At 44.1% G+C, this 55053-nt stretch overlaps 2 protein-coding genes and 1 long non-coding RNA gene across 4 annotated transcripts; 1 reads left to right on the top strand and 2 right to left on the bottom strand.

Annotated features, from left to right (window-relative positions):
- Nucleotides 1-22175: 22175 nt before the first annotated feature.
- On the bottom strand, nucleotides 22176-25405 carry LOC119318363 (cyclin-B1-2-like). Its single transcript, XM_037592908.1, has 4 exons — nucleotides 25219-25405; nucleotides 25039-25139; nucleotides 23154-23251; nucleotides 22176-22467 (listed from the first exon to the last, which is right to left on the bottom strand). The coding sequence occupies exons 1-4, from the start codon at nucleotides 25348-25350 to the stop codon at nucleotides 22367-22369; spliced, it is 432 nt and encodes a 143-aa protein (XP_037448805.1). The 5' UTR covers nucleotides 25351-25405; the 3' UTR covers nucleotides 22176-22366.
- A 4891-nt stretch (nucleotides 25406-30296) lies between these two features.
- LOC119318362 (P-loop guanosine triphosphatase YjiA-like) lies at nucleotides 30297-35073 on the bottom strand. Its single transcript, XM_037592907.1, has 10 exons — nucleotides 34680-35073; nucleotides 34148-34213; nucleotides 33745-33925; nucleotides 33378-33574; nucleotides 33205-33255; nucleotides 33040-33131; nucleotides 31928-32067; nucleotides 31751-31833; nucleotides 31508-31612; nucleotides 30297-30748 (listed from the first exon to the last, which is right to left on the bottom strand). The coding sequence occupies exons 1-10, from the start codon at nucleotides 35067-35069 to the stop codon at nucleotides 30608-30610; spliced, it is 1446 nt and encodes a 481-aa protein (XP_037448804.1). The 5' UTR covers nucleotides 35070-35073; the 3' UTR covers nucleotides 30297-30607.
- A 5714-nt stretch (nucleotides 35074-40787) lies between these two features.
- Nucleotides 40788-45488, top strand: LOC119318361. Of its 2 annotated transcripts, XR_005154089.1 has the most exons (6): nucleotides 40788-41523; nucleotides 41791-42034; nucleotides 42811-43059; nucleotides 43333-43388; nucleotides 43889-44246; nucleotides 44947-45488. It is a non-coding gene; the product is annotated as an uncharacterized LOC119318361 (long non-coding RNA). The 2 variants fall into 2 exon arrangements; XR_005154088.1 differs by having other exon boundaries at nucleotides 40788-42034.
- The last annotated feature ends 9565 nt before the right edge of the window (nucleotides 45489-55053 follow it).

Below are 55053 nucleotides of genomic sequence, written 5' to 3'. Positions count from 1 at the left end.
TAGGGTACATAAAATTATCAGGTCTGTGATGTGTGAGTTATCGGGGTGTTTGTATGTAAGTTATCAGGTTCGCGGTGCGTTAGTGACCACGTTATTCACACAACATTATTGTGGGATGTTTCAACAAAAAAATGAGGTCAAAAGAATCATGTCAGTGGGGAAACCATTGACCGGACCACTATTTTTTAATGTTCAAATTCGTATTAACCAAGAACAAGTATCATGTAAACTTGTTTCAAAAACAACAAGTCTGAAGCCGGGCTAGTGGTTTGTGTCGTACAAATTACTACTTGAGGAACAGGGTTCGATTCTTATCCAGCACAGGAAGCTATCAATTTTTTTGGAACGTGGGCAAGGATGCGATCGGTAAATGGTCCTCTTAATTTAGAAACATGGGCCGATGGGATGTGATGATGTGAGGAAAAAAAAGTAGTGGAAACGGGCCTGCATCGGGGAAAAAAGGAAGAGGGAACGGGCCAGCGTCGGGATATACATGGGTTGTGCGGGCGATTCGGACGGGCTGCTTGGGGTCGTGCGATCCACAACGAGCAACGATCAGGTCGTACAGATCTATCGCTAACTTCCAGTCGAGCTTTAGGAATTGGCGCAAGTACTACATCACGCAAAAATTCTTCAAAAAAAATCATGTCCCTCGTCACAAATCTTGAGTCTGGAGGTTGACTCTAGCTCCCAGCAAAAAAATTCTGGAATTAGCACAACTTTTATTTTGATGCTATGAGGTATAAAAGGTTAAGTTCTTATGTTTTCCAGTTTGAACAACTAAGATGTTGTAGCTTGTTGGTCGAAGGGAGCATGCGGAGCCTGTGCGTCTTGGGTTTGATTCCCATCAGGTGCTTTATTTTTCTTCCTCGAAAAAAAGTAGCTAGCGATCTATCCGAATCGTGTGTGCCTGTCGCTAATGACCAGTCGGCAGGTATTTAGCTTTGTCGTTAACTAATTTCTGCCAAAGACTAGTGTTAAATAATTGTATCACCTACATGGCCTTGCTTGTTTAGAGCATCTCCAATGGATGATGCAAATTTGGAGATATGAAACTAGGTGTTGTATAATTTACATCACCAAAAAGTGTTTTTTACATCTCAAAAGAGCCAACTCCAACAGATAATATATATTTGTGATGTAAAACTTCAACTCCAACAAATGTTGTATTTGAAGATGTAAAACTAGTGCATTGAACCTACTGTCGAAACTGTCAAAGCTCGCGTGCTCCCGTTGCAGCTCGCCAGGGCCGGCGGGGATGGTCGGATCGGCCAACGTGGAGAGGAATGGGTAGGGGAGGTCGAGAGGAAGCCAAATCGGTTGCGGCAGCACGGGGCTGCGGCTGCCCATAATCGGCCGACAAAGGCGGTGGCGGGGGACCGGGGGGAGGGGTCGCGGCGAGCGCGGCCACTGCCTGAGAAGGCGTTTAGGCCAACCGCAGCCGCCGGAGAAGCTTCGATCCGGCGGCAGCCGAAAGTGAATCGGCGGCTGCGGGTGGCGGGTCGGCAAGGCAGGCGGCGGGGGACAGGGAGGGGCGAAGTCGCGACGGACCCGGTGTCCGCCGAAGAAGGCGTTTAGGCCAGTAGTAGCCGCCAGAGAAGCTTCGATTCGGGGGCGGGCGAGCGCGAAATGGCGGCTGCGGACGGCGGGCCGACGAGGCAGGCGACGAGGGACGAGGGAGCGCAGTCGTGGTGGGCCCGGCGACCATCGGGCGGGGGGTTGGCAGCGTCGACTTGAAGTGGATTTGGCCAGCGGCGGAGTCGGGCGGCGGCGACCGGTCGCGCGGAAGGGGAGGGAAGTGGCGGTTGGGCGGTTGGCGGGCGGACGTGATTTTACATCTCTTGGAGTTAGAGATGCAAATTTACACCACGAAGTGGTATAGGATACATCTCCGGGAGGTGGAGATGTAAATATTTTTGCATCTACATCATCTGTTGGAGCAGCGTTTTTTGGTCTCGGAAATGCAAAAGGTAATTATTTTTATGTCTACGTCTTCTATTGGAGATGCTCTTAGGGAAGTAACTAGCTCCATAAATGAAGGGCTACGAGGAGGTCTCATGAGGTGACTTGAAACCCTTGCCGCCAATATGTCTACCGCCCCTCTCACCGCCGCCAGAGTGTGTCGAGTGTGTCCCTGAGCAAAGCCTGAGCGGCCCCGGCGCCGGTGGGGAGGTTCTAATCACGGGGAGCTTGTTGGGCTGTTGTGGCGTGTGCGACGGAGATGCGTGGTCGAGCTGTGGCATTCTTCTGTTGGCAGTGCTTGCCGACGGTGCTGGTTGTGCCGGCGGTGCCCAAAGGACCCCAGATCTAACACAGGGGTGACCTCCGTGACATCCCCGCTTGGCTAGGTCACTAGAGAAGAGGGCGCTGTAGCATGGACTTGGACGGCAATGAGCTCGACCTCAAGTTCGGATCAGGCGTGCAACGACGTGGGCGACTTGGTTCAGGTTTTTTCTAGGTAGTCTTTGTGATTGGTTTGGGGCAGTGAGGCGGCGGTGTTGTCCCAGTGTAGGAATAATGTCCTTGCCACCCTAACCTTGTTACATTGATGTGCTTAACATCAATGAAGGTCATCTGGAGGTGTGTTTTTGGCGGGTCTTTCAGGATCCGGTCGGTTTTGGTCTCCACTAGATATTTGTCTGGATTTGACCGGCACTCATGATATTCGGAGTTTTTAGAGACCCTTTTCGATGTTTTCTTCTCTGGGGCGCCGGTTTTCTACACAGACTGCGACTACCGGCATCTTCGAGTTTACATTGACGACTTCTAAGCCACTGCTTCTACAAGCTCGTTGGCTTAAACAAGTTTGCCGCGCCAAGACGGAGGCCTAGAGGGCGGCAACGAGCTTTGCTTACGACACGCCGCCAATTTATGCGGGAGGAAAAATACTTTGACACCCCTAAGAATTTGGATGTAATTTTATTTTTATGTAAAGATGTGTTTGTAAGGAGATTGATATTTTTTTGCCTGGAAAAGACATCTGATACTTAATATATGGCCTTAGGCTTTTTCACTAAAAAACCCATCTCTATATCTATATATACTACTAAAAAATAATGTAATTCTTCCCACCATCCCTTCGTCCAACCTTCCTGTGTGATAATTAATCACCTTAATTACCCATCTTCTGAAATAATTTCACTTTAACTTACTTACCAAACTTCTCATGGATTATAAGGTAAACCACGGGCAGGATTTGATAAACATATATTTACACAATCACTCTAATATGGGCAGATAAATCATAAGCTAACATATTAAATATTTATATCATGTTGCAAAGCACACGCATTGTTCTGGGCTCAATAAAAATTTATATGGAGATGTAATATTGTTGTGTATATCTCCATCACTGGATCGAAAGGTTATTTGACATGTTAATAAAGTGAAAAGTGACCACACGGTCCGACCACATTACATTTAATTTTGTAAATTCATTAACTCGCTACATTCTTGTTCACTCCAAGAAAAAAACATTCTTGTCCACACAAATCAAACCCAACTGGTAATGGCTGCTGGCCCTACTGTGTTACTTAGTATGGCAAATAGTATCACAAGTGTACTAGTAATTTCAGTCTAAACTATAACTGAACATATAAAAAGTACTCCCTCTATAAACTAATATAAGAGCGTTTAGATAGTATTCTAAACGCTCTTATATTAGTTTACAGAGGGAGTAGTAGCATATAGCCATATGTACTAGAACTATGAGAATGGAAAGACATATGACCTCTGTCTGAAGAAACCATTATGCAATCATGACAGTTAAGACCAAATCTAGTTGGTGCGACTACTACTCTAATTAACTAATTGTGCCAATGATTAGGGTTAATTAATTTGTAGCAACCACCTGATCCTGACGTTGCTTGTTTAGGATGAACACAAGAATGGAACAAATGTTAAATAATTAGTTGGTGAGAAGTTGACTACTGCTGCCTCTCATGCAGCTGCTACACCTGACCTCGAGTCCCTCCTCCAAAAGAACCATATAATTGAAAAGTGACGCTACCAATTCTTCTGAACTTTTCGGTTACACCAATCCACAAGAGCCAATAACCCGGGGCCCCTATCTTGCTATATCCTTGTTGGCCTTTTCAGTGGCAACGGGCAAATCATCTTCCATTGTGGCCTTAGTTGTGTTAGTTTATTGTTGAAATGTGCTGGAGAAGAGGCAATTATTTGGCAATTTCAGACTAGGTAAGGAGAAGAGAGGAGCCTAGCTTCTGTTTGCTAGCGCAATGGAATAGACAATAGAGCCTAGAGGCTTCTTTTCAAGTGATAATGATGGGCTCAATTAGTGATCTGCTGGGGCGTCTCATGCAAGTCTAGGCCTGCACAATTGTTAGTCAGTACTAATACTGATTACTGAACATCCATTTCAAAAGTACTACTAACTGAACATTAATGATTGTATTTTGTCTTCATGGTTACCGGCTAAACTCTAGCTTCGCCGCCATGCGCTCCGGTCGTACCACTGTCGTGATTGCTTATGCTAATGGCGAAATGCCTCCCATGGCTTTGCTGGTCCATCTTTCTTTTGTCTTTGTACTATTAGCATAACTATCCCGAAAAGCTTCAAGTTCGTAACTTTATGCGGCGTGCTCGCCCTGCTTTGTGTTTGCTTGTGCCAAGAGGACAAGCAGATACACTCAACTGATTGTACTCCCTTGTTCGTTTATACTTCGCGTATAAGATTTGTATTAAGTCAACTTTATAAAGTTTGACCAAACTTTTATAGAAGAATATCAACATCTAGAATACCAAGTATATATATAATATGAAATTACATTTTATAATGAATCTAACGATATGGATCGCGCTATTCGTCACCCTGGGTGGGGAATAGTTAACTTCGCCCCCCTCTATTTTGACGTCAATGCACCACATTTTTAGGTTTCATAAATTTTGTCTTATTTCGTACGTAAAAAGAGAACATAAGAAAATATATACTCGCCGTAAAAAAAATTATGTTACGTAAAGTTACAAACGTAAAAACATATATAAAATGCGATATTTCTGGTCTTATAACCTATTTTTTTTATTTCCTTATACCATATTTTACGTTGTGAATCAATACGAATGTAACTATTTGTATTCCAAACATAATTTATTTATGAAGCGATCGTAAGATTACCTCGAGTGAAGAATAACTTATTCTGCAACCTGGGTGATGAATAATATTACTACTAACGATATTGATTTGATACTGTGAATGTTGACATAGAGAAAAGTATGTTTTTCGTCCATCAAGTTCACCAAAAGTATACACTTGATCCCTCAACAAGTTTTAGGAGACATTTGGTCCCTCGAGTCTCAAAACCGGATAAGTTTTCTTCAAAACCAGATTTGAGTACAAAATTGTCCACATGGCGGCGTTTTTCTCTCTACTCACTTGCCACGTAGGATATTATTTGGTCAAACTGACGCCTTCCTCTCCGCCTCCTCTCTCTCTCTGCCCCGACCGCCTTGCCATCACCTTGATCGGTAGCCTCGCCGATGGCCGGTCTGAGGTGGTCTCGTCCCTGGCTGCATCTCACCTCACCTTCCCCCAACCTTGTAGTTCACCATCAAGCATCTCCTGGCCACGAGGCAACAGACGTGGAGGTCGTGGTAGAAGACATCGAGCCCCTGCCCATATGGTCCCCGGCAGCTTGCTGCAGGGAAACCCGAGGTGGCGTGGTGTCGCCAGCCAGAATGGGCCACCGAGCACAACCGGTCTCAAACGATTGCAGACGCATCCATTCAGTCACCGGACATGTGAGAGAAGAAAAATGATGACCTAACCGGACTCCTCATATCATCCCTATACGTTTGGGTTGTCCGCACCCTCATATTGTGATCAAATACGGGATCATATGAGGGCTCGCATACACGTCTGGACGCGTCCGGTCACTCCGCCATGTAGGACGCAACCCACCTCATGCCACATTTTCTCTTTCTTTATTCTTTCTTTTCTTCCTCTCTTTTCATCTCGCCAATCACATGAAAATGGCCGGGCATATAAAGGAGAAAATGATAAGCATGACCCCATGCATGGACAAATAGGGCTCAAATGGACACGTCAGGACACTGGCCGGGAGCGTCCGCAGACGTTTTTGGGGGCCGTATTTGCTAAATCCGGATGTAGATGCTCTTGCCTAAACCTTGGTCAGTTTTTTTATTTGTACACAGTCATATTTAAGTTTCAAATGTTACATGCATGTAGTTGTGTCCATCCTCTACGTGCATATTTTTTTCATTTCAGTATATGGAACAACCAGCGAGCTATGGACTTCTGGTGCTTTCTACCCACAAAAGAGCAAAGCTTTGGTGGTTGATCGTACTTGTAGTAGTTAAATGACACCGTAGAAAACCCACATATAATTAAGGAAGTTTCCTTTTTGGTGTGTACATGCAAGTGGTGTAGTGTATCCAGTGCATGAGTGTATCTTGGAGGGAGGGAGGGAGCTCTTTTGGTTTGATCGAAGCTGGAAAGCTCGTCTCGTGGCGGCCGTGACTCCGTTACACTGGACAGGACAAAGCTAGCAGCAGAGCAGAAAGGTTCCAGGTACTAGCTATAGGAATCCATTTTTTGCTGTCCAGCTGCATGCCTCTGCGGCTTAATCGTAATCTATCTATCCGGTAAAAGACACTGCCATGGTCCACGCCATGCCGTCGCAGGAATGACTCAGATTCTGGTCGAGAGCTGCTATACGTATGACAGAAATTCATACTCCCTCCGTTCCAAAATATAGCGCGTCCTCGGTTTCCGTGCTTCAACTTTGACCATTAATTTAATCAACAAGACCGACTGCGGCGGGCGAAAAAATTATACCAATGAATTCGTATTCAAAAAAAGTTTTTAATTATATAATTTTTGATCACGCCGCAGTCGGTCTCGTGGGTTAAATTTATGGTCAAAGTCGAACCTCAAAAAGCATGGGCGCGCTATATTTTGGAACGGAGGGAGTACGATTTTTGTACGACCAGACTCATCTGATGATGTGGGCTCAAACCTCAAGAAACGTCGTACAAAATCGTACCAAAAATCATCGTACGGTAGGCAGTTTCGTTTTTGGTCATGGTCAACAACAACAAAAATGCACGGACCCATCCACCAACCAGGCCGATTGCATTTTTTTTTAGAAAAGGAGGATGACCCCCGGCCTCTGCATTTGGGAGATGCATACGGCTACTTTATTGATTATTCTCGAGAACTTACAAAGTATTACAACAATATGCCTGAATCCATCATCTTGGCAACATATGCCACTACTCATATCCATATGATGAAGGGGTGCTACCTGGGCCAAATACCCGGTCAACTCACCTAAGCCTATCATCAAAAGCCAGAAGCCCCAGCCGAGCCACATACCGGGTCTGGGGCATAAACTGGTCTGACGTACTCACATGTGTCGTCGCCGCCATCTTCCACAGGTCCGTCTTCAGAGCAGATATTGAGGCTTCTACCTTGTCAGGCCACTCCGCCATCGACGCCACCTTGACGCCAGACAACTACCTCCACCTGCGCGAGTCCATCACCGCGCATCGGGCGCCGAGTCTCCACTGCACCACGCCGCCGAGATCCGCCGTCATCAATGTGAAGGATGAAGTACCGCTCCACCAAAAAAGGCGCCTGCTGGTCCCTCGATTCCGTGTACGCCTCCAAGAATGACGCCCCCAAGGAGGAAACGACACCAACGCGCCGCCGTCATCCGATCAACTGATCTAGGGTTTCCCCCGGAGGTAGCGGATAGAGGTCTAGAGCTTCTCCACGGCGATGCCTTCAAGAAGGTAATGACAACGCAGGGTGCCACCAACGCCGGTCTTGGCATCAAGCCAAGCACAAGGTTTTCACCCGGATCCGCTCGAAGAACCTCCATCACGTATTGTGTGCACGGGTCGCCGCCGATCTGAGCCGCCACACATGGAGCAGGCCGCACCGGCCAGATCAGATATGTCCAGAGGGCACAACCCGCATGGTGCCGACCCAACCACCAGGCCCTCCATGCCGCCACCGCCGATCCGAGGTCAGATGATGTGTCACCGCAGACCCGGCCGCCGCCGCCGAACGCCGCCACGCAGCCCGAGGCAGGGCCGACTGCCGCACCCCACCATCGCCGCCCTTGGCCGAGGCAGCCGCCGCACCGCCGCCGGAAGGCAGGCCCGCCGCACCGCCAGGCCAGATCGGCCGTGCCACCCACGCCGCGGGGCTCCGCACCGCCTGCACGGCGTAGGCAAGAGAGAAGACCCCCGCCACCGCCATCAGCCCCGGGCTATAGGAAGGGGAGGACAGATGGGGACCCCTGGCGGCTAGGGTTTTGGATCCCGCCCGAGTCGCCCGAGCGGGGGCGACGCGGGGGCCTCGGGAGGTCTGGAGATCGGCCCCTCCTTCACCGGGCCGATTGCATCAGTGTCATTTTCTTCTGTTAATTCACCCGCAAAAAAAAGGAACCTGTGTTAATTTGTCGAAGGCCAGAGCCCTGCATCGATCGATGTATACGGGTAAACAGCTCCTGGCTCATGTCAACTTGCACGACCAGGCAATTCCGGCGATGATTCCGTCACCCATGAGTTGAATTTAGGCGTGCGGACACCGTAGCGGCTGGGAAAACAGTCCTGTGGTTGCTCTTTTTTTGAAAGTCGGTCATGAAGATCTCGATTCATTAAAAAGAAATAAAAGAGTTTCCTGATTAATCAGCAGAAAACCGGACAAAAGGTGTCACAACAAATCCGCAACAACAGGACACCCAGTTGACATGACTACCCACACAAATATTCACAGCGTCAAGGAGAAAGTCCCGTCAACGTTGACAATCAGTGTCATCATCATCACTCCTCTACAAGCCCGTGACTCCGACTCCACCATCGACGATAACCAACGTAGCCTCACAGCAGACAGATGATGAGACCCATTCTGATTTATGCAAAACTGTCAACAACATGAGTCGGCAACCAGTCCGCTCTGACTCTGTCGACGAACATTGCAAGAGAAAAGCACGGAGCCTGTGTCGAGCAAGCACCGACATGAACCAAGCATCATGTGTCATTGTCGGCGCGAAGGCTCCTCCTCAGCAGCTGAGACTTCATAAAGACATGGTGAGACACAACGGCCGTCGAACACGCCCGATGAAACGGACTATCAAAGATGCTCGAAGCCGACATCGTCGCCAAGTAGGAGACCACACCACATCAATCCATGGACGCCGCCCTAGCATCCCCACAGCAAGCAATGACAAGACCAGCAAACGAAATCCACTCTAATACGATATCTCTGGGAAGGACAGTGACACAAGAGCGCCACCATTGTCCATTCTAGGAACCTAAAACTAGGTTTTTCCCCAAAGTGTGAGGAAGAAGGGCGTAGGCCCTCGAGCGATGATGCCTCCAAGAAGGTGTGTGGTTCCCTCAGGTGTCACGTCATCATATCTGGCAAGTCAGAGCAAGGCTTTCGCCCGAGCAGCCAGATGGTCCTCTTCTCATGCCAGTTGGCAGGATCACCGCCGCCTGAACCTCAACTCGCCAACCATCGGGACAAAACACCTCTGCCAGCTACCAGGGGCATTTTAGTCCAAAATAAAGGCAAATTCCTTTGACCGTATGGCACGATGATGGAAGGGCATTCGGGCGACCTAAAATTCTTTTTAAGGGCCAAAACTGAGTAGAGTCGGAAAGTAGAGGCAAAACCCATGGGTAGGAACCAACTAAGGGCAAGAATGCAATTATCCCTTACTTATCTCTACAACCGAAACATAGATTCAAAGGTAAGACCAAGTTATGTTACAGCCCATTATGTACTTCCACACGCATAGAAAAAAGCTAACAATTTGACTGTTGATGAAGCAAGGTTTAGTAGCTTGGTATGAAACACAATCTTTAAGTTATTTTTGCCAAAAAGCATGACTTATCATGTGGAACATTTTCTTTTTCTGTAGGCACTTGGAGGACAAAGTTTATAGAAAATGATGGAGATATAATAAAATAAGGGGCAATTGAAGAACAAATTCTTTGTAGAAAGACAATACTACGAGAAATTACTGGAATGAGGCTTGACAACCATGGATATCAGGTAATGCTTCGGAGTTCTTCTAAGATATTATGTCATGCTTCATAAGAAAAAGGGTGTTGCATGATCTACAAAGACATCTGACGTATTTCTGACTTCTAGCATATTCTTCAAACAACTAGCTTTTATGGGTCAACTCTTAGGCCTTACTGTTCACAGCAATAACTATAGTTGATCGGCTACAATAAAATGCTCAAAGCGATACATGGTGTGAATTAATGGACCTTACAAATATGATGCTCCATTTGATCCATATTACTTTTCGCTGATTTAGTACACAGTGATAAGTAATATGGATAGGGAATACATATTTAGAATGTGCTTAGTATATGCAATTTAAGTGAACTCTGGAACAAACATACGTAAGACAATCCTAATGTAAGTCATATTAATTTAGCGCTCAAAACATACTCTAAATTTTATTGTCTAATTTCAAACACATGTAACAACATCTAAAACGTCATACAAACTCTAGCCACAGAAACACGCTAACCATCCTGCAAACTCTTGTCAAATATACCTAAAGATCCTCAACAGTATAATATTCCGTGCACATCCTCACATACATGTTTTGTTTCGCACCGCAAGTAGGTCCAGTCTATGGATACGAGTCTGGGCGCGGTTCAAAATCGGTATCCCAAAACAAAGCAAAATTCACATATAGCTTTTTGATAGAATATTTGTACACAACATAATTGGACTTTTTCCCCTCTTTTTTTCGAGGGTACGCCAAAAGCGTACCGTAGCTTTATAGAAGAGGAGAAAGTTATACCCCTCTTGAGTATGCACCACAATGCATGTGGAAGCTGGAATTTGTTGGGAGCTTTTGTGAAGGTTGGTATGTTCGTTGCTGGAGAATGTCAGGTGCCAACCCTGCCGTGCAAGCCTCGAATGCGTGTGAGTTGTTAAATTTGTTGCCTATATCCATCCAAGACTGGTCTTCATGGCCGGGTCAGGACACCTGCCCCGTGCCAACAGACAACGCTGGTGCACCTGCATCCATCCACTAGTGCAGAACCGGGCAATAGCGCCGGTTCGTAAGGCCCTTTAGTGCCGGTTTAGTAACCGGCACTAAAGTGTGGGCACTAAAGGCCCCCCCCTTTTAGTACCGGTTCAGCACGAACCGGTGCTAAAGAAAAACCACGTGGCACGAGCCAGCTCCGGGGGGCGGGAGCCCTTTAGTACCGGTTGGTAACACCAACCGGTACTAAATGTTTTGTTTTGTTTTTTATTTTTCAATTAAATTTGTGTTATCAATTTAATTTAGGATTGTTTTATGTTACAATGAGTTGTAGTCGTCGTCGTCATCATCATCATCATCGCATATTAATAAATAAATATACTCTAGCTAGCTAAAAATCATCGTAGTCGTCTAATTATACCACTATTTAATCATCATAGTCATTACCGCTAGCTATCTAATCATCACCAACACTGGCTAGCTTAAAGAGGAAACATTCACTTTGTAACAGAAGCAAAGATATCATCGAGTTCAACATAATCATCACCAACATCGAAGTTCAGGACACGGACATGAGACAAGTACTAATTAAGAGCATGAACTAGTAGCTAGCTACTCCTGCTGCTCCCTCTCAGGTAGAATAGCATAGAACATGTATAGCTCTCTTGATTCATCATACTGGAGCATGCAGATGAATCTGTCTCCTAATCTTGGGTTGCGCTTCTCCTTGCTACCCCCTAGTACTTCTCTGCGATCGTTAACAATTTTGCTCCAATCTTTCACTATTAAGCATTCTTCGCTTTCAGAAATCCTGAATGCACTCATGTGTAATGTAGGATATCTTGGCCGTAAGCTAACCATTAACATGTCACCTTTAGTCTCGATCCACTGAGGCACAACTGTCATCGGAAGTCCCTGTTGAAGAACATCATATAATAATTAATATACTAAGCAATGAAAGTTTAGCTTCAAAAATAATGTATGCAAAGGGTGGTCTTTAGTACCGGTTGGAGCCACCAACCGGTACTAAAGGCCTCGCGCTGCCACCCCAAAGTTTAGTCCCACCTCGCCGGGCAAAGGGCAGCCGCACTGGTTTATAAACCCAGTCGCGGCTACCTCTTCGAACTCCTCTATATAGCAGGCTTGTGGGCCTAAATTCTGCGCGCTGCCCTGTGAGTCTGCTGGGCCTTTAAAGCCTGTAATTGCACGCCCGTGGCCTAGCAGGCCCACAGGGCAGCGCCCCAATTTTTTTATACTTTTTTTTTCTGCTTTATTTTCTTCTATTTATTTCTGCGTAGTTTTTTGTATAGTTTTTTCTTTTCTGTTATATTTATTTTCTTCTATTTATTTGTGAGTAGTTTTTCATCTAGTTTGTCAAAATTCAACATTTTCAGAGTTCATTTTGTAGTAATTTTTAATTTCACGATCATTTTGTAAACGATTGAAAAATAGCAAATATAATTTTTTTTCTTTTCTGCTTTATTTTTTCTTCTATTTATTTCTGAGTAGTTTTTACTTTTCTGCTATATTTATTTTGTTCTATTTATTTCTAAGTAGTTTTTTTATATAGTTTTTTTTCTTTTCAGTTATAGTTTTTTTTCTTTTCTGCTATTTTTTCTTTTCTACTAATTTTTCTTTTCTACAAAACTTGATGGTCAAAGTCTGGAGTTATAACCAAAGTTAAAAAAAAAGAAATGCCGACGTGCAATTAGTTTTTGCCATAACAGAAGAAGTCCGGAGTTGTAATAAGTTATTAAAAATAAAAAAGAGGTGCAATGCTCGTTAATTTGCTTCAAGCCTTTTGGAATAGTGTAAACTGCACTGCGCATAGCTCCGTGCAATCTGCCATATTCCTGAAGGCTTGAAGCTAAGCAACGTGAGCATTGAGCCTCTTCTTCATCGTCTCTGCACTCAGGGCTTATAAATCGCTCCTAGTCCCTCTCTCTTGCCGAGGTGGGACGAAAAAATAGCTTACTAAGCAACTGTAATACTGGTCACCCTTTAGTACCGGTTGGAGCCACCAACCGGTAGTAAAGGTGGTGCGCTGCCTGCATAAAATTTAGTGTCATTTAGCTCAAAACAAACCATTAAATACATGAAAAATATCAAATGAAGGCAGAAATGGTTGAAAGTTGATGGTGTCGCTTTGAATGGTGCATACTGAATACACAAAAAGTCTGGAGTTGTAATAAGTTTAAAAAAATGAAATGCCTTTGTAACAGATGAGTTTAATTTCGTCAGAAACCGGAATACTTTGAAAGAGATTGTCCAGTTTGTAAACGAAGTGCATTCAGTTTTTGCCGTAACCCTCTCTACTTTTTTGAACAATCTATGTGGGTGAAATGATGATACCATGTCAAGTTTCAACTTTTTCAGAGTTCATTTGTAGTGTTTTTCAATTTCTAGGTCATTTAGTTCTCAAAACAAATCATTAAATGCATGAAAAATAGCAAATGAAGGCATAAACGGTTGAAAGTTGATGGCGTCGCTTTGAATGGTGCATACTGAACGCAAAAAATATAAGAGCATTTAGATCATGATCTTATATTTCTTTACAGTCTAAATTGTCAATATGATCTCTTATACATCAAAAATACTTTGATCATCAATGATCTTTGTGTGTACAACCTGAATTGTCAATATGAGTCATCAACGATTTTTAAACCGATGAAGACTCATATTGCGGCCACAAATTCTACACATAAAGTTCAATGAAGACCAAGTGTTTGTGATAGTTTGAGAAGTAACATATTTAAGGTGGTAAAAGCCTTGTTAGGGGAGCGAGGTGGGACTAAAAACAGCTTACCATAACCTCATTAGTACCGGTTCGTGGTACGAACCGGCACTAAATGGTGATGGTGGGGCCATAGCCTGACGGGCTGACACAACCTCTTTAGTACCGGTTCGTGGCATGAACCGGTACTAAAGGTTCGCCACGAACCGGTACTATTGATCGCCGCCACGAACCGACACTAATGTGCACATTAGTGCCGGCTCTAATTCAAACCGGCACTAATGTGCTTCACGTTTGACCCTTTTTCTACTAGTGATCGTCGTCGATCTGCTATAATAAAGGGTCATCAAAACTGCCCTAGAACAATCGTTTTAATTAATTAATTTACCACTTCCGCTTCGGTACAACCCCCCTAAACACATCAACGGAGGAGATCTTTTGATACCCCTTCGTAATAAAGGGTATGATGGTCTTTCTTAAAATACGTCCCTCGCGCTATAAAATTAAAGACAGCCCCGAGAAAGTCCGCCATGGGCCGGCCCATTAGTGAGTGTATACTGTAGCGGGGCATCGAAAATCAAAAAACAACACAGGCTACTAGGGATCGAGATCTTTTGATACCCCTTCGTAATAAAGGGTAGGATGGTCTTTCTTAGAAATACGTCCCTCGCGCTATAAAATTAAAGACAGCCCCAAGAAAGTTCGCCATGGGCTGGCCCATTAGTGAGTGTATACTGTAGCGGGGCATCGAAAATCAAAAAAACAACGCAGGCTACTAGGGATCGAACACACAACCACGACGTTTGGTGAACAGGACGCTAGCCAGTCGGACTAAAAACAGCTTACCATAACCTCATTAGTACCGGTTCGTGGTACGAATCGGCACTAAATGGTGATGGTGGGGCCATAGCCTGACCGCAGGCTGACACAACCTCTTTAGTACCGGTTCGTGGCATGAACCGGTACTAAAGGTTCGCCACGAACCGGTACTATTGATCGCCGCCACGAACCGACACTAATGTGCATTAGTGCCGACTCTAATTCAAACCGGCACTAATGTGCTTCACGTTTGACCCTTTTTCTACTAGTGATCGTCGTCGATCTGCTATAATAAAGGGTCACCAAAACTGCCCTAGAACAATCGTTTTAATTAATTAATTTACCACTTCCGCTTCGGTACAACCCCCTAAATACATCAATGGAGGAGATCTTTTGATACCCCTTCGTAATAAAGGGTAGGATGGTCTTTCTTAAAATACGTCCCTCGCGCTATAAAATTCAAGACAGCCCCGAGAAAGTCCGCCATGGGCCGGCCCATTAGTGAGTGTATACTGTAGCGGGGCATCGAAAATCAAAAAACAACGCAGGCTACTAGGGATCGAGATCTTTTGACATCCCTTCGTAATAAAGGGTAGGATGGTCTTTCTTAGAAATACGTCCCTCGCGCTATAAAATTAAAGACAGCCCCGAGAAAGTTCGCCATGGGCTGGCCCATTAGTGAGTGTATACTGTAGCGGGGCATCGAAAATCAAAAGAACAACGCAGGCTACTAGGGATCGAACACACAACCACGATGTTTGGTGAACAGGACGCTAGCCAGTCGGACAAACTATATTTGGTGACACATATGCCGTGCCATATTACATCAAATAGAATTGACGTACTGTAACTAGATTGTTTTTTCTCGGACGAATTTTTTGGAAAACCGGTCGAAACCGGATTTTCCGTTACCCCCATGAAAATACGCTACCGGACAATTTTGTTTTTAAAATATTCAAATTTGATCTGTCCAAATGATCATATAAGATACCTATGCAAACTATTACTATTCAGATGATTTGGCGTACTTGCTGTTTGTGCCAGTAAAGACCACGAGGGGTAAGGATCTAGCTCCTACTATTGCACTTTAATTTTTAGTAGCTTTTTTCCGTCCGGTGGGCTATTCGCGTTTAAATCAAAGCAAAAAGAAATGGGTGACTGCAAGGACTCAATCCCAGCAAGTCCGTGGAAGATGTGTCGCGTACTGACAAACACAAACATTTTTAAAAAAAATTCGAGCATTGAAACCACAAACTTTTTTCCAAATTACGAACATTTTCTGAATACATGTTTTTGTTTTGTAGGGCATAAGCTATTTTTTGGTTCTTCTTCTCTTTTTTGTTAATTCATTTTTCTCCTTCTTGAACTTTATTCTTCTTTTTGGAACCTGTTCAAACATTTGAAATTTTGTTTAGAATACCAGATCCTTTTTTCCAAATATAGTTTACAATTAGACAATATGCTATGGAATTTCACAACATGTCCGTTTTGGATTTTTAGTTCACAAATTTTAGAAATGTTTGCATTTAATAAAAAAAGATGAATTTAAAAAAATTACAGGTTTTACAATTTTCATCAATTGTTGCCATTTCGTTACAATTATGGAAAAAAAGTGTTCAAGTATGTAATTTTTCATATACAATTTGAAATTTCAAAATTGTCGAGAAATTTCAATAAATGGTTAGGACATAAGAAAATCTTCATATTGATTGATAATGACAAAATTGCAATTAACAGAAGCAACCAATTAGGAAAAACAACATGCTCAGGGAGGCCTTGTGTGGCACACTCTTTTCAAATGGTGTTTCTTTGGATTATGGATAAATGCTCCCAACTTCTTGAAGCAGACTACCACAAACATATGAGCCATTCATGTCAGGTATTAATAAGTTCCGACGCGTTTACTTCTGGCCATTTATCAGCCCTTGTCACCAAGAAAACTTCAGAAAATGCAAAACTTGTCAAAAATCCAAACAACTTGGCATGATGCATTGTTGGTCATAGAAGTTGGACGAAAGCATTTGGACCATTTGACAGTCGTCGAAAAAAAACGTGCTTTCAAATGAACCCGAACACCCTTCGTCGAATACCGTCTGTTTTTGGACATCTTAAAATGACCCAACTTTTGCAAGAAGGTGGGATGCCCACGGTAGGCATGCATGCAAGGTTGAACGACTTTCATCACTGTATGCAAGTTGCGACACATCCGGCCATTTATCGGTCTTTTCTAACCGAGAAAACTCCGAAAAATGCAAAATTTGTCGGAAACCAAAACAACTTGACATGATGCCTTGAATTGGTCATATAAGGACATCAAAAAAATTGGGTTCATTTCAAGGATGTCGAGAAACAAGCATGCTCTCACAAAGAATCTTCTGGGCCTACCCAACCACCCTCCGTTGAACATGGTCGTGTTTTGGACATTCTTCAAATGTTCCTAAATTTTGTCAGCGGGTGTTTACGCCCATGGTAGGCACCTATGTCATGTTTTAACGAATTCTGACACCGTTTGTAAGTTGTGTCATGCTCTCACGTGTTTAGGCCGGCCATTTCTGCAGATAGCGTAGGAACTACCCTTCTAGTTCTGTAATTTTTATTTTACAGTGTTTCCAGTTATATTCTCTCTTTTTCCTTTTTTCTTTTGCTTTCTGTTTTTTTCATTGTTTTTGTTTTTTGTTTATTTGTTATTTTTATATTTATTTTTCTTTGTAAAAATGTTTGTGACTTTTTTTCATAAATTTCAAAAATATTTTTACGTTTTAAAAAGTTGTTTAGTATTTAAGAAATGTACATGTTTTTCCAGAAAAATCATGTTCTCTAATTTTTTTTCCTGATTATTAAAAAGTGATGCCGTGCTGGAGTTTAGTCAAACTCTAAAAACATTCACGTTTTCTCAAAAAATCGGAAAATTCAGAAAAAAAATTCTTCTTTAAAAATTTAATAACGACTTTTAAAAATATTTATTTATTAGTTTTTTTATTTAAGAAATGCTCGTGTTTTCATCTTGTTTTCATAAGTTCCGATAATATACGACAATTTAAAAAATGTTCTTGTTTTCTGAAAACTGTTCACACTATGAAAAAATGTCCTGTTTTCATATTTTCTCAAAACTAATTCTTTTTGGGAATTTCAAAAACTGATCGCTCTTTTGAAAAATTCAATATTTCGAAAATGTTTCTTTTAACAGGTTTTGTTCTCTAAATTCCAATTTTTTTGATTTTTTCAGAAAATGTTCAGGATCTAAAAAATATATGTCAAAAAAGGCACTTTTTTTAAAATAATTGAGTTTTGAAAGTTTATTAGAGTGGTTCAGACAACTGTCGGATTTTCAGACATTACTTGCGTTTTAAAGAATTTTCACAATTTCCAAGAAAAGAGAAAGAGATTCAAAAACTGGCCAGATTCTGTATAGTACAGTTCTTTAACGGGCGCGCTCAGTTTTTGTCACCGAAGCTTCTCAGGGTGACTGGCTCGCTACTATCTTTTGTCGGCTAGCCCTTTCAAAAAAAAAATCTTTTGTCGGCTAGAGGTGCAGAGTTCGAATCATTGTGAGTTCGCCTTTTATTCCAATCTACACATTAGATCGCTGACGTACTGTATGCGTGCGGTCTCTACTGCCGAAACCTTCATGGGCCGGCCCAGTCCGGGGGTATGTAGGGCATCATACATACAAAGTAGGAATACCATGTGAAAAGTCTATACTGCCCCTTTATACGTTTTATGGGGGGGTTGTACTGAAGCGGGACTCTTTATTTACATCCTCTTATCTCAGACTGTCAATTTCCTCTGCAGTTTTTTTACTGCATGTGACAAGGAAGGAAGAGAACTAGATAAGCTAGTGACGGTCATGTTGATTGGTACGTACGGTTTGCCACGGGCTGCACTAGGAGACCATGAGCAAATATTTTCCATGTCTTGAGCGAAATATAAGAAGTCAAGAAGATGATAAACAGAGCCGTCTGTGCAAATTCATGGTTCTTTTTTGCCCGGAAACTGCCGTGTGCATCCACAGTCTTAATTACCGTGGCGTGCCCGTCGCCGGCCCATGTTTTACCTGCTGTCATCTTGCTGCGACCAATAATGAATGTCCAGCGAGTGAAACATCAGAAAGATAATCCACTGGTCTCATCATATCTCATAAGACTATTAGCCGACCATGCTGACTTGACGACTTGTTGCTGATGAAGCTCACCGCAGGTCATTGTGACTTTGTCATTGGACCGTAAAAATCCAGCTCACCACACGCTGTTCATCGACCGTCCTGCTTTTCTTTTCTTTTGAAAGCAATGGGCGTAAATGTCAGCAAGTAATTACCGTGGCGTGCCCGTCGTGAGCAAATTTTCACGATCTCATTTGGGTGGGCTCCTTCTATAAAAAATATGTCCTGAATGCTAGTACCAATAGATCTCATTTTAAAAAGAAAAAAATCATCTATTCACAGTTGAAATAGCACACCATCTGCAAACAAGGTCGATCAGTGCGCACGTACAAGAGATCATCAACAGGGAGACGACGTGTAGGCATGTACCAGTGTGTGTCCCTCTTTTTGCTCGCCATCCAGAAGATATCGATGGCTCTGCCTGCCTTTGCTGCAATCCTCTCCCATTGCCTTTGGTTGCTTGGCTTGTGGGCGGGACAAGCTCGAGCAACATTCCGCCCTATGGACGATGGTAGTAGCCCCATGGCCATAACCGAACCAAGTGATGGGCAAGATAGCTCCTCTAGACATATACTCCCTCCGTTTGGAATTACTTGTCTCGAAAATGGATGTATGTAGAACTAAAATACGTCTAGATACATCCATTTCTACGACAAATAATTCCGAACGGAGGAAGTAGATAGATAGGGTTTGGTTGGTGCGTTCGCTGGCTCGCCAGACGGACGCCATGGCGAATTGACGCCGCACCTAACTAACAAAGCTCAATGTCTCGCATCATCAGGTTGTTCCATCGGCTAGACAAAAAATTTAAGAGTTGTTACGTACATCCAATGTTACCCATGCATACAAGACACGGTATTCAATTAGCGTTGATGGGACGTTATTATTAGTGGGGGTTTCTCTCCTCGGTTCCTTCTGCTAAAGTTTGTGGTGCAACTGCGCGTTATATGCATGAGCAGTAGCTATCCTGGCAACACCAAGATGGGGATGTAACATTATGGTGTACATGTCCATCACAGATCAAAAGGTTATTTGACATGTATAAATGAAAATCGAACTTACGGTTGGAGCAGCATGCGTGGTACAATGCACGCGTCGATTTTTGGAGATGCTAACATTTGTTTGGCCCACAAGCACTCTGCTTACTAGTACAGTGACTATACGTTGCTGTCTACTCTTCCAAAAACAAAAACAAGAAAAGCACTACCGCAAGTCCATGCATTTTTATTTTCTTTTTTGAAAAGAGGGCACAAGTTCATGGCATGCATCCAAGTTCCACTATCCAACCCAACCGGTAGTGGCTGCTGGCTCTGACCTTTTACTTGATTGCTATGGCAATGAGTATCACAAGCGTACTAATTTTGATTCAAAAGTCAAAACCAAATAAAAAATACATCAACTACTACTACTAGTACGTAGCCATATAATCTACCATGAGAATGGAAAGACCTCTGTCTGAATAAAACATGAGCAATCATGACAGTTAGCCCAAATCTAGTTGGTGCGACTACTACTTCACTATTTAACTAATTCTGCCAAAGACTAGTGTTAAATACAATTAGTAGCACCCACCTGGCCTTGCTTGTTTAGGATCAACACAAGAATGGAGCAGACGTTAAATAATTAGTTGGTGAGAAGTTGACCACTGTCTCCAATCCTCTCATGCAACTGCCACACCTGACCTCGAGTCCCTCCTCCAAAAGAAGGCACCATAATTGAAAAGTAACACTAGCAATCCTCCTAATCTAATACCAACCTCTTGGGTTAGACCAATCCACAAGAGGCAGGAACCCCGGGGCCCCTGTCTTGTTATATCCGTGTTGGCCTTTTCAGTAGCAACATGCAAATCATCTCCATTGTGGCCTTCCTTATCGTATTTTATCGTCGAAATGTGCTGGAAAAGAGGCAATTATTCTGCAATTTCAGGCTAGGTGAGGAGCTTAGCCTGTGTTTGCTAGTGTAAAGCTAATGGGATGGAGCGTAGATGACTAGTAGAGGCTTTCTTTTTCCAAGTGGCAATGATGGGCTCAATTAGTGTTATCTGCTGGGGCGTCTCATGCAAGCAAGGCTTCTCGCTACAGGTCAAATCTAGGCCTGCACAACTGTTAGTCAGTGCTAATACTGATTACTGAACATCCATTTCAAAAGTACGACTAACTGAACATTAATGATTGTACTTTGTCTTCATGGTTACCGGCTAAACTCTAGCTTCGCCGCCATGCATGCGCTCCGGTCGTATTGTACCACTGTCGTGATTGCTTATGCCGATAACTATCTCGAAAGCTTTGGGTTTTGTAACTTTGTGCAGCGTGTTTGCCCTGTTTTGTGTTTGCTTGTGGCAAGAGGACAATGAGACGCACTCAACTGATCGTACCTGCAGATTGGCGTATGCTAGTTGTATACTCGCTTTGCTTGATTAGTGCAGCAGAGTGTGGCGGCTAACGAAAGGTTCCACCAGTCTTGTTGCCAAAATAAACTAGGAAAAACCTTCACCACAGAGTAGAGAAACAACCAAACGAGTTTTTTCTTTGTGGATTTTCCCTTTTTGACTTTTTGAGGAGAGCTTGAAAGTGCCGGGAGCTTTGGTTAAGGGCCCATTCGGGAGGCTCCACCGACTCCTCCCGGGATCAGAGTTCACCTCTAATCGCTGGCAGGAAAGATGAGCAATGTGGATTAAGATCCTCGCCAAAAACTACATGCTGGCTTCAGGTAACCGTCCAAAGACGAGGAAGATTGTATGGGCGCCGCCCAAGGAAGATTTTGTCAAAATCAATGTGGATCCAAGATAACAAACGAAGGTTCATGGCAGCAAAAGGAATGTCAGAATAGATACTGCACTTGATGTTTTATCAGCGGAAGCATTAGCACGGGCTGTTGTTGTTTGCTGAATCCCTAGGCTGCAACAGGATAACCGTCAGTTCAGATATCCTAAATGTCATTACAGCCATGCAAGATGAGATCCATTCTGCAGGGGGTTGCAGCGGCAATCTTCCTTCCTCTCCAGAGACTTTGCCACGGTGGAGTATGTTCATGAATACACAGAAGCAAACACTGTAGCTCACGAGTTGCCGTTCTTAGCAAAAATCATGATCCTGGGACTACATGTTTACATGACCCACCTTCCTCTATTGTACCTCTGCTTATCAATGATGTAACCCTGTTTATGCTGTTTATAAGTGAATAAAGTTTTGAGGTCGATTTCAAAAATAATTTTTGAGGTTCCACAAAAATAAAAGGTTCAAGGTCAAAAAAGGAAATTGCTCACAAAGCAGAGCAAAGAAGCCTGATGCTTCTTATAGCTAGACTAGAAAAAGGATATGAACCAACCTGAAGATCCACTGGCCTTGCCTACAATAGACTGTCTACAGAGCAGGAATCTGAAAACCTGAAGCTGAGCTGGGCCAGATCAGCATTTTTAAGTCTGTCAACATGAATAGAGTTGCCCAGAAACAACAGAGAACAGCAAGCAAATAAATAGAGGTCCAAAACTGAAAACACAGAGTCAGTACAATCGAAGTTAAGGAATTTCAAACTGATGCAATGCCAATTTAGTTCTCACGTTTCACAAATCCATGATACAGTCTAGTGACTGGTTATAGATGCTGGACGGGGAGCACGACGTATCACAAGACTAATACATGGGTGGAATCAATTGAAACTGGGGCAGATGGGCCCCTTCGACAGGCCAAGGCGAACCTCCATTCCGTGGTGCATGTCCGGTATGCGGAGGCTGTCGGAGTCTTGGGGCACTGCAGAAGTGGCCAAGGAAACAAGAACTAATTAACGCAAGCACCACAGAACATTTCTTAGCAATGTAAACGACACAAGGAAAGGGTTGGGAACTTGCACGGGTAAACTTTGCACTGAAAGCTATTTTCTCAAGTATCGCAACATAACTCATAAGTGGAAGCACAGATGATAATTGATGTACAGACTGCATTCTTTGCCATGGAAACCATATGCCTGGCTAAGGCAGTTAAAACTAAGGGGCACAAGCTTGGTTGACAAAATTGTGGAACACTTTTTTGTTGGTTATTGATGAGATTCCTCAAAAATAGATCAAGACCCATTAGCTGCCTACCTTGTAAATATAGCTATAATAATGATCTCTGCAGGTATTATATATTCTAAATAAAGCACAAACTCTATGCTAGATGTAACTAGCGAGAAGTACAGAAAATTTGCAAAGAACCATTTTAATAAAACGTATCATGATTTCCCAAGAACTTTGTGTTCCAGGATCAAACCCCATCAGATCAATATAAATTTTACTCGAGTGCGTTCCACTGTGAGCAAAGAAGCTAATGCCCATAACAGCTTCCTAACTCCAACCAATCAATTCATAAGTCATAACTGGCAAGTTTGCACAAAAGCCTGCAGAGTTATGAAGCAGCAAGCAAAAGATTGATGGACAGAAAAGGATGGCAATCCTTACAGTTAAGGTAATCTTCAAATCCAAAATCATCCAAGGAACCTGTCATCGCCTCATATCCTAGCATAGATGATGGCAATGCACCTGGGGGCCTTTGGAACCTGGAAACACAGAAATCATCAATCGAACGTTTTTAATGCAAGGCAGCTGCGAAGTCAAAAGAGCTTATCGCCTATATATTTTTAAGAAAAAAATGAAGACAAGAACAAGCGACGTTCAAAAGTGTATAAACAAAATGGAAATCACTCTGGATCAACTGCTTTAACAAAAGCTTTAATTGACTTTGTCCAGGCTTTGCTAGAGGCTCAAGCCGGCCCTTACATCCCTAACCAGGTAATTGTAGGTATGTCATGTCTCTCTGTTTACTAATGTTTATGCTCTGAAATGAAGTTCATTTAGCAGTATCTAGGACTCTTACTGCCACTGGGATGAATTCAAGAATATCTTGTTTTCTTACAGCATTTTCGGTCTTTTTTTTATGATTTGATGATGTTGACCACTTTATCTTTTTCATCCTGAATCATATAACATATTATGTTCTGTACTATGATATAGGATGGTCAATTGCAATTGAGCTAGCAGCAGCTCATGGTCAACATGAGCTTGTTGAAGTTTTATTTCCTAAGACAAACCCAATTAGATCTCTGCCAGTTTAGAGTGTTGATGGGATAATGAATACTGTGAGATTCCTGCATATGTGGAGATGTGATTGCTTTATTACTTCATTCTACCATATATAACCTATATTCCTGAAGCTGCATGATTCGTTTGTATCTCCTATTTGGAACGCAGTAATCCGTTATGTCGCATTCTACTTGACAGAGTGAAAAGTTCACCAGGATATATGCATACTCATGACCTCTGAACATGCATGGACCGACCCATTTCTTGATGTATTACTGAACCTTTGACTGTTTCCACTTTGATATCCATAGAAGAACAAGGCAATTAAACATGATAAATCGGGGAAATTGTTTCCCCCATGGAAGCCTATATTTTCTTCAGAAATTCAAGAACTGGTAAAAGGAAATACAATATCAGGATTGGGAGGACACTGAATCCAGTCATGCAGGCAGTCTTTAGGTATTACCATACTAGGATGGCAGATGGCATACCTAAATAGATAATTATGTATGGAAATTTAGTTGGCATTTTGTTTAACCAAGTTTGCAAAGCTAACAGAGGAAATAATGCATATGCCTATTATTGAGGCTAACATTACTTCAGTTGTCCAACTGTAACACTTGCAGTTGCAGCCCTGTTGGAACCTGTCAAACTGGCCATGGGTTTTGCTGGAAGCCTGATTTATGTTCATGTTATCTTTATTTGTATGCATTTGGCTCAATGGTTTGCATAACCACCCAAACTGATGTGTCCTTGTATGCGTTCAGGGTTTTTCCATCACAGTTTTATTATGCATAATCTTCATGCTGCTGTCCATTTGGTATAATTTTCACTGAATCTTCTTGTTCCTTTGTTGGGCCAGAGTCTTTTATTTGTTTCTGACTGCAGTTGTGCACTCCACTAGAACTAGAGCTTACATTGGCATGCATTCCAGGTACAACTGATAAAGCAATATGCCCCTTGATGTGAGCCTGTACCGAAAACAGCAAGGCCTGCTGCTAGCTGCAAGAGCAAACCCGTGTTTCAAACCTTTCTTTTGTTGTTGATGCCATCAAGAAAACAGCAGAGTTTGGCAAAGAGAATCCTACTTACGCATTTATCAAATCTACCAGTTCATCGCAATCTGACCCAAAATTCCTCTAGAGGCCCTCGAATTCCAGCGGCCAGATGATGGATGCCGCTGAAGCTGGCCAAAACCTAGAGCGGTATTCTAATCTCTCGGGAGGGGAAAGGAGGGGCGGCGGGGGAGCGAACGAGCTGGTACCTGGAGAGGATCTGGGCGTCGAGATCCCTGCGGATGTTGAAGGCGGATCCGTAGATAGCCTCGGTCCCGAACTTCTTCTTCTCCTCCCAGAACTTGTTCTCCTGCGCAAAACAATCGGATTCAGAGCTAGGGTTTCCGGCTCACGGGGGCAGATCGGGGAGGGAGGGAGGGAGGGTTTACCTTGTGGATGGTGGCCTGGACGGGGTGCGCCGGCGCGAGGTCGCCGCGGACGCTGTCGTTGACGCCGAAGCGGAGGACGTCGTGGGTCTCGCCCAGCTCCTTCTTCGTCATCAGGCCGCCGCCGCTCGCCATCGCCGCTGCTGAGCCTCTTTTTTTTTCCCTCTTTCTCTCTCTGTTGTCTTGGGGTCGAAGAAAGGGAGGGGGAGCCTGGGGCTGGGTGATATATTGTTTGCGGCCGTGTCCGGCTGGGCGTCCAACTCGCTTGGGCCGGCCCAGCTACCGCTACGCTCGCACACAAAAAAAACATCTTGGTTTCTTTAGTCAAACGGACGGCAGTTTTCTGGCAAAAATACACCGAGCACAAAGTTGCCATGGTTACCAACTAAACTTGTCATCCTCGCGTCACTGAAATTGCCATAGAAAACGTTTGATTTGCCATGGTCAAATCCCAAACATTCGGGATTTTTATCGGGGTCCAAAATTTATTTGCCATTGACAGTACATTTACGAAAAAAAAAGAAAAACTCAACCCAAGGGGAGAGAAATCCCGACAACACAAGTATACGCAGCGGGGGACCTTCTTTGTTCAAACTCCGGTTGGTAGCCCCACTCCAAAAAGTCTTTACCACCGTGCTAGACGCACGTTCTCGACACTACATTTACAACATTTGTCTAACCCCAATTCCAAAGTGCGTGTCGACAGAACCTCCATTAGTGCAAATACTAATTCTGGCTGTTTTCCTTCTTATTATTATTATGGGAACCTCCATGAAAAGATAGTATAATCGGATTTATCTTCAGAAATACTTACAAATGTGAGAGTAATCCACAAAATAAAACTTTTATAAATTGGGAGTAGTTTTTTTTTAGAAAAGGAGGAGGACCCCCCGGCCTCTGCATCTGGGTGATGCATACGGCCACTTTATTAATTATTCTCACAAGACCTTACAAAGTCATACAACAGTAAGACTAAAGCCATCGTCTAAGCAACAATTGTCGCTACTCCTATCCAATTGATGAAGGGGCGCTGATAGTTTGGGCCTAATATCAAACAGACATCGCAGCCAAACCTAAACATCTAAGACCTGAGGTCCCAACCAGGACGCCTGCCGGGTATGGGGCACCTATCAGTCCGGTGCACTCCCACTAGTAGAAAACAGGGCTATGGTCACGGGGCACTTTTCACATTAGTCCCGGTTCAGTCACGAACCGGGACTAATGTGAGCATTTATCCCGGTTCGTACGGCTAAGGCATTAATCCCGGTTCACCTGGGCCCTTTAGTCCCGGTTTGAGGCACGAACCGGGACTAATGGGGTTGAGACCTTTAGTCCCGGTTCGTGCCACGAACCGGGACTAAAGGTCCCATTTTCAAACTCTACCCCTCTCCCCCCCCCCTCCCGATCGCCTTTTCAGTTTTAAAAAGAAAAGAAAATGATGGAAATGTCAAAAAAATAAAAGAAAATAAGTTTCCCATGTGATATGTGGTCTAGTTGTTGGGAAAATTTGCAAATGTGAATTTTGACTTTATTTGCAAAATCTCTCTGAAATTTGTAAAAATGGGCATAACTTTTGCATACTAACTCGGATGAAAAAGTTTTTTATATGAAAAATCATCTACTCGAAAAGTTACATCCAAATTTAATAGGGGGCAAACTGTGGTCAAACAATGGTCAAACTCCTCGAAAACCTAATAGAAAAAAAGTTACGGGGCTTTTAAGATCTAGAGTGAAAAAAATCGAAAAAAATTCAAACAGTGGGCAAACTGTGGTCAAACAATGGTCAAACTAATTATTCTAGAATATTAGTGTTACTAAATAATTATTTCTGTTATTTCAATTTTGGTCAAATCTGGTCAAACTACGGTCAAACTGTGGTCAAACAATGGTCAAACTAATTATTCAATAAATATTAGTGTTACTAAATAATTATTATTTTTTAAAACAATAGTTTCAAAATAAAACTATGAAATGTGTCACTTCATGCTCAAGCAAAATTCCTGAAGGTTAATAGGATTGACATCTTGGTATTGTCAGGAAAACAACAAGTGCAGACTTGGAGCGAGGGAGAATAGAACCCGGAAGTTAAGCATGCTCAGGCTGGGGGAGTGGGAGGATGGGTGACCGTTCGAGAAGTTAGATGATTTGGAATGATGAGGGGTGATTAGAGAATAAATTGAGAAGTGATGAGGGGTGGTGATTACATACTAGAGGTTAAAATAATTCAGAAACTTGAAAATAAAAAAAATTAAAAAAATTTCAAAAAAAATCATAAAATTTCCTTTAGTCCCGGTTGGTGTTACCAACCGGGACTAAAGGTGGAGCTCCACGTGGTCGCGGCCTTTAGTCCCGATTCTGGATTGAACCGGGACTAAAGGGATAGGCATTAGTATCGACCCTTTAGTCCCGGTTCCAGAACCAGGACTAAAGGCCCTTATGAACCGGGACTGAAGGCCCTTTTTCTACTAGTGTCCTCAACCAGGCCGCCTGCCGGGTATGAGGCCGCCGCAGCCACCTGCCACCAATCCATCTTCAGAGCTGTACTGCTGCACCACCTTGCCCGGCCTCTCTGCCATCGACGCCACCACGACGCCTGATAACGTCACCCTCCTGCGCGAGTCCCTCGCCACACATCGGGCGCCGAGTCTCCACTGCGCCACGCCGCCGAGAAACGCCACCATTAATGTGCAGGATGAATCACCGCTCCACCAATTATTTCGTCCACTGGTCCCTCGAGCCCGTGTACACCTCCAAGAATGACGCCACAAGAGGAAAACGACACAATAATGCTGCCGTCATCCGATCTACTGATCTAGGGTTTCCCCCGGAGGTAGCCGATAGTGGCATGGAACTTCTCAAAAGCGATGCCTTCAACAAGGGAACGACACCGAATAGTGCCGCCATCGCCGGCCTCGGCAGCAGCCGCGAGCAGGTCTTCACCCAGATCTGTTCCAATGGCCTCCATCAAGCGTCTTGTGCAAGGATCGTCCACCACCGCGGCCGCCGCGTCGCCCGTCGCGAGTCCACAGCGGCCGACACATCCTCCGCCGTCCGGGGCCGCCGCCCCGGGATCCAGCCCTCGCTGGCCGCCGGAACGAAGCCACCGAGCCCCATCAAGGGCGGCCAACGGTGGCAGAGAAGCTAGATCCGGCCAAGCCCGGCCAGGATCCGGCCTCTCCCCACATTGAAGCCGAGGTTGCGGCCGCAGGGCCAGATCCGAGCCGGTTCCGCGCCTGCGCCGCCGTCCCTGCGTCAGCCCCGACCCGCCGTCACGCCATGGTCTTGCACCGTGCAGCCACCACGGCCTGGACGCCCGCCCGCACCGCGCGGCCGAGAGCCCCGCCGCCGCCACGCCCCGCACCAGCGTCACGCCCCCGCCGCGCCGCCGCATCTCGCGCTGCCGCCACACACCGGGAGGGGAAGAGAACCCGCCGCCAACGACGCCCACGGGCTTCGCCCGGCGGCGCCCTCCGGCGGCGGCAGGGGAAGGGAGGTTGGAGGAGGCGGCCGCGGAGTTGAGGCTAGGGTTCGCCCGACGCCGCTCGCGAGAGCGACGCAGGGCGATCTCTTTCTTTTCTACTCCGCGCGCGTGACAATAACTAATTAATTATATCTTGCAGATTGCCTTTCGAATCCCTTTTGTTTCTTGTCATCTACTTAGATGGATGCTTCTGTCCTGAATTACGTGGAAGGCCGTGATGACTGCACCTGCATCTGAATGTTAAGTTATTTAAAAAAATAATGATGTTCATTAAAATTAATCTGTATGCTTAGTGACCCTAAATCATTCCTTCTGATTGACTATAGGTTCTCATAACTGGGATTATCCCTCTGATGCTCATGCTGCTATGATGGTGTATTGTAGGTGTACGTACTTGGTAAATATTATTTTCCCAGGCAGTTCCTATACTGGATAAGAAGTGTTAATTTCAAATATGAGGTCATTTGCTATTTTTATGGTGGTTTGCTAGCAGGTTCTAAGTACAATTGCATCGGTTAAACAAGTATCCTGTGACCCGGTGGAAGTACGAAATACAATTTGACAGAGTTAGGGGCTTAGGGTTTAACATGATTGCTTATTGTTATGCTACATATTGAAATGTTTGTTTGTAGATACCACCATGAGGTGAGCATGCACGTTTGCTTAAAATTCTAATGCTCTTCATGAATCAAAACACAACCAGTCAAATAGTCAATACTCCCTCCGTCCCAAAATTCTTGTCTTAGATTTGTCTAAATACGGATGTATCAAGTCACGTTTTAGTATTAGGTACATCCGTATCTAGACAAATCTAAGATAAGAATTTTGGGACGGAGGGAGTACTTCTTTGCCACATTATTGTTGACTTCAAATGGCCAGCGTCAATTCCAGCCTGCTCAAGGATCTGTCATAGCTAGCGTGAGTCTTTGCACATAGTTGAAGTTACTAATTGTTCGGCTTTTCGTGAGTTCTTATTGCAATATTTTTACCTGTGGTAGTGCAAAACAAAACTATGTTGGAGACCAGGAACATCTAACTGAGCTGTATTGATCTGCTATACGGGACTCAATCTGACTTGGCTTGTGAGGAAACCAGTCATGCCATGGTCAGACATCTCACCGAGGTGAGCAGACGTCACACGGTTCCGATATGAATGTTGTAGGAGGACCTCTCCAGTCATGTTGTCTTTCTCCCATGTCTTGTGACAATCATATTCATGTGTACAGATGGGCATACATTCATGTGATTTCAAACCATTTCTCAAGGCGCTATTTCTCGATGTACTTCTCCAAGATTATGAACATATTCATGTGGGCAGATGTAGTTCTCTGTTCGCCACTGATTGCAGCGCGCATCTAACCACCCAAGAGGCGTGCCGGTGCGCGCCCCAAACCCTAGTAGCCTCCATATCCTGTGCACTCGGCCACTGTTGTTTCAGACCAGATAAAATAAATACCAACTTCAATCATATTATGAAAATTGCAAAATTTGAACAAAATGCGTGCTATGGAGACTTTTCAGGCTTACAAAGCAATTCCTCAAGTCACAGTTGTCTATAAATCTCCGCAAGTCATAAGAGTAGACATCTGCCAGCAAGTCATAAGAGTAGACATCTGCCAACAACACAGCGGCCAGGTTCTAATGACATGTTATAGCTGTCACATAAACACATACCAACTTCAGCCGTATTTATAAAAAATGCAAAATTTGAACGAAACACATGATATGGAGACTTTTCAGACCTACGATTCCTCAAGTCACAGTACTGTTCCCCAATCTATATATACATCTCACGTTCCGTGTCAGTTCAATAACGGTTACAGTTTCGACATTTCAATGAAGGATAAGGTCTGCAGCCGCAAAGCTCAAAATCATGAAGCTGGAGATCCATCCAAAAGGAGAAGCTCTGGCCTACTTCAGCAGGCAGTCCTTGAAGCCCGTCTCCAGCTCTTCCCGGTTGAGGTTCCTGCCAATGAACACAATCTTGTTGATGCGCGGCTCGTTGGGCTCCCACATCCTGTCGGGAGATCCCTCGAAAATGTCGTGCACTCCCTACAGATGGAGAACATGGATGTGGCGGTTAGGTCGCTTAACAAGAGAGTGGACAACACAACACCTAGCTAACCGTTCGTCGTCCATTTGGGCAAATTTGAAAGAAAAATTGTCATAGGCTTATACAAGCAATCTTCAGACAGGTGGAAAAAAAAATGTCCAGTGACACTCTAGCATCGACAACATGGGCCTTGATCTAGATCAGGAGTTGGACAAAAGAAAGGTTCTTAGATCAGGAGTAGAAGTTAAAGAACCATTAAGATCAAGCAGCTGGTGCTTGGGCGTGGAATCGTAGGTACACCAATGATGGGTCTCTCTATGCTATAAAGCGAAGCAAGCACATGGCATTGAAAGTGGAGAAAGCTCAGTAAACACAGACGAACACGACTGAGATTGACCAGCCAGCTGGGTTGGTTTAGCTATTCCTCTATAGAAAATGAGTGGTTGTTGGCATGGATTATCTTGTTAAATTCTGCAGAGATTGTGAGCGTGAAGAAATGACACTACCATCAAAGAGAGGCAGCTGTCAAATGGATTCGCTAACTAGCAGAGCAAATAAGAACATGAAAGGAAAGACAAGGTGCTTGTTTTCTAAACAGACATGTCTTTACTACCAACAAATAATTTTCTAAGACTGTTTGGACCCAGTGTGTCCTTTAACAAGTCACTAGAGAAGACATGATTAGTTTCCATTCACAAGAACAGGAGAACAAATTGAACTAGATAAACTAAAGGCTAGAGTAAGTGAGTAACAAATACCTGAAAGACGAAGCGTTGAGGCATTCCACTGACTGAGAGCAGCCCCTTCATCCGGTATATGTCATCACTGCGTTCCAGCAGTAGGTTCCCCAACCACATGTCAGCCTGCATGAGGACATGTAAAATGTTTGTCCCAATATACACAACCAGATAATGTGCAGGGTCATAAATAAAATGTCCAGAAATTCATCTTAGCTATCTTGAGAAGATATAAAATGTATGACATGTAATTTTAAATCTGACCTTTTCAAGATCCATCTCCCCTTCGCAAACGATGCTTACAGAAGAAACACCGGGATCATGGGTGTGATCATGCGCATGATGGTCTACAAGAAGCAAACAACGTTAATTCACTTCATATTGCAGAGCTATATGATATTTAAGATTTGTAGATGACCACACAAATAATACTATGCTCACCATGTTTATGGTCATGATCATGATGATGGTGATCATGGTCGTGGTCGTGGGCATGGTCATGGTGATGTTCATGTTCATGCTTGTGTTCATGTTCATGTTCGTGCTCATCATGTGGTTCTTCAGTGACAGCACTCTCAATCCTGAAACATAAAAGAAATCAAATTTCCTTTATGGTCAATGGTTCCCAATTTGAGCAACTACAGCTAAATTTTGAGGGGAAATAAGGAACGATCTCTATGTGTAGTATACGTGGCGTGCACTGCTTAGTGATTGTAAATACCCAACTAAACCAGATGATTCTACCCAAGAAAAACTAAACCAGATGATGACATGTTTGGTAAATGAGTAAATTACAAGTATATCAGCAAGCAGAAGAAGTCACTGATGATATCCCAAAGAGTACATGTCCACATTTAACAAATAGCTAATCTATATTGGATTGAGCCATATAATGTGTGTATAATTAATTGATGGCATCATTTTAAATCAACTCTAGACATGGTCCATTTAATCATTTAATAGCAATACCTTAGGTCACACTGTAACACATCAAGTCACAGTGGCTGTAGATCTTGCATCTCTCAATGCTAGTAAATACAATATGCCTGATATATACTTAGTACTATACTCGTGCATTAAGCATAACATGTCATTTCATTATGGTTGAACAAATCAGATCATTCTATCCACACAGCAGTAGAAGTATGGATCTCAGCGCTAGCGGGCGACTCCGTCCGAGTAACATCTACCATAGTTACGCTTGTAGATGTATCGTTCCAGTGTGCTTGAATAAAAGGGCAACCTGGTGCATGTAGCTCCCGCTTGCGCAGGGTCCAGGGAAGGGTCCGACCACTTTGGGTCTATAGTACGCAGCCTTTCCCTACATTTCTGTAAGAGGCTGTTTCCAGGACTTGAACCCATGACCTCATGGTCACAAGGCAGCAGCTTTACCACTGCGCCAAGGCTCCCCTTCTCCAGTGTGCTTGAATAATTTAGATAATTTCAATACACGAGTTTCTTTTCCCTTGACTAGGAGGGCATATAACCATATGAAAGATAGTGTTCTGCTTGTAAAAACGGAAGGTCCAAAGAAGGCGATGAAAGAAAGGAACCTCTCCAAATCAAAGCCTCCAATTCCAAGCACATAATCCAAATCAACTTTACCATACTGAGCTCGTTTCAAATTAGCCATGCGATTGATACTCTGCATGCACAAAACATGATGTAAGGAATAACCACATGGCAAAAAAAGAGTAAAATGAATGTACTGTACTGACCCTTATACGCTCAACCAAGGAAGAAACTTCAGGCTCGCTAACAAGGTCAGTCTGCAAGAAGTAACAAGAAATTAGCTCCTCAACCATCAAGGATAGAAATAATACAAAGGGCCTCGTAATTAGACACACATGACTACAGATTAGCCAGCATGTATTGGTTACAAAAACATTACCTTGTTAATTATAATTCTGTCAGCATAAGCAATTTGCTGAACTGCCTCATTGACTATACCCTTGGGCTTCACTTCATCCAAATGCAACCTTGCATGCTTTGAATCCACTAGAGTAACAACACCATCTAGCTTGACATCATTAAAAACTGTATCTTCTGCGTAGAATGTCTGTATTATGGGTGCTGGGTTTGCTAAACCTGAAAAACAGATAGACGGCAGGTCAGAGAACTCGACATGGTAATGCAATAAAAAGTAACTAATAATATTAAAGTTCTCAAAGTTGGGGTGATGTTTAACCTCGAGAGAATTACATCTCACGGGTTTTCTTCATTATGGTGGAGATCCTGTTCCTACAAAGTTACCTTACCTGTGGTTTCAATGACAAGATGGTCAAACTTTCCCTTCTTCTTGTCAACCAATTCACTGATCATTCGGACTAAATCACCACGCACAGTGCAGCAAAGACAACCATTGTTCAGCATCATTATGTCCTCAGCTCCAGCAGTTTGTGCGGCAACTAACGAACCATCAATGTCAACTTCACCATACTGCAAGATAGATAGTGGCATCAAATCAGCTTCTTCTTGCCTACTTTAGCTGGTGTCATGGCCGTTTTAAAGTGATCGATCACTGATGAAGTAGGTAAACTAAGAATGGCTTTTCAGATTGAGAAGACTAGCATAGCATGTGTCCAAGAATAAAAAGCTAACCCTGCTCAGGGACTTGAAGAATAAACATCCAACAAAAAAGAGTTACTCATACAGACATACCTCATTCTCAATGACAGCGATCCGTTTTCCATGGTGAGATGTCAGTATGTGATTTAGTAAAGTTGTCTGTGAACAGAAACAAGAGGCAAACTGTAAATGCAACAGAGACAAGGACACATGGTACCAAAACTACAAAAAACGTTAACAATATGTATACAATGGATATATATACATATAAGCAGAACTCTTTTACGCTTTACGGTGCTCCACTTACGTCCTAAGAGATAGGAGGATTATTTTGATTTTAGCCATCCTCTAAACATTCTGCATATGAAAAGCCGCTAGGTGCTATGCCAAAACGAATGTTCTATATGGATTAAGTTCTCCCTTTGCAATTTACTGATTAGCTACACGATTAGTCCTAGTGTTATTTGTCAATCAATGCTCTAAATCTCACAGATCAGATGAAAAAATTTGTAATCCAGCAAAAAGTGTCCAGCATCGCTGCGGGAGAGAGCGTGCATACTACACGGCTCGGGCGCATGGTAGGAGCTACGGGATTTTGTGTTGGGGCGCCCTGACAGTGACCGACCTTGCCGGAGCCGAGGAAGCCGGTGATGATGGTGGCGGGGATGCGGTTGTCAGGCGGGATCACCGTGTCGACGTCCGCGCCCTCCTCCGTGGTGGAGGCGGCCGACGCGGCGAAGCGTCGCCGCGCGCGCCACGACGCCGCGACCGGCGCGGCCCGTGGTGCGGCGTAGCAGGAGCGCGTGGCGGCGCGGAGGCGGAGGCGCAGGGGGAGGAGGGAGGCGGGGCCGCGCGCGGACAGGCCGAGCGCCGCGGCCCTGGCGACGGCCGGCGAGGCGGCGGAGCAGAGCGCCGCCATGGCGGACTGCGGGGAGCGGGCGAGGGTGGAGCGGGGTAGCGCAGTGGATATTGTGGGACGGACCAATGGTGCGAGTGCGAGGAGGAGCTCCCCCATTCAGCTTCAGGCGTGCCGAATTTGGGCTTTCCTCCGAGGCCGGATTTGGGAATGGGCCATTACTTGAAAGTGGGTCGAGCGAACGGGCTGGCAGTAAGATCTAATCTGGATAGAAAGAAGTTCATTTTTCACCCCCAAATGTGCCTCAATGGACAAATACTCCCCTGAAGTCTATTTTGGTAGTATAATTTTGACCCTGAAATCTTCAAACCCGGATAAATCTGCCCCTGGAGCGGTTTTGTTACGATTTTGGTGGTTTTGGAGATGACGTTGTCTTCCTCCTCTCCTCCTCTCATGTGTGTCATTCATCCGACCGCCATGGATGCCTCCTCAGAGATGCTACAACGTCGCCCCGGATGCCCCAACCCCCTTCTTTCCCTTCACTCCCGACTCCCCCTTCTCTCACTCTCTCGTCGCGGGAATCGTGTGCTCCGCACGCGCTTGTCCTGCGGTCACCGCCGCCGCCGCCGTGGCCCACGCGACCAGCGGCCATCTTGAGCCACACCACCGCGTCAAGCAGCTCCGTCGCGCCTCCCTCGTCTACTCTCGCAAAGTGATTGGAGAGTCTCCCGCCTAATTACAGCGTGGACGCCATCTTCCTCATTCTTGGCCTGCCGCCGTTGTGCATGATTCACTAGCTCTAAGGAGCCCCGACGCCTCTGCCGCCTTCTCTGAGCTCCCTCCGGTGTTGCTGGCCCCGCTAGCGCCTCTATGACAAGCCCATCGACCCCGAGCTCCTTCCTCCATGGATGGCGCCGGGCGCCAAAGGGCCCGTGGAGTGAAGTTGATGATGTCGACGCCCGTGGTGACATCGGCCGCGTTGGAGCTGTGCCGCACGACGAAGGTAGACGGCTTGATCTTGTTCTTGGACAACCGGGGACACTCCCCGCACGTTGGTTCAAGGCCATGATGACACCAATCCGTTACCCTGGCCGCTCCACCGCCATCGTTGTGCTCCCAATCGAACATGGCCACCATGGAGTCCAGCTGGTTGCTACCGAGGCTTGGCCGTGGTGGCGAAGGCTCCTTTGTAGTGACTAGCGAGCGTGAGGCCCAGCTGCCGACCGTCCCACGACCTATTCGACAGCTTTGATTCAATCTGCTCTGCCTACTTTCATCTAGTGCCTTCCTTCTTCCTAGATTTTCTACTTCTTCATATCAAACTTGCATTTTGCAGCCAGCTTCTTGATTAGTTTGGTTATTTTCCTTACCATGCTGTCAACGTTAACATGTTCTTATGTACGTACAAACTAAGATTCAACATCAGGCTGCATGCCGACAACAGACTAGAGCCGCTGCCCCTGCGGAGGACAAAATCGCTGATGCCATGCCACAGCTCCTCACAGCCGTCGGTAAGAATCTCTCCCTAATCTCTCCCTAATAATAATAAAACACGGATTGGGTCTCCGGGTTCACCGTCGCGACACTTTTCGGAAAAGTCCCTGTGTTTTTTAGTATTCAACCCGCAGTTCTTTGTTAAGTCAGAAAACGTTTCGCACCCTCGGTCCTATTTAAAGTGCACGGGCTCTAAAAAAAAAGGAAACATCTCTTCTATCCGTGCTCTCCCTCTCCTCCCGATCTCAGCCGCCAGAGGTGCCCGACCCGGGGTGACGCTCGATTCGGTGCCGCGCCGGCCGCGGTGGGGGACGAGCTCGCCCTGGTGGAGACGCGACGGATCCACCAGTCCATCCCCCGCTCGCCGTACGCCCCGACCTCCACCAGAAGCATTGGAGAGGATGGAGGCGCACATGTGTTTTTGGGCTGCCACTCGGCCGGAATTAATGGAGATGGGGGCGATGGTGGGTATGTGGACGGGGCGGCGCGGTGCAACACGTGGTGGGAGGCACATCAAGCGTAGCCCTGCTAAAGCTTCCGGCAGAATTTCCGTCCCCACCACGGGCGGCCGCCTGATCCCCTCCGTGCCGCCACACCAGAACGGGGATTACTCCCACGTGGCGGAAGGCCATGGGCTTGGATGTTGGGGAGTGGCTGGCGGAGGACACGGTGAACGCTGGGGTGGGGGCTGGCTAGCTCTGCCGTTGCCAATTTTGGTGTTCTGCGTGTGAGTGGAATTTTTGGTTCGCTACGTCCATGTGCTTGGTGCACTGGGGTGTGATTAGAACGGGCCTACATGGTGCTCGCCGTCGATGATGCCATTTCTCGGCTCTCGTCGCGGCCATGATCTTACATCTGTTGCTGTTCATGGTGATTAGAATGGGTATTCCGCCAGATTGCGTGTGTTTGCTCCTGCTAGGACATGGGATTGTCTAATGTGTCCGCCTGTGCGAGATTTGCGTCTATTGGGATTGCAATTGCTTCGTCCATTGTCAATCACTCCTTTCTTGCATGTTAGGATTCTCTGTACTAAACTGACACTCGGTTGGATTTACTCTTTCACGGCTCTATGAAAAATCTAGCATGACTAATCTCATGTGGCCGCTGGAGGACTACTTGCCAGTTCTTCTAGGATTGGTGAAAGAAGGCGAGTAATTGCTGAAATTTGATGTTGTGTTTGTGTTTTCATTTTGCTGGTTTGCAATTCTGTTTATTTTTCCTTTCCATGAATACTGTAAAATGTGCAGGTACTGACTTGAGGCTCAGTTCGTTTGGGCTAGCCAAGAGGACGAGGTAAACTAAGTGACATGCGCCAAAGTTTTCTGTTATATAATGACCTGTTAGTGCTTAGCTAAACTGCATGAAACAATCATCGTGGATGGATGGTACTAGGTGTTGTCCGTGCTGCATTTGATGGCCATGGTCAAAAGCCAACTCTTCCTCCTCCGGGATCGATTTCATTTCCAGCTTGCTCTGCCACGGATGGATCTTCAGTCATCCATGCCGTTCGTGTTGTGCTCCCGTCGCCGGCCGTGTGTGAGTGGTGTGACCTGCACACTCTATTGGCGGAGGAAGCAGGCAGTTGCAGGCAGAGGAAGCAGCTTGCTACTTGCAGAGGAAGATTAGGATTGCATAGCACGATTAGAATGGCTCATTTTATGGTTTTGGTCTGGATCGGTAAACCGTGAATTGATATTTGTTTCTTGGTGCAGGAGCTTCAAGGCAACAGGGTTAGCAGGATTCATGCCAACAAATTCTATGATTTCCTTCCCAAATCTGAAATTGTACATGCACTCGTGTATGAATGTTGACAATTTGATTGCAGCGGGGACTGGCAAATAAAGTGCAGTGCTCATCGTTGCATATATATTCAGGCCAACATCAAACTTCGGTATGAGGATCAGGCAGGTAGCTTCATGCATCATTGGATATGAGAATTGCTTACTATATATTGGGAATTGTTTCTGTTTCTTGGAGATATTAACCGTAGCTTCTTATTAGTGCCAGCATGGTGAAAGAGCTATATTGTTGTGCCTTTCTTGGATTCAGATTCTTCTATTCCATATGGTCACAAGAAACTTGAGAGTATTTCACAAATCTTTGCCTTGCCAAAATAAGGGTGACTGCAAACTCACTTATTCTAGCCTATTTAGTTTCTGCTTGCTCACTTTCTTATTTATGCGCTGAGTTAGGAGTTTACACAGATTAAAGGTATGGTGGAACTGTACATGCCACAGCCAAAATATGGAACTGTCCTCCCGCCCCTGCCATGTCGTTGTTCTATTACACAACTAATGACATCGGCCTCTGAAGCTGCTCATAGTCGCGGGGATAGACTGACTTGTAGCAAAGAGCTGGCCACTGAAGATTAGTTCGTGCAGGGGCGAATCATGATCCAGAAGCAACGGTAGACAATACAAAGTACAGAAAACATTTCCAAAGAGATAGCAGAATACCAATGTGTGTAGAGAGTATTTACATGAGCATAGAAGAATGCAAAAATATTCGTGGCATAAACAACTTGATTACAACATGGTAGTTGTTGCTGTATTTCCAGTTCATACTTTCTGTTTTTTTTGTTACAATATAGCAATCCTTCACATTATTTGGAAAGAAGATACCTAAACCTTTCTGTTTGTTGCCTGAGAAATATATGTAGTACTCTACTGAGCTCTTACTGAAATTCTAATGGTATTTGCTTTTCTTCTCTTTTGGTGCCAAAAACCAAATAAAAAATCAGTAAGTAAAATAATTTGTGGTAGTCTGAAGGAGTTACAGTTGGCTGCACAACGCATGGGTTGGATTATTGTTTTTTTCTCAATGACAGAGTTGTAGAGTTGCACCGTGAGAGTGTATTGGGAAGCTACTAATTGTGAGAGGGTAGTCCTGATGTTCAGAGCATGTGACCATCATGTGTTGGTCCATTGAACCTTGATTTTCTCTCTCTCAGAGAAACGTGGAAGCTGGAAGGTAATGAGATATGTATTCCCGCCAGTGTTATAACCATAACTTCATAATTATGCATGCAATTGTTATTTGATCTATTTCACATGTTTCCTTGCTATATTCATCCAGTCTTAAATCCAAAAAGGTGAACATTAGTCATTACTCTTAATAATAATTTGTGGCTTAGCATCATGCATAAACGTTATTACCATAAAAACTGTAAATTGGAGTCTTCTATGAAACTATTTTTCTTGCAATTCCTACTCTTAAAGTCAGAGTTTATAAATGGAAATGTCTAAATTAAATTCTGCTATTATATCCATTCACACAAATACCTCGACGATTTTCAGTTGTTAATACATAAAGAACAATAAGCATGTCTCGGGTTGGTACACAAATAGAATCCCAAATAACGGAAAAGAAAAACAAAATGTTCAAAACAATATCGCACGTAAGTATATTTAGACGGCATTTTTTTATGAACATTATCTTTTATCAAGTTAATATATCTTTTATTAAGCAGAACAATGTTCAGGTTTACGAAAAAAACTATTTAAGGTTTGGGATAAAGTTGTTCTAGCTTCCAAGAATTGTTCCAAGTCCATGAGGAAAATATCCCAGGTTTAGGGAAAATATTTATCCATGTTTATGATTATTTCTTAATGAGCCAGCGACAACAGTTAACCTAATCAGATTAAGATGTCTTGAATTAATCTCGGACAATTAATACACCATCATGACTAGATAGCACCTCAAACAGTTGACGTGGCAATACAACTAGGAAAGACCCGAACTGAACAAACATACATTTCTCAGTCGTTTTGCAAAAATGGTCCTGTTGAAAGCACAATTTTTTTTCATGTTGGGAATAATTGATGTGGGAAATGAAGCCATCAGTTGTATTTTCAGCCATACTTACTACTCCCTCTGTTCCCAAATATAAATATTTCTAGAGATTCCAACAAGTGACTACATACAGAGCAAAATGAGTGAATCTAAACTCTAAAATCTGTCTACATACATCCCTATGTTGTAGTACATTTGAAATGTCTAAAAAGACTTATATTTAGAAACAGAGGGAGTATCTGATAGGGAAATGTGATGGAGTTTTCTTCCATTGCAACAAATTTAAGGGTGTGATAAATATTTCTCCCGTTGCAACGCACGGGCTCTTTTGCTAGTCTTTTCCTAATAATAAAGCACGGATTGGGTCTCCGGGTTCACCGTCGCGGCGTTTTACACAAAGGCCCCTCTGATTTTATGAATTGAACCCGCCGTCTCTTGTTAAGTAAATTTGAAAAAAAAACGCTTCATTTTTTCATAAAACACCCTGTCGTTTGGACTATTCAACCCGCGGTCCGAGCTGATTTGTAAAGAAAAAAAGAACACGACACGGGCTCGCCTCCTCTGCCTCTCGCGAAGTCCCACTAAGTCATCGCCGCCGCCGCCACCACCCACGCCGGCCGCTTCCGGCGACCTCCGGCGCCGCGCAGTGCGCCCCCGAGCTCCCCACGGTCCGCGCATCCCTCCCCTCCGGCCAGATTCTCTGCTCCCGTCCTCAGCCGCTTGCTCGCAACGGGAGCCCCCGATTCGACCTCCCCTGCTGCGCCACCGCTCCCCAATGGCCGCGCCGCCCAAGATTCTCGCCGGGGCCCGGGGCCTCTCGCAGCCGCACCCTTCCCCTTCACGCGCCCCCCATGCCATCGTTTCTATGGGTGCTCAAATCCATGGCTCTGGCGGCAAGCCGTAGGCCGGATGAGCCGGCGGCATACAGAGAAGGGGAAGGAGGTGGAGGTGGAGGTGGAGGTAGCGGCGGCGGCAGCGGCGGTGGAGGTGGATGGGGACAAATTCGACTACAACATAGAGGATTGCCGCCGCAGGTTCCAGGCCGTCTACCCTGGTGAATCGTTCAAGCACGACGCCTAGGGTTCCCCATCGCTATCCTTTGGTTCGCCTGTGGTGTCTACCACGACGTTCCAATCGCCAGAGTCGGAGCCCCGCCATCGTCCAATCCTCGACTTGGGGCCGTCTCTCATCAATTCCAGCCATTAGAGCACTGCACCAACAAAGGGAACCCAAGAGCAGCTCCTCGCGAAAATCCTCCATCGCATCGAATTTTTGAGTTCTTCCAGAACTTCGGTGAGATTGCTTCTGCACTGTTCGTCACAGGACGGTGAGTTCCTTCTCGCTGAAACATCTCGGTATATTATGTTTGGCATCAATTGTTGTCAAAAGTAGGCCTGGCATTGTCAAAATATCTTTTGAGGGATTTTTTTTAGAAACAAACTTCTGCGAGGCACAACCATAATCTGTGTGTTAGAAATAAGCTTTGTTCATGTATATTATTATGCCCAATTTAAAACTGAGTATGATCAGAATGGTTTCATTATGGTTATTGTGACTTGTGACTGAAGGACTATGCCATTGTTGCCCCGTAAAGATTTGTGCAGGTCCATACTTCCTTTTTCCAATGTGGTCGAGGTCTCTAGCAAGGATACCCTCCCTGGGGTGTTCCGCAACTTCGTGGACTGCGTCTGCTCACCCAACGCCAGTGGAGATCCGCTGCTGCAACACCTCAAGGAAGCGTCCTGCAACACAGCGCAACGGCCGCAGGATTGTCCTTCAGGAACTCGGCACCTGGACCTAGGCAGGGCAACGTCGTCTGTGCTATCCTTGTCTTCCTGGTGAGCCATACTTTCCTTTTCCGATCCGTCCGTTTGGAAACGGAAAAGCTTTATTACTTTGTTCGTTCACCTATCTGGAGGTCCTAGAAATTGGGGCATGTTGGATGAAGTATTAGCGGCTGGATTAACTGTGCTCAATACCACCAATGTTTTTCTTGAAAATGTGTTTTACATGCTTCTGTACAGTTAAATGATGTGCTTGCTTGTTACATAGTTTTTTTAGCTACCTTTCTGGGTGTGATTTCCCTCAAATTCAGGGGCGATCGGCAATATCAATGGATGATACTTTGAAGGCTGTTGCATCTAGGTAATTTGGACCTAGAAGGACCAATTAGTATGCAGATGATGCCTTGTTAATGTACAAGCAGAAAAATACTCGAACACTCATGCTATGCTGTTCATTAATCTGTTTTTGCAAGTAAACTGGAGCTGGTTCTTTATAGTTGCAGATTTTTTAGCTTGCAAGATCACTAGAAGTTGAAACAAATTATATGTATGTGATGGATCAGCGAAAGTATATCAATCAAAGTAATGTTCAACTCCATGGACCAGAGAAAGTATATCAACTGGCAAAACAAATTAACCAAAGATAGGCGACCCTTGTATTTGTACAAATCTTTTGTGAGGCACTACTATAATCTGTGTGTTAGAAAAAAGCTTTGTTCATGGATATTATTATGTTCAATTTGAAACTGAGTATGATCATAAAGGTTTCATTATGGTTGTTGTGAGTTGACTTAAGGACGATGTCATTGATGTCGTAAAGATTTGTGCAGGTCCATGCTTCCTTTTTTTGAAGTCTGCGCGGTCGAGGTCTATGGCAAGGACGCCCTCCCTGGGGTATTCCGCAACTTCATGGACTGCATCTGCTCACCCGACGTCAGTGGAGATCCACTGCTGCGACGCGTCAAGGAAGCGTCCTGCACAGCGTAGCGGCCGCGGGGTCATCCTTCAGGAACTTGGCATGCGACCTGCTCACCTAGACTTGGCGGGGCAGCGACGTCTGTGCTATTCTCGTCATCCTGGTGAGCCATACTTTTCCCATCCATCTGTTTGGAAACGGAAAAGTTGTATTACTTCGTTCGTTCATCTATCTGGAGATCCTAGAAATTGAAGCATATTGGATACAGTATTAGCGGCTGGATTAATTATGCTCAGCACCACCAATGTTGCACCACCAATGTTTTTCTTGAAAATATGTTTACATGCTTATGTACAGTTAAATGATGTGCTTGCTTGTTACATAGTTGTTTTTAACTACCTTTCTGGGTGTTATCTAAGCATAAGTTTTCTCTCAGATTCAGGGGCGATCGGCAATATCAACGGATGATTCTTTGAAGGTTGTTGCATCCAGGTAATTTTGACCTAGCAGGACCAATTAGTATGCAGATGATGCTTGTTATTGCTATGTGCAGTACTATTGCCAAATAATTTAGCTATGTGCAATACTATTGCCAATCATCTGTTTAGATGCTTTTCACATCAAAGGGGTGATTTTATACTAATTTAGTAATTTTCATATGTGGTTGCGATGATGGATAACATAAAAAGACATGTAGTTCAAATCGCCATCAAGCACATCAGTCCTTTGAATGTTAAGCACATCAAATGTGTTAAGTTCCTGCATCAGCTCCAAGCAAGCCACTTCATGACAGGAGTCAGGAGGCTACAAGTCCTTAATAATAGAAAAAAAATACTAGAAACCTTATGTGTTCTATTTTTTTAGATCAGAATCCTAGACGATGGCAGTTTATAAAATATTTCCAGAACCTCTGTTCTTTATATATATATTTCTCAAACTAATTCTGCCATTGATTAGCAGTGACATTTCCAAGCCTTGTCTTCCATTCTCAGGTCGATGATACCTGAAATTCTTCGGAGTTCTTTTGAATCGAAAGATCAGGAAATAAGCTTGTGGTGACTTTCTGAGGTTTTCGCATTGGAACGTTTGGAACTTCGGATTGGCAGAGAGCTAGAGACCCCGGTGCTCTGAAGGATGTTGAATTTGAGAACAGAATTTATTGTTGTTAAATAATATTTGCTTCTTTCATATGGAAAAGTTAGCGTTGTTGGGAGCTCGATGTTGCAGTGGGCCTTGACAGTGGCTAGCTGGGAGTTGGCGAGGTAGATGTCGTCGTCGACAAGGGCCGTGAGCTCATCTCCTTTGGCCCCAAGTCCGACTACCACCACAACCAGACATGCTCCTCCATAGGTAAGGAACTTTTTATACAGATTGCTTCAACACATTTGTGATGACACTGCAGAGCTTAATAAGTTAGTATATGCAAGTTTTGTACTTTGTGGTTGTATCAGCGTAATGAATTTGATGTTCCAGACTGTTGCATGTACCACTCAAACTCACTACATTGATCCTTTTTTGTTTTTCCCCATGGCTCTCGCTTTGTCCTTGCACATATAGTTCAAAGAGTAAAACAGGAACACTACGCCATCACTGAATACACAAGTATGATATCCATATCATTTCCGGTAAAAAGGGGTTGAGATATTTAGCTCCCTTACAATCAGTATGATCTTATATCTATATGTTAACAAATAATTTCAGGCTGAAAAATATCACTAGAACCAGCATGAAAATTTGACCTCTTGGAACATGAAAACAGTGGCTTACTTCAGCAGGCAAGCTTAAGAGATGGTTCACAATTAACATCTGAGTTCACAATTATGGCTCCTGATTTCCATCTCAGAGGTTGATAAATACATATGTTGTTATGTTGATTACATCTGCGTGTGCACTCAGTGGTCATGGTGAATTAAAAAATAACAGAAACAGAGGGCCCACTTTTAAAGTGCTCGCAATTATTTTTTAGTTTGATATGTCTCCACAATATGGTTGTGTGCATTTCTCGAACTATGATCTTAACTTATCTGAAAAATATTATTCGACATTTTAGGCCTTGGATTACTGTCAGCTACAAGATAAAGTTCGGAGAAAGGAGCTAAAACTTGACTCACCAGGTCTGCTCTATATTGTACCATACAGTTCATATTTTGGTAGTCTTGCTTCTTCGGAAATTTCTGAAATTCAAAGTTACCCTCAAAGTGGTAGAGAATGGACAGAACTAGAGCATGGGCTGTCAGCTTCTGTGTTGGTAGGGCAATTCTTAGGCCCACCAAGATACTGGTCCTGGACAAAGCCACTGCTTCGGTGGACAGTGCAACCGATAACCTGATCCAGAACACACTACAACATCATTTCTCAGGGTCAATTGTCATCACGACTGTGCATCGAACATTAAAACAAAACATTGATCCCCATGTGGGTAGTGGGTACACAAACATTGTCCTTTTGATTTATTTTTCCAGTAGATGATTGTGGACCATGTTTTTTTTTACTCCATGCCCTTTTGCTGTACTACATAAGACAATAGAAAGCTGGTTCATACAAGAATGTATGAACATCTGGGTGCCTTCATCAACAAAGGAAAAAATAAACCAAAAAGTAGAGGTTGTGAAACTTCACTTATATAGAGAAGATAGTTTGAGAGTAGTACTCAATGAATTTCTACTTAAGATGAAGTTATAATTTAGGAAATCTACTTCCTAATACACCTAACCATTTCTAAGTTGTACAAATTCCAAAAAAATGTTAACTCCAGCTTCACTCTGGTTGCCCTTTTGCTAAGGCCACATAAGTTATATTGCTATACTGAAGTGTTGATATTAGTATATGTAGCAATAGCCTCTGCCAACATTCTGAAAATTGTAGCATCCTTTATACTAACATTAAATGTTTTGGATGGTTCTGTTTCTTGAGCGGCTGCTCCCGTCCACGGCCTCCTTGATCCCAGGATCTGCTCCTTCCCCACGTCTGCCCACGAGGACAAGGAAGCACAGCGGTGGCCACTATCACCGCCAGAAGGACCGTCCATTAAGGCAGGATGGTGTACAAGTTCCTCTTTTTTTCTAAGCTCAGGTTCCTCTTTCTTGCATGAGTTATTCTTAAGTAGGATTTACATTAGTTGGCGCAATCTGATTAACTTGAATTTTTTTATGGTGGCCACTATAATTTTTGTGAGCCTTTGTTGTTCGCCCGTTGCAACGCACGGGCACTTTTACTAGTAATAATAATAATAATAATAATAATAATAATAATAAAGCACGGATTGAGTCTCCGGGTTCACCGTCACCGTCACGGTGTTTTTGCGAAAAAGTCCGTGTGCTTTTTGACAATTGAACCCGCAGTACTTTTTTTATATGTGGCGAACAGATAAAACGTTTCGTTCCGGCAGAAAAAGAAAAAGTCAGGCAATCGAATCCACGACCAGAGCAGGAGAAAACACATGCCTTACCACCACGACAAGAGTCCACGTTTACAAAACGATTAGAATATTTCCATATGAGGTAGAAATTTTGTTGCGAGGCCCACGTTTTAGGTTGTTTTTAGCTAAAGCCCACCTTTTAGATTGTTCTGTTTCTAAAGTCTCGTGCCGTGGGCCTCGGGCCGAGCTGAAGTGGCAGCCCGGCAACAGGAGAGTGAGCTTTGAGAAGCCGGCAAAAATTATTGTGCTTAGCAGGGTATCGAACTCACGACCTCTTCTTCCTTTCTAAGAAAGTAACCAGCTAGCCATCTTTTCCTTGTGTTACAGAATGTTCTTTCCTGGATCAATAGTCCCACCTCGCTATAGTATATCAGAACACACCAATTTATATACGTCAATATGTAGACAATTAACAAGCCAAGGATGAAGTGTGGGATTAGACGGTCAGAACGGATGATTAAAAGGAAATGAGGCGCATGACGTTGCATACGTGCATTGTCCTAAAAAAAGGAATTGTGGGCTATGAAACACTACAAGAGATCATGCCTACTATGACGAGCCAAGAAATGTCACCGAATAGCTAATAACGTCACACATTACCCCTAAGTGACGTTCTATGGGCGTCACAAGCATCGTCACGGAATCCCCGTCACAGATTACTCCTAGTGACGGCGATAACTATAACTAAAGACCACGAAAGTGTTGTCCTCGTGATCGTTATCATTCGACAACTATCTTCCATCACAAAAGGAGTGCTTCATGCACCATCAGGATTGGACAAGGACTACTAAGTTGCTCAATCCCTTGATTGAGAGAAAGGTAACCAGGTTCTCAAAAGTGTTGTCCTCGTGATCGTTATCATTTGACAACTATCTTCCATCACAAAAGGATGACCTTCATGCACCATCAGGATTGGACAAGGACTACTAAGTTGCTCAATCCCTTGATTGAGAGAAAGGTAACCAGGTTCTCAATTTCTTTTTGCTTCTTTATCCAGGCTTCACTCCTGTCTTGCCGACTCTTCTTTAGAACTTCAAACTTTCTTGATTCTTTCTCTCTTTCTTGTGATTCAAGTCTTGCAGCTAACTCCTCCCGGTGCCTATAAAATTGACGGAACACAACGACGTTGCATGCTTATTACATGAAAATCGACAAGTAACATGGTACAAGAGGATTAAATTATGAAATTGAAATGAGAAGTACCTTATTAAATGTATAGACAAACATGCAGATGGGCTAATGAAACAACAAATGCAATATCAAGTTATAGTGGTTAAAGAACATGCATAAGGAAGAGCAAGATTTCATCTATCAATCTTGAAAAGCGGCAAGCTTCATCAATAAGACAACGAGTCAGTAACTCAATTGTGTTTTCAATTTAACTGTCAGGAGTGCACTGTGCACACAAAACCAGAAAATAATAAACAACAAGAACATAAAGTGAAAAACATAGAAGTACATGCCATTTGCATTTCTTGCCTCCGTACCCTTCTGCTCAATTCTTTCTTTTAGCTCGAATACGTGAAGCAGACCTCCTAGACCTCCAGTATTTGTGTATTTGGCATGGTAGAACCCTTATGTGCCTGGGTAAAACAAGTCAGAGAAAAAGCAGTAAATCAACATTTGACTTACGAAAGTCAGCACTAGTTCAAATAGGAAGGTACCGAACAGAGAAAGCAACCTCCTCTTTATCTCTCAAATATATATTTAATCGGGTAATAAGAATTTTAGTTTGTATGAAGTGATTGCTTGGAGTTCTTGCAAGAGAATTGTACTGTCAAACCTATATGGCATTTTTACCGTAATGATAGATAATGGCTCAATAAATAACAAACAATATGGATGACAAAAGGATCAAATTTGAGTTTATTTGTTCACAAGTCAGAGGTAAACATCATTGGAAGGAAATGTAAAATCCATGCATAGTTTGTAGAAACCTATATAACAAGGCCACTCTCTATATCTCCACAAATGTTCACCAATTTGTATGATTTGATGCCTAACAAATCTTTAATGTTTAGACTAACCTTCACTATACCACTTGGCGTGAGCGGTAAGCTATCTCAAAACATATCAACAAAAAAACAAAGACTAACATTGACTTTTACGAAAGACCTTGTGCACTTAATCTCACATAGATAATTTATAGTCTTGTGCATTAGCATGCACTTAGCATAATCTGTCCAACTGAATGCGGTAATTGTGATCATGTTAGATTGGCAAAATAGAAATAGGTCCATAATGTGAATACCGAGTAGTAAACATTGTCAGCCAAAATCCAATTTCAGGTTATAACAGGAGACTACCAAAAAAGCGAAGGTCTTCTAAAAATTCTTTAGCATGAGTTCTTCACGACCAATACCATCTGCTTGGCAGAGTACAGTTACTAAATGTTTGGAAGAGTGAAGGAATAACATTTACATTCATTACAGTGTTATTAGTACAGGGTGTCGAGTCACATATAATTGGCATGGGCTAAGAAAGTAGCTGAAAATAAACTCAGCGCAACTGTTCAACTAATACATTGAAAAGGGGCAAAAAAAGGCAATGTAACTTGTTTCCCCACTCGCAGTGAATCACATCTTCATCTTTGATCTAGCTTACCTAGATCTTCTAGTTTAAATCTGAGTATATGCCTCGCAACCTGGAAAGAGGACCTCCATTGTTAACATGGGAAGAGTTAAACGCTACCCAGAAATCAATTTTGGGCACAACAGATGGAATTTTCAGAAAATACTTGGTAGAAAAAGGGAAGGTTATACGGAGCAGAAAGGAAAGAATCTGTGACCACCACCGTCCTTAGCGAGAGCCTGGCGCTCCACCTCCATGGCGACGGCGGCCTGCCCGAACAACAAGTCGCGTGCATACGACTCCATGCCGCCGTCATTAGGGTCAACAGTCATAGCCTCCCAACGCCATTGGCAACCAGAAGATGCTTGCTTGGTCGTGGCCTCGTGGGAGCCAGACATCGAGGAAATTGTTGCGGTGCCGGCGCTACGGAAGGGTCAACGCAGGAGCCTCTGACCACGGCCGACGAGGATGAGGCAAGATATTAATGTCGCCTGTACAGGCTGGCGGCTCCGATGTCGGCCGGCCAGACGTGACGACTGGTCCTTGAGGGGAGCGAACGAGGCGGCCGAGGCTTGAGGGAGCGCGGTAGAGCAGCCGTGCGCGAGAAGGCGCGGGGCGCTGGCGCTCAAGAGCGCGGCGGCGGCTACAGGCAGGGTGCGCCGCCGGGATCTTCCAATCTCGCCTCGTCTCGCCTCTGGATGCGGTTGTGGGTGAGAGGGGGTCGGGAGATAAGGTAGAAATCGGGCGAGGTAGTTTCGCTCGGCCGAAAAAAAAGCAAAAAATAATTGCGTGGTTGACTGACACGTCGGGACACTGAGGGAATGGGCAAAATTTTAGAAACACGAAGGTCAAAGTATTTTTAGTGGAGAGAAGGTTCTGTTTCCAGTCAAATATAAATGCAATTCTTATGATTAGCAAACTTTGATAGAAATAGCAGTTTATCAAAAAATAATAATATGTAGAAAAACATTAGGGCGACGTTAGGCGCCGGCCTTGCAAATCGACCACCTCACCAACCACGATCAGCATTGAGTGCACAAATCGCTTCCAAAACATCAACCGAGCGATTCAAGAATGTGATTGTCAGGCTGTTTTGAAACGCTTACATTGTTACATAAAAAATTGTGCAAACCGGTAGGAGAACACTAAAATATATTCTAGTTCATGTTTAGTTTTTTCACATATAGTGAAGATAACATGGGCTAGATATGATCGTATGGTGCATACACGGCATCCATATATTTCTATTTTAAGATGGTTTACTAGTAAAAAATTGTGATGTTTTTGAATATTTTCAAATCGCCATATAGCCCGTGGAACATATTGGGTCATGCACGACTCTTAATAAACAAATTAATAACTTGCTACTGTAGGTCGTATAGATGTCATACCATTAAAAACATGTTAGCACAAAAATGTATCAACACGTGAGCCCTAGCCTAATGGCAAGCAAGTAAGGAAAGACCATGGAGGTTGTGGGTTCAAACTCATTGAATTGCTTATTTTCCTTTTCTCTTTTTTTAGACAGAAGAACAAAACAAGTACTGCATCAGTACTACCATATCGTGAGCTCACGCGGATTTCCGGCGATGTGCATTCAGTGGGAGGAGACGTTCCCATCGACGACGAGGTGCCTACGTTGACTTCATAAATTTCAAGATGATATGCCGGCTCAGTCTTTCGGAGGTGCTCATAGGGATAGGGGTGCGTGTGTGCGTTCATGGGGGTAAGTGTATGCACGTGTATATGAGCGCTTGCATCTGTGTTGTGTTCAAAAAAAATATCGTGAGCTCAAAAACACCGTCAATAAGCTACAACTTATTTATATTACATTGAACAAAATAACTACATCGTGGGTCACATAAAAAACAAAAACATTGATGCGTGGTTCTTACCACTCAACAACTGATGAAGCGGTTATGATGGGTCCTAGTTGTTGTCCTTATATGACAAAAAAAAGAGCATCACACATTCGTAATAATATGTGACACTAGTAGGTTCATCACAGAAATTAGCAAAAGGTCATAGAAATTGGCATACAGGTGGCGCTCAGTGCCCCAATTCATTCATTGACATTAATCGTCACCGATTCGCGGTAATCAATGACATGACCTCCAAGAGGTCACATATTAGGTACTTGGGTGACGTTGTGAACCGCTGTCACAAGGATTTTCGTCACAGTATGTCAATTTTCTTGTAGTGAAAGGAGAAGGATGGATTTGAAGATTATTATGGGATGCAAGGATATTGACATACATGAAAGGATGGAAGGAATTGGATGATTAAAAGGAATGAGATGCATGACGTCTACATGCATTGTAAAAAGGAATTACGGGCTATTAATGGGAGGATCGATATGAGGATTATTATGGGATGCTAGGATGAAAGGAATTGTGCATGAAAAAAGATAGAAGGACGTGTGCATGTTGCAAGACACTTATGACAAGGCTACAGGATTTCGGGGACGTGTGCCAAAAACTATTTTTCCTATCTAACACATAATCCTTATTTTTTGGGTAATGTGCGCTGACAGTGGAATACCGAGACAAGAAAACATGGTCTAACCATAGGCCGAGCGGATAAATAAGGGATAGCATGAGAGTCCTAAAAATGTCTGAGGCATTTTGGTTCGAACGTGTGCGTTACGGTCCAAAACTATATAAGAGCAAAATATGTATTACCTCGCATTGGAGATATCCTTACAATCAGCACTAAGACTCACTTTGTGATCATTATGCGGCTGAGACCAAGTGGTCCATCAGTCTAATAATACCTTGCAAAGAGAGTATAACATGCCCCCAACAATTTTTCTAAACCTCGATTCGTGCGCCTCCCTACTGGCGGTGGCACCGTCCAGATGTCGTACTGCATCGGTGGGCATTTTGAAGGATGGGGCGATTGGCGTTTTCTTTGTACCAAAACACGAGGTATTTTGCTTGCAGATGCACGCCAATTTATCCTTCCCGTTGCAACGCACGGGCATATGTCCTAGTAAAACTAATGTGGTCAACATCCTAATCAGCAGTCAAAACCACCTAAATTGTGACACGTCAGCCTCAAAACCGCTCAAGGGTATGATTTGCCCGGTTTTGTAGATTTCAGGGTCAAATTTGTACCAAAATTGACTTTAGGGGGTTATGTGTCCATGAGCCCACATTTAAGGGTGAAATATGAACTTCTTTCATCTGGATATTGATGGAGGATGGTACTATGTGCAGCGACCAGGGAGAAATTGGTTCATTGACCACCGAGTTCTATGAGAATCTGTACAAATCTGAGAGTACGGTGGGGATAGAGGAGGTTCTGTCCCATATCCCTTGTAGGGTTGATGCTAGCATGAATGCCATGCTGGATGCTCCCTACTCTACTACTGAGATTAAAGAAGCACTCTTCCAGATGTACCCCACTAAGGCACCGAGACTTGATGGTTTCCCGGCACAGTTTTTTCAGAAAAATTTGGGGATTTGTGGTGATGAGGTAACTAAGGTGGTTTTACATGTTCTGAACGACGAAGATTCTCCGGAGATTATAAATAGGACTTTCATAGTTTTGATCCCGAAGGTACCCAATCCAACCTCCCTCATTCAATACCATCCTATAAGCCTTTGTAATGCAATCTTTAAGATTATTTCAAAGGTTTATGCTAATCGGTTGAAGAGGATTCTCCCTGAGATTGTGTCGCCTGAACAGTCCGCGTTTGTCCCCGGAAGGCTCATCTCTGACAATATCATGGCCGCCTATGAGTGCTTGCATTTTATGAAGCGGTCTAGGAGCAAGAACAATTCTTTTTGTGCTTTGAAGGTGGATATGATGAAGGCTTATGATAGGGTGGAATGGAACTACCTGAGAGCAGTCATGTTAAAGCTGGGTTTTAGCCCAAACTGGGTAGCAGAAGTCATGCAATGTGTCATGACAGTTACTTTCAATGTTCTCCTCAATGGGTGTAAGTTGGATGAATTTAGACCAACTCGGGGCATTCGCCAAGGTGACCCTATCTCCCCTTACTATTTCTTTTGGCAGCGGAGGGCCTCTCTTGTCTGTTGCAAAGTGCAAGCTCGAATGAAGATGTAAAGGGGGTGGTGGTTGCACCAAATGCTCCCCCGGTAAACCACGTATTGTTCGCTGATGATTGTTTATTGATGTTCAAGGCCAATGAGAATGCTACCCTTCTGGCTAAAGGTATTATTCAGAAATACTGTGAGGCCTCTGGACAGCGAGTTAACCTTGCAAAGTCAAGCATATTCTTTGGTAAGGGCTGTCCTAATGATCGCAGAACTATTATTAAGGGGATCCTTGATGTGCCCAATGAATCTCTCTCAGAGAGATACCTGGGGTTGCCTTCGGATGTCGGACGATCTAAAAATGGGTCCTTTAAGTACATCAAAGACAGACTATGGTCAAAAGTAAGAGGTTGGATTGAGAGGTGCATGGCCTTGGCGGGGAGGGAAGTCTTGATAAAATCAGTGGCCCAAGCAGTGCCCACATTTGCTATGTCGTGTTTCTTGTTACCACAGGGTTTGTGCCAGCAGATTGACACGATGTCAAGGAAATTTTTTTGGGGAAGCAAGAATGGCGAAAGAAGAGTTGCGTGGGTGTCTTGGGATAAACTCACAATGCCAAAGTACTAGGGAGGTTTGGGGTTCCGGGATACTGAATTATTTAATTTAGCTATGCTAGCTAAGCAAGCTTGGAGACTTACAAAGGACCCGAACTCACTTAGTGCCAGGATTTTGCGCGCTGTTTACTACCCAGAGGGTGACGTGCTGAATGCTGAGCTTGGGTCTCACCCTTCACAGGTTTGGAGAGCTGTTTGTGCTGGTCTATCTGTTCTAAAACAAGGGCTTATAAAGAGAGTTGGTAATGGGCAGTCTATCAAAATTTGGGAACACAATTGGTTGCCTCGGGACTTTATGCTCAGAACTCTGCTTCCAAGATCGACGGATCCGCCAGAATTAGTGAGTGACCTCATTGATCAGGTGACTAAAACATGGGATCGGCAGCAAGTTTTGCATCATATGCAGGCTCCTGATGCGTTTGTGATCCTGAACATACGAATCAGTGCTCGAAATGTTGACGATCTATGGGCATGGCACTATGAACGCAACGGAGTTTTCAGTGTTCGATCAGCTTACAGATTATTAGCCGACACGAAGAAAAGGAGGGAGGACTGGCTTGAAGGCAGGGCGGCGCCCTCTAATTCCAGCGACAGTCAGAGCCACTGGAAGAAACTCTGGAAGGTTAAAGTGTCGGGTCGGATCAGGAACTTTGCATGGAGGCTTGCTCGCAACTCAATTCCCACTGAAGGGGTCAGGCACCACAGGAAGATGGCGGATTCTAATGTTTGCCAAATTTGCAACTCAGCAAAAGACACATGGCGACATGCTCTGATAGACTGTAATATGGCCAAGTGTGTGTGGGGTTTGATGGATGAGGACCTTGTCGAACATTTAATTGCTTGCAACATCCCTGACGCTAGGCTCTGGCTCAGGGTGATGATGGACTCTTTGAAGGAAGATGACTTCGTTTTGCTGCTGGTGACTTTATGGTCAATATGGTGGGCTAGGAGGAAGGCCATACATGAGCAATAATTTCATTCGCCACTGTCGACTTTCAGTTTCATTCAGAAATTCCTAGCAGACCTTGCCTTAATTCCTTGCCGGCCTGCCGGGACGGCGACCTCCACTATAGTACATCAACCTACAGGGGACAGAAGGAAAACCTGGACTCCGCCTCTAGAGGGACATTTTAAGCTGATGGTTGATGTGTTGGGGAACGTAGCAATTTCAAAAAATTTCCTACGCACACGCAAGATCATGGTGATGCATAGCAACGAGAGGGGAGAGTGTTGTCTACGTACCCTCGTAGACCGAAGTGGAAGCGTTGACGCAACGTAGAGGAAGTAGTCGTACGTCTTCCCGATCCGACCGATCCAAGCACCGAAACTACGGCACCTCCGAGTTCTAGCACACGTTCAACTCGATGACGATCCCCGGGCTCCGATCCAGCAAAGCGTCGGGGAGGAGTTCCGTCAGCACGACGGCGTGGTGACGATCTTGATGTTCTACTGTCGCAGGGCTTCGCCTAAGCACCGCTACAATATGACCGAGGTGGAATATGGTGGAGGGGGGCACCGCACACGGCTAAGGAACGATCACGAAGATCAACTTG

Source organism: Triticum dicoccoides, chromosome 6A (assembly GCF_002162155.2).
Source record: "Triticum dicoccoides isolate Atlit2015 ecotype Zavitan chromosome 6A, WEW_v2.0, whole genome shotgun sequence".
NCBI classification, from domain to species: domain Eukaryota; kingdom Viridiplantae; phylum Streptophyta; class Magnoliopsida; order Poales; family Poaceae; genus Triticum; species Triticum dicoccoides.
The sequence above is the reverse complement of the archived record's forward strand: the minus strand, read 5'-3'. Positions and strand labels throughout refer to the sequence as shown.

Excerpts from the sequence above, each read along its gene's own strand:
- LOC119318362 (XM_037592907.1), bottom strand. The coding sequence starts at position 35,069 with ATGGGGGAGCTCCTCCTCGCACTCGCACCATTGGTCCGTCCCACAATA. Across the intron at positions 32,068-33,039 it reads GGAGGCTTTGATTTGGAGAG|GATTGAGAGTGCTGTCACTG; the intron begins GTTCCTTTCTTT and ends TTTATGTTTCAG. Across the intron at positions 31,834-31,927 it reads TGATCATGACCATAAACATG|ACCATCATGCGCATGATCAC; the intron begins GTGAGCATAGTA and ends TGCTTCTTGTAG.
- LOC119318363 (XM_037592908.1), bottom strand. The coding sequence starts at position 25,350 with ATGGCGAGCGGCGGCGGCCTGATGACGAAGAAGGAGCTGGGCGAGACC. Across the intron at positions 23,252-25,038 it reads GACGCCCAGATCCTCTCCAG|GTTCCAAAGGCCCCCAGGTG; the intron begins GTACCAGCTCGT and ends CTGTGTTTCCAG. Across the intron at positions 22,468-23,153 it reads ATTTGAAGATTACCTTAACT|TGCCCCAAGACTCCGACAGC; the intron begins GTAAGGATTGCC and ends CCACTTCTGCAG.